General features: G+C 46.3%; 1 protein-coding gene across 1 annotated transcript; it reads right to left on the reverse strand.

The window, feature by feature from the left end:
* Nucleotides 1-495: 495 nt before the first annotated feature.
* DNAJA2 (DnaJ heat shock protein family (Hsp40) member A2) lies at nt 496-31,943 on the reverse strand. Its single transcript, XM_060254528.1, has 9 exons — nt 31,554-31,943; nt 25,007-25,066; nt 21,360-21,583; nt 15,619-15,699; nt 14,810-14,943; nt 8,685-8,881; nt 5,927-6,071; nt 5,646-5,773; nt 496-1,360 (listed from the first exon to the last, which is right to left on the reverse strand). The coding sequence occupies exons 1-9, from the start codon at nt 31,629-31,631 to the stop codon at nt 1,172-1,174; spliced, it is 1,236 nt and encodes a 411-aa protein (XP_060110511.1). The 5' UTR covers nt 31,632-31,943; the 3' UTR covers nt 496-1,171.
* Between the last annotated feature and the right edge of the window lie 33,507 nt (nt 31,944-65,450).

Genomic DNA, 65,450 nt, shown 5'->3' on the forward strand with positions numbered 1-65,450 from the left:
TGAAGAACTTTCTTTTATCCATTCTAACCATACTGCTCAGCAATTTCATTGAATGCCCACGAGTTCTCATATTGAGAAAGGGAGAGAAGTACTTTCTCCCATGCATAATCTTGTAAACCTCTATCATGTCACCCCTCCGACATTTCTCCAAGCTAAACAGCCCCAAGTACTTCAACCTTTCTTCGTAGGGAAAGTGTTCCAACCCTTTAATCATTCTAATTGACCTTTTCCGGACTTCTTCTAGTGCTATATCTTTTTTGAGGTGTGGTGACCAGAATTGTACACAGTACTCCAAATGAGAGTGGTCAGTGGCAGTGCCCCCCCCCCCCCAAAGACCTGAACCCCAGGAGCTGCTCCCCCCCGGTTCATTGATGCTGTCCCTGCCCATTAGTCACTGTATTGATCCCCGCCCCCCTTCTGAACCACCCAATTTGAAGTCCGAACACTAAATTTGAGGCACGATTTAAAAGAAAGCAGGAAGTGAGGAGGCGGAGCTATCATACACCAACGGCTTTTATTTCGTTTCAGAAACCTTTCACAAGATGGTAAAAAACTTTTACAACCGCTTCTAATTGACTTCCATGGTTATCCCCATCAGTTCTAACCCACAGTGTGCAAAGCCCATTTACTTACCATGCATCTAAAGTGATAGATACAGGCTATGAAGTTTTTCTTTAGTCTATTTGTAGCAGCTTACGTAGGTGCAGCCAAATACCAAGCTTTGGGACAAAGTTGTACACAAAAAACCTTTACAATGTAGAATTTGAATTTCTTTTTTTTTAAAATATGGAACTTAAAATCTACACAAAAACTGGTAAAAATCAAGCACAAGTACAAGGACTGAAACTTAACCCAGGTGAAAAGGAGCCTCGTCTTCCTTTCAAGTGCCTTTATTTCCTGCTACAGAACAGTCAAAAAAAATTATGAAGATGTAAGCTTTTCGTGGTTAGTTTAAATTATACACTCTGTAGATACTATGGACCAATTTAAAAGTTACATGTACAGCAAGAGATGTCCATTGGGGTTCATGTGGATTGCTTTTTATTTTTTTTTTTATACAATCCCACCGGATTGCTGAAAACAAGTCAGGCAAAATTTGAAGAGAAAAATCTGTGTGTAACTTTCCCCCCCCACCCCGCCTCAGACAAAACTTTTTTTTCTTTTCTTTTTTTTACTGATGGGCACACTGAACCCCAGGTCCATGATGGCCGCTTTCCTCATCCGAGCTGTCATTGTAAGCTTCGCGCCTCTGGCCGCCACTGGAACCACGAGTGGTATCGAATTCTTGGAGATCGACTTCTTCTGCATCGCTAATTATATTGGGGACTTCTGGTCTGGCAGGCAGAAGATCTTCAAGTTCCTTTAATAAAATAGACAAAAGAGTGACATAAGATTTTTTGGGGGGGGGGAGTTTTCATTTATACCCCAAGGGGAGCAGCTTTCGCTGTTCTCTTCTTCTCCATTTTAACTTGCCCCTGTGAGGTAGGTCGGGCTGAGAGGGTGTGACTAGCCCAAGGTCCATGTGCGTGCGGATGTGAACTTGGGTCCCCCAGATCTTAGTCTGACCTGCTAACCATTCAGGCTCTTGAGATGAGATCTGCATGCACCAATGTTGCTTCCCAATATTTGGTCAAGACAAACGCCCCCCTCCCCTGTGGGTCCTGGCCCTGCTTTGCACAATGCTCCTACTTTGAGTTTATGTCTTGGAGCTAATCCACCTTCCATCCTTCCGCGGTTGGTAAAATGAGTACCGGGCTTGCTTGGGGGTAAAGGGCAGATGACTGGGGAAGGCAATGGCAAACCACCCTGTAACAAAAAGTCTGCCAAGAACATGTTGTGACCAGTGTTTCCTCTAAGCTGAGTTAGTGTGAGCTAACTCACAGTTTCTTAGCCTCCAGCTCACACATTTTTGTCTTAGCTCAGGAAGGGTGGCCCCAGAGCAAACCAATTTATGCAGCAGCTCACAACGTAGAATTTTTGCTCACAAGACCCCACAGAGGGAGCATTGGTTGTGATGTGATGCTACCCCTTGAGTTGTTAACGACTGGGTGCTTGAGCTAGAGCACTATGTGAAGAAACAGCTCTCTTGTGGGGCAAAAATACTTTGCTCAATAGCATGCTTTTGGATCAAATCCAATATGTACATGATAAACATTTTCATATACTGAACAATTGCTGCATTTCAGGTTTTCTTTAAAAAATGGGAGACTTGCAGTGAAGCTGTTAATTCAGACCCTCTACAGCTCCAAAGGCAGGGCTTTTTTTGTAGCAGGAGCTCCTTTATATATTAGACCACGCACCCCTGATGTAGCCAGTCCTCCAAGAGCTTACAGGGCTCCTCTTACAGGGCCTACTGTAAAGTCTTGAAGGATTGGCTACATCAGGGGTGCGTGGCCTAATATGCAAAGGAGTTCCTGCTACAAAAAAAGCCCTGTCCAAAGGTGCTTTTTAGGTGCTTACATGTCAAAAGTAAGCACTGGAATGATTCAAATACATAGCCTCTTTCTAGCCATATGCAAACAACTGTATTCTCTCTAAGGGACTGTGGGTCCAGAATTCACTACAGTCCATTGATTGTATCAACTGTGTTAAAGAGATTGTGCCACAACATTTTCAGAGAATGGCCGGACTATCTGGTTACCATCTCAGACTACAAAGGCTGTGAGGAAGGCCGGGCTGAGAGTATTTGACAGCCCAAAGTCACCCAGCAAGTTTCCATGGCAGAGTGGGGATTCAAACCCAGATCTTCCAGATCCTAGGCCAACACTATGACCTCCTCAGGGCTCTCGGCATTCAAACGTTTTCATGGGTGACTCAGAGGAATGCCTCCTCAGCACATAGCCATTAACCCCTCTCCTGTAAATAAGATTTATTTTTATCTTCTGGACATGCAGGAAGGACACTTCAGAGATTTCACAAGGACGTCAACAACTTCCACCCCATCATCAAGCTGAGCATGGACTAATCCAGGGGTGAACAAACTGTGGCTCCAAAGTCACATGTGGCTCTTTCACACACATTGTGTGGCTCCTTAAGCCCCCACTGCCCTGCGGGATGCTTGAAGAATGCATTTAAAGTTGCTTTCTTTTCACCTCCCCCATCTATTTGCCTTCCTTCAGCTCTCAAAAACATCTGATGTTCATATCTTGCGGCTCTCAGACATCTGACATTTACTCTACGTGGCTCTTCCATTAAGCAAGTTTGGCCAACCTTGGACTAAGACGACGACTGCAGATTTATACCCCACCCTTCTCTCTGAATCAGAGACTCAGAGCGGCTTACAATCTCCTATATCTTCTCCCCTCACAACAGACATCCTGTGAGGTGGATGGGGCTGAGAGGGCTCTCACGGCAGCTGCCCATTCAAGGACAACTGCCAGAGCTATGGCTGACCCAAGGTCAATCCAGCAGCTGCAAGTGGAGGAGTGGGGAATCAAACCCGGTTCTCCCAGATAAGAGCCCGCACACTTAACCACTACACCAAACTTGCTCTCTATGCAACACGTACATTTTTTTTGAATGCCACTGTGCAGCGATGTAGTGGATGCATAAGCATCGTCTTATACTGAAAGTCCACTTAGTGCTATACGTATCTGCATGCTTCCAGCTACCACCCAAAGCACACCAAGCAATTACCTAATGTCAAGCTCTAAGGTACAATCCACCTTTGCTCTAGTCCCTCTGACAAGGCCTCCTGCCTCAAGAGTTTACGGCAGGCATTCTTGGAAGTATCATACCCGTCCCCATGGAGTAAAGGAACAGACTACGAAAGTCAGAACAGAACCCACAAAACATCCCCCCTCCAAGACAAACCCAAAAGCAGGTGAGACCACTGCTGCTTGTAGCTCAAACTAGTCCAACACATCACCGTTAATGAACACTAGGCTCTGCTGGATAACTACACCTTTCTCTCCCAGGCCTTTCCTTATTTGTGAACTGCCTAAGGTAGATGCAAACTCAGGAACCACACCTTGCAACATACCTCAACGCCTGCTTTGTCCTCATATACAATCAAGCCACACAACCACAGAACCTAATACACATGGAACGGCAATCCAGAGACCACCAGTTCTTCAAGGCCACCGCTACCTACTCCGACTAGCAGTGGCTCTCCAGGGTCCCAGGCGATGCCTCTAAACTGCAGAGTCTTGTGAGCAAAAATTCTACTTTGTGAGCTCCTGGCATTAAAGTTGTGAGCTGCTGCACAAATATTTTTTGCTCCAGGGTCACCTTTCTTGAGCTAAGGCAAAGATCTGTGAGCTGCAGGCTAAAAACTTGTCAGCTGGTTCACGTTAACTCAGCTTAGAGGGAACACTGATCCCAGGTAGAGGTCTTTTCAAATGACTGAACCTGCAAAGAAGAGACTCTTCCTGCTGAGCCACAGCCCCCTCTCCCCCATATCAATTACACCACCCTGGACTCCTCAATTCTGCTCCGCCTCCAAGGTGACGTATGCCATCCTGAGTCAGCAATGCCCTTCGACCCTCTGCCTTGCACAAACCGGTCAATCCCTAAGCACTAGCATCAGCGGACACAGACTGCCCCAGTCAGAAAGCAGTGGGTGAGCATTTTAACCTTTTAGGGCACCCTGCTGCCCATCTAAGAACTTCAAAAGGGAAATCCAACGTGACATCTTGAGTTCAACAAGTTTACCGTTCTCTCTCTCTCTTCCATTCTTTTTAAGGGCTCTACGTTCCCTGCTTGCAAAAAGTGCTAGTGTTTTGCAAAGCGCACACTTTAATTTGGCTGTGCCTCCAACACTCCCTGCTTATCGTGTTTCATCCTGCACCAGATTCTTATGTTAATCTCACTTTGCTCATCTATCCACAGCTGGGAGCAGCCCTTACCCATTCCAAATGGAGCCATTACCCTTTGGGTCGAGTCAGACCTTGAACTGGCCCTCTCTTTGTAACGGATCCTGACTGCTCCCCGCTCTGTCCTTGGCAGCCTTTAACATATGTAGAAAAACCTCAACAGGAACTTATTTGCATATCACTGCCCTGACATCACCCGTTACAGTGGGTTACTTTCCACACACTGACGCAGAACAGCACAATGCCATCAGCCACATTTTTCACACAGCCCAATGAGAGACCTTGTTCTGTTTTCCCCCTCCCCAACACGGCTGGAGAGAGAGCCACATGTGGTGGTGCTTGTGGTGGGCAGCTCCATGTCTCTTGCTCTCTTTGCAAGCCCTTTGGGGATGGGAGGTGGCAGAGAGGATGGAGTGCATGGTCTGGGAGCGCATGGCTGCTTAGTGCCTTCCCTCTGCCAAAGACCTTTTTTTTTTGAGCCAGAGCCCTGGCCAAGTCAGCTGGAACTGCGTTCCTGTGTGTTCCTGCTCAAAAAAAGGCCTGCGTTTATTTGCCTTACAGATGTACACACTGTGCATCTGAGGAAGTGAGCTCTGACTCACGAAAGGTTATTATGGAATAAGGTTTGCTCATCTTTGAGCTTTATTCAGGCATGATTCAGCCACTCCTCAATATTCACCATAAGCACAGCAGCAATCTTATGACTAATCCACTGAAGTAGTCAATACACTGACTCAAATTTATTCCGATGGTGTGGGAAAATCTTTGTGTACAATGCCACCGGGGTGCACAGCACCGAGCGTATGGTGTGAGCCGCCACGGGATACTTACTGTGAGTTTTTCCGGGCTAATCCAGTTGTTTTCAGGAAACTGCACATCAAACTTTATATAAAGGTCCCCCTTTTCAAAGGGGTTGCGGTACTGTGGCATTCCTTCCCCTCGGACGACACGGACACAGCCTGCAGTTGACAAAACGACAGAGACGTGGTTAACTATTAATGGTAGTTAAGAGGCTAGTGTTCCTTTCCCGCGTTAGGTAAAACCGAGGGCCAAAACAATCACAGGGGATGATCTTCACCATCCAAAGGCCTCTAGGTAAAGTCAGGTGTTACCTGGTTCAATTACTTTTCCCGGAGGATATTTCACCACAATCTGACGTCCGTCAAGGTGCTTAAATGTGAACTGGAAGCCACACAGTGCTTCAACAAGTCCTATCTTGTGTGTCATGTGCAAGTCGTTCCCATCTCTCTGGAACATCTTCAAAAAGAAAACAAAAGGATCTGTATGTCTGTGTAACAATAACTGTATGGGTGGTTGGCTTTCCAATAATGCAACCAAACCTCCTCCCCCAAAACCATGTGTAAGAACAGCCATACTGGATCAGGCTGATGGGCCATCCAGCCCAACACTCTGTGTCACACAGTGGCCAAAACCCAGGTGCCATCTGGAGGTCCACCAGCAGGGCCAGATCTCCAGAAGCCCTCCCACTGTGCCCCTCCCCCCCAAGCACCAAGAATATAGAGCATCACTGCCTCAGACATAAGAGAAGCCATACTGGATCAGACCAATGGCCCATCCAGCCCAACACTCTGTGTCACACAGTGGCCAAAACCCAGGTGCCATCTGGAGGTCCACCAGCAGGGTCAGATCTCCAGAAGCCCTCCCACTGTGCCCCTCCCCCCCAAGCACCAAGAATATAGAGCATCACTGCCTCAGACATAAGAGAAGCCATACTGGATCAGACCAATGGCCCATCCAGCCCAACACTTTGTGTCACACAGTGGCCAAAACCCAGGTGCCATCTGGAGGTCCACCAGCAGGGCCAGATCTCCAGAAGCCCTCCCACTGTGCCCCTCCCCCCCAAGCACCAAGAATATAGAGCATCACTGCCCCAGACATAAGAGAAGCCATACTGGATCAGACCAATGGCCCATCCAGCCCAACACTCTGTGTCACACAGTGGCCAAAACCCAGGTGCCATCTGGAGGTCCACCAGCAGGGCCAGATCTCCAGAAGCCCTCCCACTGTGCCCCACCCCCCAAGCACCAAGAATATAGAGCATCACTGCCTCAGACATAAGAGAAGCCATACTGGATCAGACCAATGGCCCATCCAGCCCAACACTCTGTGTCACACAGTGGCCAAAACCCAGGTGCCATCTGGAGGTCCACCAGCAGGGCCAGATCTCCAGAAGCCCTCCCACTGTGCCCCACCTCCCAAGCACCAAGAATACAGAGCATCACTGCCCCAGACATAACAGAAGCCATGCTGGATCAGGCCAATGGCCCATCCAGTCCAACACTGTTTCACACAGTGGCCAAAACTCAGGTATAATTTGATGGCTCAGGTCACAAGGAAACGGAGACTAACACAAAGCATCTTATTTATACCCTGCCTTGCTCCCCACTGGGGACCCAAAGCTGCTTCTGTTGTTCTCCATTTTATCCTTAAAACCCTTTGAGATAAGTTAGGCTACGAGACTGATTGGCTAAAGGTCACCTAGAAAGCTTCCAGGGCGGAGTTGGGATTTGAACTTGGGTCTCCTAGATACTAGTTTGACACTATAACCACCACACAAAGAACATAAGAGAAGCCATATTGGATCAGGCCAATGGCCCATCCAGTCCAACACCTGTGTCACACACTGGCCAAAAAAACCTAGGTGCCATCAGGGGGTCCCCACCAATGAGGCCAGGACATTAGAAGCCCTCCCACTGTTGCCCTCCTTCCCCAAGCACCAAGAATACAGAGCATCACTGCCGCAGACACAGAGTTCCAGCAATATGCTGAGGCTAATAGCCACTGATGGACCTCTGCTCCATATGTTTATCCAATCCCCTATTGAAGCTATCTATCCTTGCAGCTGCCACCAGCTCCTGCGGCAGTGAATTCTTCACCCTTTGGGTGAAGAAGTACTTCCTTTTTTCCATGCTAACTCGACTGCTCAGCAATTTCATTGAGTGCCCACAAGTTCTTGTACTGTGGGAAAGGGAGAAAAGTACTTCTTTCTCTACCTTCTCTATCCCTTGCATAATCTTATAAACCTCTATCACCAAGCTGGCTCCCGTTTTAGTTAGGACTGCAAAAGATTGGTGGCATCTCACAGGAGGAGGACTTCTGCTATGCAAGACATCCAATGCCAGCCTGTCTGGTTTCTAGAGTGTGAATCTGGAATATTACTATTTTACTTGGCTATTTTCAGCCTCCCTTTTTGCTCAGACTGAAGGCAGATAGCAGAGTAGCAGGCTTCTACAGATCTTTTCTAGCGGACACAAGCCACATGCACGTTAATTTGCAGAGAGGAAATCGCAGAAGGTTTTCCCAACATATCCACCAACTGTCCGTTCAGTTGCTCATCACTGACCCAACCGGCTCCTGTGGTCAAGACTAACCAACAGGGTCCTTCCTGACCTGGATAGCCCAGGAAAGCCTGACCCTGGCAAATATTTGGGTGGGAGACCTCCTTGGAATACCAGAAGTCAGGAGGCAGAGGCAAGCTTTATTCAGCCACTTCTCTGAATATCCTCCATGCTCCCAATAGGGGTAAGCAGGGGTGGAATTCTAGCAGGAGCTCCTTTGCATATTAGGCCACACACCCCCTGATGTAGCCAATCTTCCAAGAGCTTACAAGGCTCTTTTTTGTAAGCCCTTGGGGGATTGGTTACATCAGGGAGGTGTGGCCTAATATGCAAAGGAGCTCCTGCTAGAATTCCACCCCTAGGGGGTAAGTAACCAGAAGTCACCATGACTTCCGTGTGTGTGTGTGTGCGTGTGTGTGTGTTCACACCCCCCCCTACCCCCCCCCCCCCCAAAAAAAGACTGTCCAACAGGCACAGACAAAACAGCTTCATATTTCAAGCAAGACTATACCTCGTGCTCTTTTTCTTGGAGCAGGAGAACAATGTCACCTGGCTCTACTCCGGGGGCTTGATCCGCTTCTCCGGTGAAAGTGATCCTTTGGCCGTGCTTCATGCCTTTATCTACATGGACTTCAAGGATCTTCACTTCTTTTATCACTTTTTTCCCTTCGCATTTTTTACAGCGGTCTTTTTCATTAATTACTTCCCCTGCACACATTAAAAAAAAAGAAGCGTGTTAGGATTTCTGGGATTTGCTTTCCTTGCTAAGAAACAAGGTGCCGTAGCCTGAAAACACCGCTCTAAGATGTTACCCGCCCAAGACCATTTTAAGTAGCACTCTATGAGGTTGTGCGTATCCAGATCAGCGATTCCACAACGATCCCCAGCTTATAGCAATAAGGCAGGCTTTATGGCACAAACTTCCTTGGATTCTACCCTGACACTAAAAACCCATTACGCTCTGGGGTGTCAAACTCATTTGTTATGAGGGCTGGACCTGACATAAATGAGACCTTGTCAAGTCGGGTCATAAAACGTGATGCCAGGTAGCGGAGACATAAACTTAATTAAGGACACAGACAAAGATTAAAAAAACAAAACAAAACCTTAAAACATGCTTAAAAGGTTAGCACTCTTGCAATGTTTTATTTAACAGTCTCTGATAACTGAAGGAAGCAGACTTGCTTGCAGGCTTGATAAGAGCCTTCCGGGGGCCCAATTTGACCCCTGGGCTGCACGTTTGACACCCCTGCATTACAGGAATGGTTTGGCTCTTGTTCTCCCATGAACTTATCCCCACATGGACTTTTATCATCTGATTCTTTTAGACTGCTGCACTGCTTCTGTGTTTTATTCTATGACTTTTTGATGTTTTTATTATATGTTGTACATCACCCCGAGCCCTGCAGTAGCGGCGATTGGACAATTCATGCATTTAAATAACAGCAAACCCCAACCTATCAGCTATTACAAACAAAGCCCTCCATGGCCTTGGTCCCTCTGCCCCGTGCTCTGCCACAACAGCTTCGCACATCTGAGCAGGACTTAATCTGCAAGAGGGCAAAATCAACACCTGCCCGTACAAGTAGTTTCAGAAGGGAGCCATGTCGGTCTGCAGCAGAACAGTCAGTCTTTGAGGTTCTACTGGACTCCAATGTAGCAAGAGTTCACTCTCTTGAAAGCTGGTACTCTAGCTCTTGTTGGTCTCTGAACTGGACTCAAATCTACCTGCCCATACAAACTGTCACAGACATAGCCACCGTGAAGAAATGCATTTTTCCTTGGACATTTGAAATGAGAAAAACCTCCACTTTGCCTTGTAAAAGTTTTTTTTCACCCTCTCTGAGCAAAGAACAGGGGAGGGGAGAGGAGTCAGTGCTACTGCATTCCAGACATACCTCACCCCATCTTCATACAAATGCTAATAGATCTAGCAGGAAAGATACTGGGTTGGTCAAGTTCTTCCCTTTCTCCAAGCAGGGAACAGAAATTTGGAGGACTTCAGGCTACAACAGATCCAGGAGTAATCACCAGGAAGAGGCCCCAGGAAATGCTTCTCTGACCTGGCCTGACCTTCATCCCATCAGCGGTGGGGAAAATAAAGGTGAGGAAAACTCCTTGCAACAGGAAGGAGGGCTTTTTTCCGTGGGTTATGAGAGCACACAGACTTCTCCACTGGGAAGGCAGCCATCGACCATGTGTTCATCTAAAGGGCTGGAGCAAGCTTCAATGTAACGGCAATCCTGTAGAGCTCTGTAACTTCCTAAGCAACTTCCTAAGCAAACTTCCTTGTCCTATTTTAACATCTGATAGGGCGGATATACAGAGCGGGACAGAGGATTTGCATTCCATCCATTTCTTTTGGCTCCCTTGCTCAGTCTGGTGCTGTGCTGAAGCTATGCCTGTAAACATTTTTTTAAATACTTTATAACTTTTGATGCTGGTAGTGGTTCTCGGGACCACATAGACCCCCAACCATCTTGGACACGCTATTTTAAAAGGAGCACCGGGGGAAGGCAGACATTCGGGAAGCAGCTATTCCTCCAGGGGCGCACATGGCAATGAACTGCCCCCTGGTGACCAGATGCTGGGCAGCGAGAGACACAGAGGCCAGGCTTCAAAACTTGGAAGGAAAGCTGGGAGCCTGGACCCTCCCAGCGGTCAGGTGGTAGCAGTGGGCTACCCAAGAGTGGAAGATAAACCTCTCCAGGTGTTTAAGGATAGGACCTGCAGGCCAGAGCAGGCATATTCCACCAGAGCCAGAAATACAGGGGAATAGTTGCTGGACTAGACCAAAAAGATCGCAGAAAATATTGTGACACACATAAATAGAATAAACCTGGCTTCTCAAGGCAGGAAGCCTGCCAAGAAGAGAATTTAGAAACTCAGAAGAGAGTAGCCTTGAGAGTAGCCTTGAAGTAGTCAGTAAGAAGACAGATGGTAACAATTCTATGGCCTGGTGTAGATTAGAAGACGTCTCATTATCAAGAGATATGATTTCTTTAGGCCCAGGTGCAGAAGCAACTGTGAACTACGACAGTCTCCAATTTCACAGAAGTGAAGATATGACTCCAGGATGGGAGTATTGGTTGAGGGCCTGGAGATATTCATATGTATGAGAAACTTGTAATCATTATTTTTTAGAGAGACTCTAAGATAAAAAGTAATGAGAATGAACTAGCATTCTTTATATATTCTACAAGAAGCTTTCTGGGGTATACACCTGGTACAGTGTTTGAAGTTATAAGATGTGCCCAGAACATGTGCCCTATCAAGGGGGATAGCTAGCTATTGTTAGGAGATTATGGGAAGTTTTACTGATTGAGAGCTTCTTCTCAGAAGGGTCTCCTCGTCTGTGGCCTGCTTACTTTTGGATAAGAAACTATCATGGAGTCATTTAACTGCTCTCCTTCGATTATCTGTATAACAATGATGGATAGATATTATTATGCTTTGTTGATTTAGTCCATGTTTGGTGTAGCGGTTAAGTATGTGGTCTCTTATCTGGTGCGTTTGGTGTTAAATATGTTAAGCATGTGGTCTTGCCTCCACTTGCAGATGCTGGAATGGCCTTCAGTCAGCCATAGCTCTCGCAGAGTTGTCCTTGAAAGGGCAGCTTCTGTAAGAGCTCTCTCAGCCCCACCCACCTCACAGGGTGTCTGTCGTGTGTGTAAGGGGGGGGGGAGGTAAAGAAGATTGTGACCGCTCTGAGACTCTGAGATTCAGAGTATAAAGCAGGATATAAATCCAATATCTTCTTTATGTTAAGAATGCAATACTTATAGTTTTTTTAAAAAGCCCATAATGCAAGCAGAGACTCTCTAATAGTATTTATTTGTGTACTATACTCAAGATGAACCTATAGCATTACTGAGATTTATCTCTGGCTAGAAGTTAAATGATCTGGTATAGGAAACTACCTATACCTGACCAGAATCCCCCAGAGGACAACATACTTTCTTTGTTGTGACCCCCACCTTATGGAATGGCCTGCCCGAAGGGGTCACGAAGGTTCCTGCTCTCCTGGCTTTTCACAAACGATGCAACACTGAATGATTCAAGAAGGTTTTTCTGGACAGGTAATAAGGGTGCACTGTGCAATACCGTTCACACACTTACTTGGATAAATGGTTAGGGACTGGCCTACACTGCTGTGCATGGCTTACTATATGTACAATCCTATAATGTAATTTTTGCACTGCTTAATGTGTTCATTTTAATACTTATGCTTATGTTTCAGTTCTCTCTGGTTGGTTTAAGCCTTCTACAGTCTTAATGCAAACTGGATGCCCCGTTTTTCTGATCGCATTGACTCACTGTGTGTAATCCCCCTTGAGTCCCTGTGGGAAAGGTGGACTATAAACAATGTAAATAAATAAAATTAAATAATAAACAAACCTGAGACCCTGGAGAGCCACTGCTAGTCAGAGAAGCCATGTTGGATCAGGCCAGTGGCCCATCCAGTCCAACACTCTGTCACATAGTGGCAAAACAAAACAGGTACCATCAGGAAGTTCACCAATAGGGGCAGGACACTACAAGTCCTTCCACTGTTGCCCCTCCCCACAAGCACCAAGAATTCAGAGCATCACTGCCCCAGACAGAGAGTTCCATCCATACCCTGTGGCTAATAGCCATTGATGGACCTCTGCTCCATATGTTTATCTAATCCCCTCTTGAAGCTGTCTATGCTTGTAGCCAACACCACCTCCAGTGGCAGCGAATTCCATGTTAATCTGTTAAAACTCTACTGCTTAGAAATTTCATTGAGTGTCCGTGAGCTCTTGTCTTGTGAGAAAGGGAGAAAAGTACTTCTTTCTCTACCTTCTCTATTATTCCATGCATAATTTTGTAAACCTCTATCATGTCAGCCCTCAGTTGTTGTTTCTCCAAGCTAAAGAGCCCCAAGTGCTTTAACCTTTCTTCATAAAGAAAAGTGTTCCAACCCTTTATTCATTCTAGTTGTCCTTTATGGCACTTTTCCCATTCCTGTAATATATTTTTTAAGATGTGGTGACCAGAACTGTACACAGTATTCCAAATGAGGCTGCACCATCAATTTATACAGGAGTATTCTGATACTGGCCTCCCTTCCTAATAATCCTCAGCATAGCATTCACCTTTTTTATTGCAGTCGCACACTGTCCTAACATTTTTAGTGAGCTATCTACCACGACTCCAAGATCTCTCTCTTGGTCAGTCTCCGCCAGTTCGGACCCCATCAATGTGCATTTATAGTTAGGATTTTTGGCCCCAATGTGCGTTACTTTGCACTTGGCCACAGTCGGAGCAGATAGACCAATGGTCTGATTCAGTATAATAATAATAATAATAAATTTTATTTCTATCCCGCCCTCCCCACCTTAGCGGGCTCAGGGCGGCTAACAGCATATTACAAAACATACAGTGATATTATAAAAACATTTAAATCCAACAATATAAAACATCAACAATAAAACTACTAACATTAAAAACATATGACATGCAATGTCATATGTGTTACTGTACCTAAGAAGATACTACATCCAACCATGACTGAACTGCTAATCCCTCACTACTACCCCTCCTCTGCTGATCCAATCATGTCTGCTGTTGTCATTCGGCATCTGAAATCACTCTACTCTCCAAGTATAAGGACAGATGGACTCACATTCTAATTGTATCTGAAGAAGTAAGCAGTGACTCACGAAAGCTCACACCTGCCACAAATTGTGTTAGTCTTTAAGGTTCTACTGGATTCTTGCTTTCTTCTACTGCTACAGATAGACTAACATGGCTACTCATCTTGATCTATCACCAATGGACTGCTAAGTGCTTGGGGGGAACAGTAGGGCTTCCGGCAGACCACCTGATAGCACCTGGGTTTTGGTCACTGTGTGATATGGAGTGTTGGACCGGATGGGTCATTGGCCTGATCCAACATGGCTTCTCTTATGTTCTAGTAAGCAACTATTCAGTTAATCCCGAAGCCCAAAAGCTTGGAATTCCCTGATGCTGCTTTAACTTGCTTTAACAAGGAGGCCAAACTTAAAACAACTAGGGAGCTGGCCTTCTCTATAAAAGCGCCCCAATGGTGGAATCAGCTGCCGGAAGAGGTGCGGGCCCTGCGGGACCTCAACCAGTTCCGCAGGGCCTGCAAAACTGCCCTCTTCCAAGAAGCCTTCAAGATGTGACCAGACTGAATATTACGCTGCCTGGATAAATAGAGACTGTAGCACCACCGTATTGTTTTAGCTTTTTAACATTAATTTATATTTATATTTGTATTTATACTGCGAATTGATTTTACCTGTATTGTTATATCATGATACCACATCATATTTTTGTAAGCCGCCCTGAGCCTGCCCCTGCGGGGAGGGCGGGATATAAATAAAAACTTATTATTATTATTATTATTATTGTAAAGTACAGCAAAACTGAGAGATGCCACAAAGCACACCAAAGACCTATCCAAGCCATTCTACGGCTATCGCTTCCAATATTTATGAGTATCTTGCCTTGCAAAGCTGCAGAATAGTTTTGCATCATTACATACTGATGACCCCAATGGGTCCTTAACATACAGAATCTGGCCTGCCAAAATGCTTGGGATTCTACAATGCTTTGCAGGTTTATGGAAGGACAAGTCACGCCTACCTTCTCCATTGCAATCAGAGCACACCGACTGCATCTGCTGCACCATCCCAGGAGCCAGCTGTCTGATCATGATGCGCACGCCTCTGCCTCGGCAAGCCGAACACTTCTGAACTGCTCCAGATTTACCCCCTTGCCTGGACCAGAAGGTGTTGGTTAGGCATTGTCATAAAAGAAGCCAAGGTTTAGAGCCAGTTTGGTGTCGTGCTTAAGTGTGTGGACTCTTATCTGGGAGAACCGGGTTTGATTCCCCACTGCTCCATTTACAGCTGCTGGAATGGCCTTGGGTTAGACATAGCTCTGGCAGAGGTTGTCCTTGAAAGGGCAGCTGCTGTGAGAGCCCTCTCAGCCCCACCCACCTCACAGGGTGTCTGTTGTGGGGGGAAGAAGGTATTGGAGATCGTAAGCCGCTCTGAGTCTCTGATTCAGAGAGAAGGGTGGGGTATAAATCTGCAGTCTTCTTCCTATAGGCTCTGAAGCCAATGAGCAGCCTGGGGACACCCAATACTGCACTGACTGTTGACGTTTAAAAGTGGGTCTGATCAACCCTGGGTTTCAGAACCTGGAAAGGAGACTCACGCCAAAACCTTAGGGCTTAACAGCAAAGAAGATAATGAAACTGTTTGTTTGTAATTTTAACTGCTGAAGTCATCATGCAGGTTTTATTCTGAATTCTAGATGGCTGTTAGGTATTTTTGACAGCAGCATTCCACTAATAGTTTTTCATATTTAACACTTGGCTCAGTTTTTAACAAGTTCTTATCTTCAAGGCCAAGTGATTAAAAAGCGGATGAACAGGAAGCGCTACTCACCCATTACACGAACTACAAAGGACATTCTTGCTAAGTTGTAGCTTGGTAGTCTTCCCATTATATAGATCTTCTAATGAAACTCTAGAAAAGAGAACGGGGTTTGCGCTTTAGAGGAATGGAAACAAAAGGTATGGGTATGCATACAGAAAGGCTACGTCGAGGTTTTGTTTGACGCAGAACGCCTTTAACGTTAAAACCATTAGCTAAAAACGTATTAAGCATTATGTAATAATTCTAATCATGCCTTTTAAACCCAAACTCTCAACATGGAACAGAACCTTTAACATTATACCTTTTAAGTTAGGGTGTACCTTTATTGCCAACAAGTTGCATCCTACTTATGATGACCCCATGGAGTTTTCTGTATAGCAGCCCAAGATTTTCTTGGTGGTTTCCCATCCAAATATTAACCAGGGCTAACCCTGCTTAGCTCATGAGAATCTGGCTAGCTTGAGCCACATAGGTGAGGGCTAGGTTGTTCTACCTGACAGCGACCAACCTGGGATTAACAGCCAAGCAGCACTTTCCCAGCTTTGTGCCTTCCCTGGCAGCCAAGCGGGGGGAGGAGTCCTCTATACTCACGCATTCTCCCTGCCTGAAAAATTCACCTGCATGTGCATGAAAACCTCCAGTCCCACACTGCAAAAGCACCGTGCAGTCTAGCAGCTGAAAGAAGGGAAGCTGATGGGTGTGCTGAGAAAAGGAGAATGTTTTTGAGCAGTTAAGCGGTTCCTCCCAAGGCTTCCAAGGTGTTCCTCCCGAGGGGTTTGAACAGAGCCATTTGACAGCAATGCTGATTCTGTGAGTTAGGCAGATCAAGAGAAGGAGGGCAGGAAGGGTTCTATCAATGCTTAGTTTTTGTAGCTCTTTCTTGCATGCCCAGGGAAATGCTGATTGACACTTTGGGGTCAATTTTTCTCCAGAAGGGTTCTGCCATAGGCTGTTGTAGATTTTCCGGGCTGTGCGGCCATGGTCTTGGCACTGGGAGACCTGACGTTTCACCAGCAACTGTGACTGGCATCCTCAGAGGTGTAACCCAGAAATCTGGAGTTCTCTTTGGGTCAAATTTGACCCACACAATACGGCCACACAGCCTGAAAAATCTACAACAGCCAATGAACTCCGGCCGTGAAAGTCTTTGACAACATATTGGCTCTTCAACATACTGGTATCTTCAGGACCGCTTCTACCCATATGAGCCCCCTCGGGCGCTGCAGTCAGCTACACAGTATCTTCTTGTGATCCCTGGTCCTAAAGACACCCATCTGGCTTCGATGAGGGCTGGGGTCTTTTCGGTCCAGGCCCCCACCTGGTGGAATGAGCTCCTGCTGGAGATGCGGGACCTATCCAAGTTCCGCAGGGGCTGTAAGACGGAGTTCTTCCACCAGGCTTTTACTTGGTCCAGCGGGTGTCCTATGAAGCCATCGTTCCCCCAGCATCCAGCACCCTACCATCAAGGTGCTCAAGCTGTGTTGAAAGCTTCCAGCCTACACAGAGTGTGGTTTGTTGTACTGACTACTGCTCTCGAATCTGATCCACTTTTTTTGTGGTGATGATGTTTTGAAGTGATTCATTTAGTTGTTGTTTTAATGTTGTAAGCCACCCTGAGCCCGCTAGAGGGATAGGGCGGGGTATAAATTGAAAAATTAAATTAAATTCTGCCACATTTTGGGCATGAAGCAGTGGTCGCTGGGGATGCATGTGTGTGGACAAGGTATTTGTGAAGTTCCTGCATTATGCAGGGGGTTGGACCTAATGACCCTGGAGGTCTCTTCCAACTCTAGGATTCTAGGGGCTTTTTCCAGTTCCAGGACACACCTTTAATCAAAAATCTCAATATGGGAGAAAACAAAACTTTAAGGTATACTAAAGAAACAGGTAGGATGTCAGAATAACCAGGATGCTATTGAGCAGCCATTTGCTGGGAGTCCCTGAATGACCAAGATGTGAAGGGCAAACATTTCTATGAGACTAAAGGGTTTCTCAGAGAGGCAAAAATGAAACGAGAAATGATGGAGGCCGGTAATCCAAGCGCAAACCATAAGCACTGAACTTTAAAACACCCAGATGAGGTGCTCCTGCGTAAATGTGACTTTTTGAAAGACCTCATGTGCGCCGCTTCCTAATAAAGGAGTTCCAACCAACAGCATTTGGGCTGTAGAACTATTATGGATGAATACACTATCACACCAATTCTCACGAGTGTTAAGTTGTATAGTTTCGGTTGTGCAAAAGAACTCTTGTTCTGGCCATTCATTCATCTCTTGTCATGCTTTGGCTCTTTAATTACAAAACACTGGTAACCCTGGGTCGGAGCAGCAGGCAATGATTTGGGAGACCTGAATTCAAATCCTCACACACTGTCATGAAGTTCAATGGGTGTCTTCGGGCCCATCATGTCCTCAGCCTATCCAACCTCCCAAGGACGAAATGGAGGAAAGGAGAAACACGTATGCCATTTGGAACTTGGAGGAAGGGATAAAGGTCTACTAGACAGGCAAGAATGTTACTGCTTCTCTCTTCCTGTGACAGCTGGTTGCTTTGCTCTTTCTGCAGAAGCATCAGGGTGTTGTTCGCGGTTAACGCTGACACACAGCAGCCATTTTAGATCCACTTTCATGGTAGATACATGGCGCTCTCTTCCCTTCCCATTTATATCAGTATTACTCTGCCAACTGGCAGCAAAAAAGCTGGGACATACCCCTCTTCCAGTTGCAACCTATCAGCTGAAGCCCAAGAACACACTGTAGATGAAGATTTTACGCTGGATAGCAAAGAGTGGATGCTGATTTCATACTGGTCATTGAAAAAGTTTTCACGGCTTTCTAGCAAAAAGACTGCCATGTTTAATGCAGGAAAAGCACAACCCTGGAGTTGTCAGTGTCTAAGACAGTGACTGGTACTGAATGAAGTTTGTGTGAATGAAGTTTGTGCAAATTTCATTCTAAAAAGGTAAAGGTAGTCCCCTGTGCAAGCATCGAGAAGTTACCAACTCATGGGGTGATGTCACATCACGATGTTTTCTTGGCAGACTTTTTGTTACCAGGTGGTTTTTCTTCCAGTGTACAAAAGGTAGAATGAAATTTGCACGGTCATTCACACAAACTTCATTCAGGAAAGTAAAACAGTAGGGAGGGGGAAAAGCCCCAAGAAATCTCTACAAATGAAAACTGAAACGCTGCACCAAGGTCGCTCAAATTCATTTAAGGCCACCCAAATTCTGCAATTAAGAAAATTAATTCTGGCCCCAACCTGGATAGCCCTGGCAAGCCTGATCTTGCCAAATCTTAGAAGCTAAGCCGGGTCTATCCTGGCAAGTACTTTGGTGGGAGACCTCCAAGGAATACCAGGGCCGGGGCACAGAGGCAGGCAATATCAAGCCACCTCTCTGAAACGCCTTAGCCCCACTAAAGGTTGCCAGAAGTCACCATGACCGCCAGGCACACAAGAGCGTTCACATGCACACAAATACGAAAGAAAAGAAAAAAGGGGAGGGAGGGAAGGAAGGAAGGAAATTCTGCAATTAAATTACGCTAACTGGCATCTTAATTTTATGCCATTTTGTCATTTAGCTGCAGAAAGTGTCAAGGAACTATGCAAGACAGTATGCCTAACTCAAGCTACAGAAATGCTCTTCACCTCACCTGCTTTCTACAACACTGCACCTGTGTTTTTCTCTTTACAGCCACAAGGATGTTTTTTTTAAATTACAGCTGCCCAGTTTTGCATCAAATATATGAGTTTATGCTGCTTTAGCCCATTTGCAGTTAAGTTAGAACTTCCCATAACTTCAAACCGCCTTACCTCAGTGCCTTTTCGTCAAGTTAACCCAACAGAACTGTGGCTCAAAATTTGAATGTGATCTACTCAAATTCTGAGGCACAGTTTTACAACTCCAATGATGATTTTCCTCCTTGTGCACTTCTTAAATTACTTTAGGCATGGGTGAGACTCCAGCATTCTAATCAGGAGTCATTTAAGAGGCTTGGCCCTGTTTGTATACACAGGTATGTAGCCAGGCACAGATTTCTTGGGGCAATCTTCTCCCACGCCAGGTTTAAAGCTTTCAAAGTTTAGCCACCAGAACCAAGATGTAGGTAGACATCTGGCTTGCACAGGCATTTGGTGGTGGTGGTGGTGGGGGGAGTATAGATTCTTAATACTGCTATCAAAATGTCATGCCTCTATTGGAACGGCCCCTTAACTTCTTCCCAAATGGTCCTGTGTTATAGTCATTCTTTAATTTTCTTCATAGATCAGGCTGGCACTTGACCTTTGCAACACACTGAAGATTCAGGTAGGTGGAAAGACTCACAAAGGCAGATTTGTCTGGTAGTTCTCTGACCAGATCCACATTAAAAGAACCCTTCCCTTTCCTCTGTGGAGCCTTGCTGAAGTTCCATATAAACTTCTCATTTCCCCGTTTGACTATTAAAACTCCAATCTGGGGCCTGGCCTCAAATTTCTGTTGAGCCAGAGAAAAAGCTCAGCTCGAGCCCTAGATTGGAGAGGGATCACTTGACATGGACACAGAAGATGCTTCAACCCACTGTTCTGGGTTAATTGCTGGCATGGTGGAATTGCACCAAGGTTTTCTTTGGGTATTGCGTTGATCCCTCTGCCCTGGCAACGTTTTCTGTGGACTGGAAAGGACCATGAACCTCATTTGCCCTGAGTTAGGTACTGCATAGAATTTTACCTCTTAAGGAGTTACCTTGCAATTTCATTTTGCCCTTAATTAAATGAAGGCCCTTTATGTTTAGCTACAATAGGTACACTACTGAATACAGTACATATTATCTGTTTGCTGTTATATATGATCTTGCTCTCACTGCATTGTTTTCTACCTATATCATTCCATTTTTAGCACCATTAATGTGTCTAATATTTACACTTTCCTCAGATTTCTGTAATTCTAGGCCTACTACTTTGCTTGTAGACAATGAAAGGCTTGTACAAGTTTCTAAGAACATAAAAAAAAACAAGGCCAAGGGGGAATCTGCTAGACTTTCAGTGACTCAAAGACATGTTAATGCTGAAAGACTTAAAATCTGTTGGTGAAATGCACAGGGAATTTTTAGCAGAGTAATAAAATACAGTTTTCACTTTATTTGCACCATTGACTTGCCCCCCCACCCCACCCTTTAACCTACTACTTGGCTTATCTGATGACTTCTCCTATTGACCACACTGATCTATATTGTGTACATAAGAGAAGCCATGTTAGATCAGGTCAATGGCCCATCCAGTCCAACATTCTGTGTCACCCAGTGGCCAAAAAACCCAGGTGCCATCAGGAGGTCCAGTGGGGCGAGGACACTAGAAGTCCTCTCACTGTGCCCCCTCACCCAAGCACCAAGAATACAGAGCATAACTGCCACAGACACAGAGTTCCAACAATATGCTGTGGCTAACAGCCACTGATGGACCTCTGCTCCATACGTTTATCCAATCTCCTCTCAAAGCTGGCTATTCTTGTACCCACCACCACTTCCTCTGGCAGTGAATTCCATGTGTTAATCACCCTTTGGGTGAAGAAGTACTTCCTTTTATTCATTCTAACCTGACTGCTCAGCAATTTCATTGAGTGCCCACGAGTTCTTGTCTTGTGAGAAAGGGAGAAAAGTACTTCTTTCTCTACCGTCTCTAATCTGCCCTGGGATTCAATGAGAAAACTGGGCTGTAAAGAACAAGTAATTATTCAACCATAAGCCCTCCAAGCTCTTAAGCAAGGTACTTACTTGAGTGGATGCATCATGTCTTCGCCTCTTCTTCTGCCGTTGCGACTTCTACTCTGACTACCCATGAAACCAAACAGCCCCCCACCAAATATGTGGGAGAAAATATCGTCCATTCCTCCACCTCCGCCGCTCCCTTCCCGGAGGCCCTGCTCCCCATACCGGTCGTATAATTCACGTTTCTCTGGATTTGAGAGAACTTCGTAGGCAAAGCTTATTTCTTTGAACTAAATAAGAGACAAAAGCAGACGGGAAAGAAATCGATTAACTGGCTGTGCTGTGACATTTGCGCCAGCAGAAAAAAAGTTTTGTCAGGTAAGTATATGCTTCATCTGCGTATTATACTTATATGCTGCTTTTTCTGGTAATTGTTTCCAAAACGTAGCTCGCACCCTGCCTCTACGGTTTAGAAACTAAACAGCAATACTTTTACAGGAAGGAGAGTGGCAGGGGAAGAGTAGTGAAATCAGGGTGGCAATGTTAGTATTTATACCTATTCAGGGCTTTTTTTGAGCAAGAACATCCAGGAATGCAGTTCAGGCTGACCTCCCCCCCATTCCCTTCTCAGATGTTTGCTTACTGTTCCCCCGTATGAGCTTTTGCACCATCTTGAATTTTACAGAAGTTGTTTTATTAATTTTATTGTATTTATGGACTGATTGTGTGTTCTATTTTAGCAGGTTTAAATTGTATATTTATAAGCCGTCATTACCGCTCTGAGCTGGGCTCAGGGAAAGCAGGATACAAATTAAATAAAGAAATGTCCTTGGGCATTCCAGCCTCTTTAATGAGGCTGGAAAGTCCAGGTTCACCTGGCTCCACAGACTCAACCCGTAATTTCACCGCCTGTCTTGTTCCCAGGCTTCTCAGTAAATCACCCAACAATTAGGCCACTTCCGTCCTGCTACGCGTGTCATTTGCAAAATGTTCCCGCTGCCTCCACTGAAATTCCTCAGGGCCAGAGAGGGGAGCTAAAATGGCCCATGGACAAGCCACGCCCAGAGGGCCCCTGTAGGGCTGGGAGCCAGCACTGTGGAGGCCATGCTGTTTGGCAGCAACAGCGATCCATGATGGTTCCCCAGATACCTCAGTCTGCACTGATGCAAACCAGCAAAGCTGCAAGCAGCAACTGATGAGCCGACACTAAACACTATTTAAGGCTGAGAGACAAGCGATGCCTGCAGTGCTGGTGGAACCCCTTGGGGTCCTGGGCTGCCAGTAGCCTAGTAAGAATTTTCCTGGTTGAGTCAATGGCCAGGTCACTTCCAAAATCTCCCTCCAAGTCAGGATTGCCACTAAAATTTTATTTTTCAGTTCCCTGACTTTCCTTGACCAACATTTGTCAATTTCCCTGACCACCATTCAAATATAACCACAAGTTAAAAAACGAATAGGATGTGTTGCATTAATGCAAGGCTTAATGAAACGCTCCACTCTACAACTACACAAGTCTCAACTGCAAAAATATTTGTCAAAGAAAGCGATTTAATATCAGCTGCTTCCAACATTAATTGCAGCAACATCTGTTTTGCAATTGCACTAAAAATTACACCAAGATACAAACTTCAATTCAAGTAAACTCTGAGTGCTAACAAGTAGAAACTTTCCAAAGCTTGGAAAGTTTCACTTTCACTTTCTGCTTCCAGAAAGTGTAATGAGCAGATCAGCAGCAAGAAAGGATGTAGAGTTTCTGCAATCTAGAGAAGCAGACAACCCTCATTTGCAACCCTTATGCATAGAAGTCAGGAAAGAGGGTGAGAAAGCTGGTACTCTGTAAACTCCAGCAGGAACAAGCAATCACATTCGCAAAATTTATTTTGCAGAGTAGAAAGTGCTAGTTGTCTGTGAAATCCAACAGTGGCAAACCTCATTTGCCATTCTGCGCTGGGTTTAGCAGGAGACAAAACATGCATTCCATATACAAGCATGACCCAAAAACATGCTTATCTTTATATGTAAGTTAAATGCAGTACTAGCAGGTAGGAATGAAAACAGTTAGATGTTTAAAGTTTGTATACTGCTAAATGTTTAAACTAGCCTTGCTTTGCAAATGCTACAGGCAGACCTTGGAAATCATGCAGGGACAGAGCTCAACAAACACATTAGGCTGGTTGCTGGCATGGAGCTGAGAAAAAGGTGGAACTGGGAAAGGGCATCATTAAGTTTTACTTGTATTCTGCTACTTCTCTATTTCAGCTGCCACAAGAACAGACCATGCGCTTGCAGCAGGTCAAAAAATCCACTCCTTGAATATATTTTAATCATGATTTCCCTGATTTTAGACCAATTTCCTTGACTTTCTAGAAAGTGGCAACCCTGCAAGTGCTCCATGGTGCCAGAGCAAAGGGAACCTAAAAACGACAACCTAAAAGCAAAATCTCCCTGTTCCTTCATGGAGATTGCAGCAGCATACTTAGAAGTCAGCTTCATTTACTGTCGCAACAATTCAGAGGTAACTCTCACTGATCAGGCCTGGCCCAGCAGGTCTTGGAACTGAGGAGCAAGTCGAATGCTTCACTCACAAGACCACCCTGGCATTCACGGAGGGCTTCTATTAATCAGCGTGGTCTTTTCCAGGGGCAATTCTTTCTTCAGCTTTTCACAGATTTGGATTAATAGAGTCCTTTGGTGCACAAGCTATTCATGTATTCTATATCTATCAATCAATATATTTATAGGCTGCCTTCCTTCCACTGTAGAACAGAAGGAGGCCTGCAAAGGTTCCTGAGAATACTGCCATTGAGGCTTAGATTTATTTTATTTACAAAACTGTATCCTGCCTTTCTGCCCATACAAGGGGTTACCAAGGCGGCTAGATATGCTTAGCTTTTGTAAGGCTGCCACATCATCACTGGTCTTCCCATCATACTCTGGGACAGGGTCCCCAAACTTTCTGAGTCTGCAGGTACCTTTGGAAGACTGTCAAGGCACGTTGAGAGCAAGCACAAAATGGCTGCCAACCACAAAATGCCAGGGAGCAGGGTCACGCATAATAGGAACTCATCGACATTTCAGGCAGGGAGCCCTTTAAAATGAACATGTTGTTTAAAATGGGGGTTGGGGTTTTTTTGCATACAATCAGCTTTTCAGTCATGCAGTAAAGATTCAGAGAGCCAGTTTGGTGTAGTGGTTAAGTGCGTGGACTCTTATCTGAGAAAACCGGGTTTGATTCCCCGCTCCTCCACTTGCACCTGCTGGAATGGCCTTGGGTCAGCCATGGCTCTCGTAGGAGTTGTCCTTGAAAGGACAGTTTCTGGGAGAGCTTTTTCAGCCCCACCGACCTGTCTACTGGGGGATGTCCGGAGTGGGGGAAGAAGGTAAAGGAGATTATAAACCTCTCTGAGATCCAGAGTGAAGGATGGGATATAAATCCAATATCTTCTTCATCTTTGTGCTGTAGTGGCAGCTACTGCTGAAGCGAGTTTTAAGCTCTCTGCACAGCCAGCCAGATCTCCAATGGCGATTTGGAAGCCCCTCCCCCCTTCTAAAAAACATTAGAAGGGCACCAAGAAAGTTACTGGCAAGCACCATGGTGCCCATGGGCTCCACTTTGGAGATTTTAGCTCTAGGCCTTGTATTACCTTGATCACCTCTAAAGATGCTCTTAACCTGTGTTTTAGCAGAAACTTGAGGAAGGAAAGAAATCTTACTTTGTCGCCTGCATTTGGATTCTTATCCGGGTGGTACTCCTTGGCAAGCTTCCGGTAAGCCTAAACGGGGAGAGGGGAAAAGCAGAATAATACAGAAAATTAGAGGTCAACTCAATGCTACTTTTGAAGTTCAACATGATGCCCCAATCCATGACTTATTTCAGTGCAGCTGTTTAAGTGTCTACAAACTGCACTGACGGGAAGGTAGATTAAACAGCAACTGGGATTTGAGGCTTGCATCCAAATTAACAGAATTTGGCCGTAGAATGCATTTATATTACCTGAGTTGGCCCAGGTGCTGAATTTGCAACACTACACCTAGACTACACTGAAGACTGTTAAGAAACTACTGACCATTCTGTCCAAATCTCCTTCAAAAATCAAAATGTCGTATCAGTTTAAAACTTTATAAAAAGATAAACAGGCCCAGATCTGTTAGTTCAGGCAAGCCCGATCTCATCAGATCTTGGAAGCTAAGCAGGGCTGACTCTGGCAAGTATTTGGATGGAGACCTCCTTGAAATACCAGAAGTCAAGAGGCGGGGGCAGGCTTTATTCAGCCACCTCTCTGAATATCCTCCATATACCCAATAGGGGTCAGTCATCAGAGTGACTTCCAGGTGTGCACACACACACACACACACACAAAATACAAAAATGAGAGAGGTTGGGGGAAGGGGGAGAAAGAAACTGCACAACTGTTTCTGAAGACACAGCTTTGGATTATCACCATTCTTCCAAGTATGCAATATTTATTGGATTCTGTTCTTCTCGTTAACACTCAGAATAAGAGGCTCTTATTTTTCAAGAAAGCCAGAATTCTCTTTAACACAAAAGAACTTTCTCTACCACTCCCAAAATTCCTAAAATTAAGAAAGTCACAGAGATGCTAGAGCACCACTGTTTTCCTGACAAAGGTAAAAACACAAGAGATGCCTTGCTGGATCAGGCCAATGGCCCATCCAGTCCAACACTCTGTCACACAGCAGCCAAAACCAGGTGCCATCAGGAGGTCCACCAGTGGAGCCAGGCCAGGTAGGGTCACTAAATGAAAGTGAAGACAAAGCATCTTAAGATGCTGAAACACTTTAATATGTTACCATCATGCTGCTAGTTGAGCCCTTTGGAGACAGGCAGTGTGCAAATGTAACATAAACTGTCACAATGCCAAATATGCCTAGCTCTCAAATGCAACTCCCCACCCTCATATTTCATTCTTGCTGCCATAGTGTTTTCATAGAATCACAGAGTTGGAAGAGACCTCCAGGGTGATCTAGTGCAGGGGTGGCCAACAGTAGCTCTCCAGATGTTTTTTTGCCTACAACTTCCACCAGCCCCAGCCAGCATGGCCAATGGCTGGGGCTGATGAGAGTTGTAGGCAAAAAACATCTGGAGAGCTACCATTGGCCACCCCGATCTAGTCCAACCCCTTCACAATGCAGAAAATTCACAAATACCTCCCCCTAAATTCACAGGATTTCAAATTCAATACCAGGCTATGCTCTACACAGGCTAGGGCTTTTTTGGTGGTGGCACCAGAAATATAGAACGTCCTCCCAGGGGCCATAAGAGCTCTGCGGGATCTCTCACAATTCTGCAGGGCCTGTAAGACAGAATTGTTTCAACATCTGAATCCAGGAGAGAACCACCACCTCTCACTGCTGAGGAGCTACAAATATCATGGGATCATTAACAGAAAAAGAAAGATCCCACCATATCAAATATATAGCACCACAAAATGTTTTAAATGCATTTTATTGGTTTTAAATTGTTTTATATAATTGATTGTTAGGTGCTCTGAGTCTGCTTGCGGAGAGTGTGGGATATAAATTTAAAGTAATAAATAAACAAATAAACAAACAAACAGGATCTGTATTGCTCTTTTTAAAAACCTTCAAGGAAGGAGAGCCCACTGTAAGGAAGTTCTTTCTAAAGTTGAGCTGGAAACTCTGCTTATTTCATTTCAAACCAATAGTTCTAGTCCTACTTTCTGGGGCAACAGAAAACAATTCTGCACCATCCTCTATATGACAGCCCTTCAAAGTACTTGAAGATGGTGATCATATCACCTCTCAGCTATCTCCTCTCCAGGCTAAACATACCCAGCTCCTTCAACCTTTCTTCATAGGACTTTTCAATCTTATCTCTGATCTTGCAAGAATCCTATTCAGAAGGCCACTACTAAGTCCATTTTACAAAAGTGGAGAAGAAAATTACACCAGGCGCACCCAGTGGAGATGGCATCCTCATGTCCAGATTTCAACAGTATTTCCTCTTAACTCAGTGGTAAACCCCTAGGCGCATATAGGTGCCAACGGAGCCAAGTGTTTCCACATTCTTCATTTTTCAGTGCAATTCCATCAAAGTTGACCAGACATTACATCAAAGAAGGGCTAAATCATTTCCTTGGAACAGAAGCAATACCGGCACAGTTTCAGCAACAAGCATGTTCCAGCAAACCACTGGGAAGCGCCATGCCTATTTCCAAGTACTTGTTTGCGTAACATGTTCAAGGCCTTTCACAAAAGATACCACCATATGCCAGCCTACTGGAAGGGAGATGCTACAAGGATTACAAGCATTGCCATAAATGCTCTTCTGTTCACCTGAAAATCAGCTTCCACTGCAGATACTGACACTGAATGGGCTGGCTATCTTTTTTATACTGCGCTGTCCAGCAGTCTAAATCCCTGGGCACAACTCCACCTTCCCGCTTCATGGACACCATAACCACCACTCGGCTTGCAGAGCCTTATATTTTTTATTCAGCTGTGAAAATGGGGCCTCCCCCCATTCCCAGCAAGTGACACCAGGGGAGATGTTCAGTCCAAATACCATGCAATGGCACCGAAACAGATTCACAGGTTGCGTATTTTAGAATGTGAACTTTCAACCTTTTTAGACCTATCTTGAAATCCAAAGCTGCGACATGGGTCATACTTTTGTTTTATTTGAAATTTATCTCCCCTCTTTTGGGTAACCATGTACAGAGAAGAGAGTTTATTTTAAACATATCTATACCTCCTTTTTTCCCCAAATAGGGTCGCCCCCCTCCCAAGCAGCAAACATCAAAACATTAATTTTTTATTGTGGACAGAGCTATTAAATACAAAAGGCGTTATGCCCTTTGCATGTTACGCTTCCTTACTGCCCCTGACATTTTCCTTTTAATTGCAAGATGGCCCTGAACTATATATTATGCTATATTTTGAAAGACCCAAGAAGGTCAATGTTATCACAAGCCAAGGACCACAACCAAGGAAACTCCTTTCAACCCTGTTTATCTGGCTGACACACAAGTAGCAAGAACTGTGATTTCCTACACTACTGCTTTGAGATTTTGAATGCTCAAATGCACCTTGCTGCAAAAACCAGGAAGGCAGGAAGAAAGGCTGAACTGTTAACTGCAGTTTTCTGGCCTGTATATTTCCCAAAATAGCTGCAAATGGGAGTTCAATCCGTTTGTGGAGAAAAATAGCAAGTCCACAACAAAATATGCAAATGCTCAAGAATGTCAGCATCCCAGCCAAGAAACAGTAGTAAAAGATTAAACAGACAAAATTATATAACTAGTTTGCTATCCCCATATTTAATGATTTTAAAATATCATTGCTTATATAAGTAACTTTTTAAAAAATCACATTCCTTCTCCATTAAATTTAGAGGTTTTCCTTCAACAGACATTAGTTTGATTTAGAAGATGCATTTGCAACTGACAGTAGTGTGTTATTTTTGCTTCCCAATGGAAATTTTGATTTTCAGAGAAGGCATTTCTGGATCTCAGGTTTTTTTTTTTTAAAGAGCCAGTAACATTTGATTTCTTAATATTTGACAAAAAAGCAAGCTGTCTTATTTGTCAGTTGTCCAAAAAACCAAAAGTACTCGTAGCTTTACAAGCCTTACTGCTCAAGTAAGGCTTCAGAGAGAGAGAACATGCACAAGGACAAAACACCTATGAAACACAAATAGGATTTTTTTTCAATCCACAAAAGGGATCATGTTTTCCAGCTGACATCAGATTCTCTTTTTACAGCACAATACTTCCTAAAAGACACCTGCTGCCACAACACCCAGCCCAAACAAATTATGGAGCCATGACATGCACAGATGGAGGGGATGTACCCCCTAGCAGCTCCACCCTTCCGTCACAAACAGAGTGATTAACAAGCCAAAAGCTCTGATGTGGGAGGGAGCTCTTTGGGCGGCAGAGGGAAAAAATGGCTTATGGGTTACAAGCACAGCCAATAAAGTGCTGAGGACACCAGGGTTAAGGACAAGACTAGACTTCCATCACCAGATGACATCTACCCCATCTCTCTCTTTTAAACAACCTTGATTTTATTTTCTAAATAAAATCGCAAAAGGAAGATCACAAGAAGAAACAAGGGCCAGAAATGACACTGGCAACACTGGGAGCAGAAATGACATTGCCAATACTGGGAATAGAAATGTATCTTGCCGGGTACCTGGAATGCGATTCACTACAGATGACAATATCAGAGAAATAAACATCTGAAATACTCAACACAGATCACCTCTCTGCAAGCACCGTGAAGAGCATTTCTAGGTCACCTTTGTCATAAGACACACAGTTGTACGAGATAATCTTATAACCATACCAGCTAGCATTGAGTCATCATCAAGAATTTGAAGAGAGAAAAGTAAGTGGGGAAGAGAGAAGAAATGAGGAGCTAATATCTGGAACCACCTTAGGGCAACTTGGAGGAGAAGAAAAAGCTCTAGGCCACAACTGCCATCACAGAATAACTCCCAGATAGGCATAACTGGGCTAGGGGAGGAAACATACAGACATGGGAAATGCTATCTAAATTGTCCCAGTTACCATAATCTCTCAAGGAAGGAAGGATTGGGGTTAAGGAAAAGAAAATGGGGAGAGAGGAAGGAATGGGGAGTTTAACTCTGAAACAGTACTACTATACATGACAAGTCATGAAAGACATAAGATTGGAGGTGGGGGGGTGGAGAGAGAGACAAGAGAAAACAATGGAAGACAGGAACCACCCTTAGCTCATCGTGCCCCTGATTCAACTCCTGGCCCCTCCAATATTGAATATCAGGTGATAGAATAATCTTTCTCGTTCAAGTACAGGAAAGCCCTCCAACAGACAATACCAAATTGGATGGACTTGACTCGATGTACATCAGCTTCATATCTTTTTGTCAAATACCAAGGAACGGTGAAATGTCAGTAGAAAAGAGAACAGAAACATTTGGGGTGAGGGGAAACAGCAGGGAACTAGACAGCCTCCAGATAATTCCTCCCCTGGCCTGCAATCCAGATATTTCCGGTCAGGGAAGGTGTTAATTCTTAAAATACAAACAGGTGAAAATGAAACGAGAAAATGAAATTTAGGGAGAATAAGGAGCTTATACAGAGGCTACCCACAATCCCCTCCCAGGAGAAACAAAACTTAAAAGAGAAAACAGGAGGAGTCCATGGAGAGAGGAGACGAAGGGAGGGAAAGGGGGCCACGAGGTTACGGGGAGGCCGACACTGATTTATCTGAGTTTCCTAATTTGTGCAGACCTCGGATTCAGCAGGAGCTCCTGAACCTTTCTGAGGGTTCTCCCCTCCCCCCAACCTTGTCCGTTAAATAGTAGGTGCAGCTGCATAACAATCCCTGTATGAACTCCACCACCTATTTTTCTACAAAGTGACCCCTTACCTATGCCCTTTTCACCATACCAGCAAACCTGGCCTTGTGGGTCACTGAAGCCAAACGGGCCAAGAGAACCACCGACTTAGATCCACATTTAGGCCCTGCTTTTCCTTCTGCCACTGAAGCCCCAAAGCACCTGGCAACAACATTTTAGACTCCCATTCTGGACCCCCCCCCCACATCAGAAGTAGTATCAGGCGACCAGGAATATTCCTCGCTCCCCCCCTCCCCCTACCTTTAATAGGAACATAACCTTCCACAATCCCCCTCCTTCCTGAGCTGAAGAAGAAGACGGCAGATTTATACCCGGCCCTTCTATCTGAATCAGAGACTCAGAGCGGCTTACAATCTCCTTTATCTTCCCCCCTCACATCAGACACCCTGTGAGGTGGGTGGGGCTGAGAGGGCTCTCACAGCAGCTGCCCTTTCTACGACAGAGTCTCAGAACAGCCTACAATCTCCTTTATCTTCTCCCTCCCCCACAACAGACACCCTGTGAGGTAGGTGGGGCTGAGAGAGCTCTTACAGCAGCTGCCCTTTCAAGGACCACTCCTGCCAGAGCTATGGCTGACCCAAGGCCGTTCCAGCAGGTGCAAGTGGAGGAGTGGGGAATCAAACCCGGTTCTCCCAGATAAGAGTCCGCACACTTCACCACGGCGCCAAAGGGGAGGCAAAAAGCTCCTTCCTGCATTCACCCCCCACAAGGCCTAGACCTGCTCCTCCCCCCCCCCCCCCCAGGCTTTGGGTCCTGGCCTGGAGCCACTGGGGGCGCTCCTGCCCCTTCCCTGCCGCCTCCCAACCGCAATCCCTGAGGCCTCCCCCTCCTCAGGTTTTTAATCCTGCCCCCCCACCCCGCCCGCCCCGGACCTTCTTGAGCTCGTTGTCGGAGGCCCCCGGCGGCACCCCGAGGATGTCGTAGAGTTTGGTGTCGGCCACGTTCGCCATGCTGGGTCCGCGTCAGGGAAGGCCGCGCCGGCGGGGGGGAGGGGGAGAAGGCCGCGAAGATACCGGGCCCAGGACGGCCGAGTTGTGAGGAAGGAGGGAGAAAAGGGAAAGGAGGCAGCGGGGCGACGTCACCGCGCCGCGACACACGCACGTTGCTCGACGTCACGTGCGTACGTGCGCGCTCCCGCAGAAAGGGGAAAGGGCGAGGAGGCTTCTCTCAAAGGACGCGCTCCCCCCGCTTGGCGGTTGGGCCCCGCCTACTTTGGGAAGGAGGACACGCCCCCTTTCCCCTCAGACAGCGGCTTTAAATGCGGTGTGGGGGGGGGAGAGACAGGGCCTGGAAGAGGTGAAATACGATTAGCCTGAAACGGGGCTTCAGATGCATCCTGGGAATTGGAGTTTCGGGAAGGGGAGAAAGTAGAGCCGATTGAGAAAGCTAAGGGCTTAACTGAACTACAATTCCGAAGATTCTTTGCGCGAAAAGCCTTGGGGCGGCTCAAAACATCAATAGAGTGTCAGGAAATGATAAATTAGGGGTGTTGCATGCGGTGACAAAGCTTTGGGTCTGGCTGGCTGCTTCTTACCCTGCAGGGAGCTCAGAGTTATGCTCGCCTGTATTTCATCCTCTTTCAACAACCCTGCATAAAGCTTCCACTTCATGGACACAATTGTTTATGGTCAGGAATGGCCGACAGTGTGACTTGCTCTAGAAAATGGCTGCCTCCAAATCACCCACCGTGAGAACTGGAGATTTTGGGATCGAGTCTAGGAAGAACAGGGATCTCAGTGGGGTATGATGCCGCAGAGTTCACCCCCCAAAGCATCCGTTTTCTCCAGGGGGTCTGATTTCTGTAGTCTGGAGATGAGCTGTCATTCCAGGGAATTCCCAGGTCCCGCATGAAGGCTAGCATCCCTTCCCTAGTTTGACCCTGGCTCAAGTGTATACAAGTGGTTTGCTTTCAGAGAAGGCTCAGGAGACACAAGATGCTTACCCAATGGACACAGCTTTCAGATAAGAACCTTGGGAAAGCAGGGTGTTTGATCACAAAGGGTGCGATCGCACAAGGAATCTGACCCAGCAGTAGGGTTGCCAGTCTCCAGATGGAGGCAAGGGATTCCCCGTTTGGAGACCCTCCCCCCTCTTCAGGGTCATCAGAAAGCTGGGGGGAGGGGGGAATGTTTGCTGGGCACTCCATTATTCCCTGTGGAGAATGATTCCCATAGAGCAGGGGTCCTCAAACTGCGGCCCGCTGAGCACATTTATGCGGCCCGCCAAGTTATGGCAAAAGCAGACCGGAAGTGACGTTCGACCTAAACTCGCGTTAGCAACGCACACTTCCAGCACTGGGCTGAGGAGGCGGAGACAGAGTGTGAGGTGATACCGAGGTGAGGTGAGTTCCCAGGCCGGGGTGTGTGGTGTGGGGAAGGGAGAGAGATGCAGAAGACGGAGAACTGATGGCCCGCGGCCTTGTACAGTAACGGCAGTCCGGCCCTCCAACAGTCTGAGGGACAGTGAACTGGCCCCCTATTTAAAAAGTTTGAGGACCCCTGCCATAGAGTATAATGGAGAATTGCTCTGTGGGTATCTGGGGCTCTGGTGGGGGCACTAAACTTTCAGCATAGCCTCTCCTCAAAACACCCTTCAAGTTTCAAAAAGATTGGACCAGGGAGTCTAATTCTATGAGCCCCAAAATAAGGTGCCCCTATGCTTCATTATTTTCAATGGACTGAAGGCATTTAAAAGTTGCGTGGCCCCTTTAAAAGTGATGACCAGAACTTCCTTTGGAATTCAATTATGCTTGTCACTACCTTGCTCCTGGCGCCACCGCCAATGTCTCCTGGCTTTACCCCCAAAATCCCCAGATATTTCTTGAATTTAACCTGGCAACCCTACCCAGCAGTGCCCTGGCTTTGAAAAAGCTGGTATCCTTTGATGCATGCCTAGGCATTCACACGACCCCTGCCATCCTGCCAGGAGAGGCACACCCATACAAGGAGCATTCAGACTGCTCGTGTCAGCATGTGCCTGGCCATTCAGACAGCCAGGAAACATGCCCTACCTCCAATTTAGGGATTTGCTCCTGGGAAGTACCCGATAGATATTTATTCCTGTTCCAGCCTGTCCTAAGAAGAGGTAAGGACCTGCAGTACTCGGGATGCAGACGTGTGCATGTTTGTGCACATTAAATCCGGAGGGGAGACATGGCTAGGTTGCGATCACACCCAAAGAGATAGCTGTTCCCACAGTTGTATGTGCACAGGATCTATACAAATATTCAACTGAGTTTGCTTAAGATATGCTTTTCTTTGAATACATAACTGTGAACACAACAGTATATGAAAATTAAGTGTAATCAGCATATGGAGCAGAGGTCCATCAGTGGCTATTAGTCACAGCTTGTCATTGGAACTCTCTGTCTGGGGCAAGTGATGCTCTGTATTCTTGGTGCTTGGGGGCACAGTGGGAGGACTTCTAGTGTCCTGGCCCCACTGGTGGACCTCCTGAGGGCACTTGGGGTTTTTTTTGGCCACTGTGTGACACAGAGTGTTGGACTGGATGGGTCATTGGCCTGATCCAGCATGGCTTCTTTTATCTTCTTTTGTTCTTATAATATTGAACAACAATCATGTATACATATAATAAATACATCAGTAATGAAGAGCAAAGTCATCCCAATCCACTTTCAGCAGTAAAGTCTCAATGTCCTAATCGAGGTATATCAAAAGGCATTAAAATTCTCAACTGGATGAGGAGCTCCTTGAATGGACTTTCTTTCAAAGCAGACAGGTGGGTAAGGTTGCCAGATCCAGGTTGGAAATCCTGACCTTCCATGGAGACACATATCTCAGCAGGTCTCTCCTGTAGATGCAGTGCCCTCAGACTCCCACAGGCATGATGCCAGACAAGCTGGCTGTTTGTGATTGGAAAAAATACTCTTTAGATTAGGCTTCTCTCTCTTCTTCGACCACAACCTGACTGCGAACTGGACCTACTTGAATAAATGTAAGTTTACCTTTTTTTGCAATATATTTCTTGGGAGATTTATTTTCTGCACCCGGTTTTGCACTTCTATGACTGGACAAACTCTGCTGTATTTTCCAGATATCCCAACTGATTCATAGAATCACAGAGTTGGAAAGGGCCGTACAGGCCATCTAGTCCAGCCCCCTGGTCAATGCAGGATCAGCACTTCCAAGCCTCCAGTGAAGTCCCTGTTGCTACTGGTTCCTCTTCCTCCTTTATAATCTTATCTATAGCAGGGGTGGCCAAACTGTGGCTCTTTCACACGTATGGCGTGGCTCTTGAAGCCCCCATTGCCCTATCAGCTGACTTGAAGAAGGCGTTTCTCCCTTTAAATTTCTTCTCCAAACCAAGCCAGCCAGCAGTTTGAAGAATGCATTGAAAGTTAAAGTTGCTTTCTTTCTACATCTTCCTTCCTCCTCTCAAACATCTGGGGTTAATGTCTCGCAGCTATCAAACATCTGACATTTATTCTATGTGGCTCTTACATTAAGCAAGTTTGGCTACCCCAGTCTATAGCTTGCTTCAGAGCAGCCTCCCAGGATGATATCCTGTGGCCATCATGATGAATTAGGACTTGTAGAGCTTGCATCTGATGCTCCCTTCTTAGGCAGGGTGAAGTCCATGAGGAAGTGATCCTGCAGCCGGTTTTATGGAACAATATGTTCTAAGCCTCCTCAAGGGGGTTCTTCCATGATGGCACTATATCTGCATCAAAAGTGACTTTTTTTTCCCATCTGAGGTGGTTCAGATGTTCAGCGGAAGTTCTTGTTTTCTTTCCTGCTCTGGAATGGAATGCATCTATCTCTTGATCGCTTGAACTGCTGCCCTGATTTTGTAATAACGCCTTGTCTCCCTGTCATTCCTTCAGCCTTTCCTCTTAGGACTTGGTCTCTAGACTACTCGCCACCTCCTGTGAGCAAGTTCCAACTTGTCTGAATCCTTCTTTAATTGTGGTGGCCAAAACTGAATACAGTACTCTAGGGGAGGTCTAACCAGAGCGGAGTAAAGCAACACCATCACTTGGTGTGATCTGAACCAGGGCTTTTATTGTAGAAAAAGACCAGCAGGAACTCATTTGCATATTAGGACACACCCCCTGATGCCAAGCCAGCCGGAACTGTGTTCCTGCTCAAAAAAAGCCTTGATCTGAACACTATACTTCTATTGATGCAGCCCAAAATCCCATTTGTCTTTTTAGCTACCGCATCCCACTGCTGACTCATGTTCAGTATATGTTCCACTAAGACCCCTAGATCCTTTTCGCACAGGACAAGTCTCCCCCATCCTATAATTATGCATTTCATTTTTTCCCTACCTAAATGCAGAACTTTCGATTTATCCAATTTAAAATCCATTTCATTTGTTTTAGCCCTGTTTTCCAGCTTGTGTAGGTCATCCTGTATCCTGTTTCTGTCTTCTACGGTATTTGCTACCCCTCCCAATTTAGTATCATCTGCAAATTTAATAAGCATTCCCAGGGCTTTTTTTGTAGGAAAAGCTCAACAGGAATTCATTGGCCTATTAGGCCACACCCCTCGACATCACCATTGTTAAACACAATGTAGAAAAAGCACAGCAGGAACTCATTTGCGTATTAGGGCACTGTGTCAAGAGGCGCTGCCTGTTTATACAGGAGGACCCCAAGAGAGAGAGAGAATGGGGCTCTTAGTTCTGGAAGTGAAATGGAGTCTGATCAGAAACAGGCCAAGGAAATATTCCATTCAAAATAGAGTGGAACCCGGAGTGAGCTTGTTCTGGTTATCACCTAAGGCACCCTCTTGGCATGGCTTTGTCCCCCGCCCAAATGGAATACATAAGGACAATGGGGTCTGCTGGTAAGTATGACTCATGATCTAATCCTCAGCGATTGATCAATGGCTCACCCTTTGGGCCCATTACTTCTACTCAGTTTTTAAAATTTACTTCTATGCTAACGCCTATGACATTGCCAGAGGGAGCTTAGATGTCCTTTACGGGACATCATAAATAGATCCCTCTTAGAGGGGCGTTTTCCAACGCCTCTGAAAGAGGCCTTGGTCCGCCCCCTCTTGAAAAAATCAACAGCAGACCCGGCCGAATTGGCGAACTATCGACCAGTGTCTAATTTACCATTTTTAGGTAAAATCATCGAGAGGGCAGTGGCGTTGCAGCTACAGAGATTTCTAGATGACGCTTCTGTCCTAGACCCGTGCCAGTCTGGCTTCCGACCGGGCCACGGGACGGAGACGGTCTTGGTCGCCTTAGCAGATGACCTCCAACGGCAACTGGATCGAGGCGGTGTAGCAGTGCTGATGTTATTAGATCTGTCGGCTGCATTTGATACGGTCGACCATCGGCTACTGATCCACTGCCTCGCCGACATTGGGGTTAAGGGGTCTGCTTTACAATGGCTCTCCTCTTTCCTCACGGGTCGGGGACAAAGGGTGGCGATCGGGGGTGAACGATCCCAGAGGCGCACACTAGACTGTGGGGTGCCTCAGGGAGCAGTCCTCTCCCCGATGTTATTTAACATCTATATGCGCCCCCTTGCCCAGATTGCCAGGAGGTTTGGGCTGGGTTGTCACCAATATGCAGATGACACCCAGCTCTATCTGCTGATGGACGGACGGCCCGCCTCCCCCCCCCAGAAGGCCTGGATCGGGCGTTACAGGCTATCGCAACGTGGCTTAGACTGAGTGGGCTGAAGCTGAATCCGGCAAAGACAGAGGTTCTCTGTGTGGGTCGCGGCACTCCAGGGGGGGAAATATCTCTCCCGACCTTCGATGGTGTGCAGCTAAAGGCGGCGCAGCAGGTGAAGAGTCTGGGTGTCTTACTGGAGCCTTCATTATCAATGGAGGCCCAGATAACAGCCACTGCCAAGTCTGCATTCTTCCATCTGAGGCGGGCAAAGCAGTTGGCCCCTTTCCTGGAGCGTCGGGACCTAGCAACGGTGATCCATGCGACGGTCACCTCACGATTGGACTACTGTAACGCCCTCTACATGGGGCTGCCTCTGTGCCGGACCCGGAAGTTACAGCTAGTGCAGAACGCGGCGGCCAGGCTGTTGCTTGGTCTCCCAAGATGGGAACATGTACGGCCGGGGCTACGCGAACTGCACTGGTTACCGATTGTATACCGGGTCCAGTACAAAGTGCTGGTTATCACCTTTAAAGCCCTATATGGCCGAGGACCAGCCTACCTGAAGGACCGTCTCTCCCCGTATGAACCCCAGAGAGCACTGAGGTCAGTAGGAAAGAACAGACTGACTACCCCTGGGCCAAGACAAATCAAACTACAGAACACTCGCTCTCGGGCCTTTTCGGCCGCAGCCCCATATCTCTGGAACCAACTTCCAGAGGAGGTGCGGGCCCTGCGGAACCTTGATCAGTTCCGCAGGGCCTGCAAGACCACCCTTTTTAAATTAGCTTATGAATAACTGAATTATACTGATAAGAAGAAAATCCGCCATCAGCATCAACTAGAAGAGCGTCAAGGATAGCGTTATAATATGTTTTAGTTAATTGTTTTAATCAGGTTTTTAAGGTCAATTAATGTTTAATGTTTCTAATGTAACTGTTTTATTGTTGGTGCACCATTGGTCACCGTATTGTTAGCCGCCCTGAGCCTGCTTCGGCAGGGGAGGGCGGGGTACAAATAAAATTTATTATTATTATTATTATTATTATTGTTCAAGGTCTTTGTCCACTACACTGATTCCCTTCCTTGGTGTCGAAACCAAACCAGTTTAAACCCATCAAGTTGTATCCTGGCTAGGGTTGCCAATCCCCAGGTGGGGGCAGGGGATCCCCAGTTTGGAGGCCCTCCCCCCGCTTCAGGGTCATCAGAAAGCAGGGGAGGGAGGGTAAGGGAAATGTCTGCTGGGCACTCATTCCCTATGGAGACCGATTCCCATAGGGAATAATGGAGAATTGATCCATGGATATCTGGGGCTCGAGGGGGGGGGGCTGTTTGTTGAGGTAGAGGCACCAAATTTGCAGCATAGCATCTGGAGCCTCTCCTGAAAAGACTCTCCAAGTTTCAAAAAGATTGGACCGAGGGATCCAATTCTATGAGCCCCGAAAGAAGGTGCCCTTATCCTTCATTATTTCCAATGGAGGGAAGGCATTTTAAAGGTGTGCTGTCCCTTTAAATATGATGGCCAGAACTCCCTTTGGAGTTCAATTATGCTTGTCACAAACTTGCTCCTGACTCCACCCCCAATGTCTCCTGGCTCCACCTCCAAAGTCCCCAGACATTTCTTGAATTGGACTTGGCAACCCTAATCCTGGCCCATTCTTCCCTAGCAAATACCGTGTAATCGTGAGCTATTTTTTCAACTGGGAATCCGTTCAGGTGTCCCATCAAGACCCATCACCGGCCATTATGGTCCCTGTAGTTACAAAAGGGTCTCCACTGCTCAGAACCCTATATAAACTGGGTAAAAGTGCCACTATGATGTGCATTCTGTAGGGCTCCATTTGCAGTCTGTACCCCCCCCCCCAATTACGCTTCCTAATCGGGTTTAAAGGGCATGTCACACTGGTCGTGCATGCCCTTCTCTTCAGTTTTCCTGCTGACGGATGTCTTCTCTCCTGGACCACGGAGTATCACCCTCTTCAATGATCCCTTAAACTCTCTATCGACCACCCCTACCCTTCCTAGCCACTGGATTGCCTGTATTGTGTATTTGTGTGTGTGAGTGTTCCTTTTTACATATTTTAAACAATTTAACAATATATTTGCTTGGAGTCTTCTTTTCTGAAAACCCAACCTCAGTATATTAGGAGGAAAAGATCCTTGCTTACAATTGGCTCTACCTTAAGTCTCCATCTTGCTAATTTCCCAATTTAAAGAGGAGACATAAGCATTTCTGGTAACAGCCACGCCCCCGGGTGCCAAGCCAGCTGGAATGCTAAACAAAAAAAAAAGCTCTGAGCATTCCCACTATTCCTTCATCCAAATCATTTATAAAGATGTTAAACAAAAACAGGTCCCAGGGCAGATCCTTGTAGCACTCCACTTGCCACTCCTCTCCAAGAGGACGAGGAACCATTCACAAGCACTCCTTTTTTCTTTACGGAGAAAAATCTCTCTTACACTTTTGAATGCCTTCCTCTGCAGTTCCAGGGTAGCAGAGGCTTGGTCTCTGTGGAGATTATGTTCTTTTGACGCCACCTCGCAAGGAAAGGCAGTAAAATTCTTTTTTAAAAGGTCATGCTGCCTATCTGTCTCTTCCAACAAGAGCACCACTTGGTTTTCGGACCCATGATTCTTTATTCTAGAGCGGTGACCAGACTGAAGAGGAGCAAATGTCAGGGCTGGGGGAGAGGGGGGAAGAGTCGGAAGGCTCTTTCAGAAGGTTGTAAATAAAAGGTGACATTTCGCAGTTGATAGTGTCCGAAGCACAGGCCAGAGAATCTCTGTTCACACAAAGCAACGAGGCAGGCTGCAGGCCCTCATTCAAGGAAGCCGTTTGAGATGCAATTTGAGGGTAACTGATATTGTCCCTGCTCACAAAGCTTTCTGCTGAGGAGATGGAGAACTGGCCCTAGACCAGGGGTGTCAAACTCATTTGTTATGAGGGCTGGATCTGACATAAAAGAGACCTTGTTGGGCCGGGCCATGGGTGTACCTAGTTAACATTAGGTAGCAGAGACACAAACTTTATCAAGGACAAAGACAAACACAATTAAATATGTATATTTTAAAAAATGTAAAACATGCTTGACATGTTAGCACTCATTGGTCTTAAAGGTGCTTTCTTTGTATTTTTGTCATGGGATCCAGGGAACTGGGCAAAGGAAGCTCTGGCTCTTTCCTACCTTCCCCAGGGGGCCAGGAGGGGGAGAAGCCACAGCCAATAGAAGGAAGAGAGGCTTGGATCAGTAGCTCTGCTGTGTGATTGAGAGAGCCTGGAAAAACAAGCTCTGCCTCCCCCTCCTTCCTCCCCAAGGGAGGAGCCTCAGCCAATGGAGAAAATATAGGTTTTGCTCTGTAGCTCCTGTGTGATTGAGCAAGCCTTGCAAAGCAAGCTGTGATGCAGAAGGACACAAGAGAGAGGGAAAAGGAAGCAGATGACAGCCAGTTGCTCGGGGGCCTGATAGGAGCCCTCCGATTCGGCCCCTGGACTGCATGTTTGACATCACTGCCCTAGACTGTCTGGCACCCTAGGCAAGGCTAACGTCTGGCACCATTCCCCCCACACACACACACTGACAACATCACCGAGTCATGTGGGGGGCACCCAATTCGGCATCCGCAGAAGATGGGTGCCCTAGGCAATCACCTAGTTTTCCTAGTGGCAGGGCCTGCCCTGGGAGAGCAGTTGCCAAGCCTCGATTGATTTTTAAGATGCACTTTCTCATCTTCCCTGGAAGTTGACACCAGAGGGCGCTTTTGGACACCGAATAAACTTTATGCGCAATACCTCTGATTTGCAGAGACAGAAAGACTCAAGGAGGCAAAACATATTAAATAAATTCATTTATTTATATCCCACCTTCCTCGCCAATAGGACCCAAAGTGGCTCATATTTTCTCCTCTCCTCCATTTTGCCCTCACAGCAACCCTGTGAGGTAGGTTAGGCCAAGAGTGTGTGACTGGCCAAAGGTCACCCGGCAAGTTTCCATGGCACAAGTAAAAATTTGAACTTCTCCCAGATCCTAGTCCGACACGCTGAGCACTACACCTTGCTGGCAAAAAAAGAAAAAAAAAAGTTCAGCTGTGCAGAAATTTATTGCATATTACTATTTTTAATTTTTTTTTAAAATGGTGTAAAACTTGTAGGATTTTTTTTTAAAGCTACACCTAAGTGTTTCGGCTTTCTTGCTAAGAAACACTGCAATTATAAATAGACATCAGAAATTATTAAACTCTCACACCAAATGTGCACATGAATTTTATGCAAACAACAAATAAAGCATGTAAGACATTCAATACTGCCTTTGCCTTTGCCTTGAACGTAGCGATTGTTCCTTTAACAGGGTCTTGCAGGCCCTGCGGAACTGGTCAAGGCACCGCAGGGCTCGCACTTCTTCCAGGAGCTGGTGTGGAGCTGCGATGGAGAAGGCCTGTATACGGGTGTTTTGAAGTTTGGCCTCCTTTGGTCCAGGGATAGTCAGCTGGTTCTTCCCTGCTGACCTCAGTGCTCTCTGGGGTTCGTATGGGGAGAGACGGTCCCTCAAGTAGGCAGGTCCTCGGCCATATAGGGCTTTAAAGGTAATAACCAGCACTTCGTAACGAACCCGGTAGGTAACTGGCAACCAGTGCAGCTCGTGTAGCCCCGGCTGTATGTGCTCCCACTTCGGGAGCCCTAATATCAGCCTATCCGCCGCGTTCTGCACCAGCTGCAGCCTCCGGGTTCGGCACAGAGACAGCCCCATGTAGAGGGCATTACAGTAATCCAATCTTGAGGTGACCGTTGCATGGATCACTGTTGCTAGGTCCCGGCGCTCCAGGAAGGGAGCCAACTGCTTTGCCTGCTTCAGGTGGAAAAACGCCGACTTGGCAGTGGCTGCTATCTGGGCCTCCATTGATAGTGAAGGCTCCAATAGGACTCCCAAGCTCTTGACCCGGTGCGCCGCTTTCAGAGGCACACCATCAAAAACTGGGAGAGGTATTTCCCTCCCCAGGGCACCGCAACCCACGCAAAGGACCTCGGTCTTCATCGGGTTCAGCTTCAGCCCACTCAGCCTAAGCCAAGTTGCCACGGCCTGCAATGCCAGGTCCAAATTCCCTGGAACGCAGTCAGGCCGGCCATCCATTAGCAGATAGAGCTGGGTCAATGCAAATGATGCACAACTGAATCAATGCAAATGATGCACAACTTCTGTTTCCATGAAACCGTGGAACGTCCTAGGAGTTGACGTGGCTGTGGGGGCTGTGGGACCCACACAATATGTATGAAAGAGCCACATGTGGCTCCCAAGCTACAGTTTGGCCACCTCCGCTCCATGGGATCATACTGAGGTCCCTTCCCTCTTTTAACCCTGCCCTCTTCAAGCTTCATCTCCAACCTCCCAGGAGGAACCCTACATCTGCTCAAAGGCAAACACCCAGTCTGGTTGTTAACCAGTGGAGGGCCAACACATTACTTGGCTTGTGAGTCTCTCAGCTGATGCAATAAGAGCATGTGGAAATATGACTTTATTATTTAAAAAAAGACTCATTTCAAGCAAACAAGGGCACAGGCATGAAATTGGGGCTGTATCCAAAAGTGCCTTCTGTATACGCGTTACGATTTCAAACAGCAACAGTCCAATGTGCTAATTTGCACTAAGTTCAGCACTGTGTCTTCCTCTGGCTCCCTGAGGTTGGACTCAACAGTCTTGGGGGCTGCTAGACCAAAGGGTGCAAGCTGCATGCAAGCATCCCGGTGTGTTTCAGTAAACCTGCTATCAATCTTCTTGCATGGTGGTCAGCAGGAGCAAGCAAGACAAACATATGGTGGAACGCAGCTGCCATATGGAGGCTTCTGAGGCGAAACCCGCTTCTGCAGAAAACAGGTGCGACGGGGCAGGAAAACAGCGCGCTGCGCTTGCTTCAGCTGGAGAGGCTCAGAAACATCCATTCGGCAGGATAAATGTCCAACAGGCCGCAATCCGAGTGAGCACACCGAGTCGCTCATCAGCGTGTCCTTGAATTAGACCCGGTGAATGGCTTCTGGCTCGCTGGACAGGAAAGGCAGGAAGGAGCAGATGGGGGAAGACTGGCGCAGCTCTCTTCGTTGTTGTCCTGTAGTTTGCTAAGGGGATCCCAGAGCCGGTTCTGGCAGCGCTTTGGGCCAATTGAATCAAGTGAAATTTTTTAAACCTGGCATTCCCAAACTGTGTACCAGAGAGAACATTCAATGAAATTGCTGAGCAGTCGGATTAGACCCGATAAAGGGAAGTACTTCAACACTGAAGCAATTATGAAAACCTTGCGATGCTTTATTTATCATTATTGGTGTCCAAGGTTTGTCATGATACGAGACCGAGTGAGGCCTAGAGGGCAGGGAGAAGCCTGCCTAGGAGTAGATACAGCGGCCTACATCTCCCAGGATCCCTTCTGTCCCTCTGATTGGGTGAAGAGGCTTTGGAGGGAAAAATAGCTCAGGAGGAGTGGGACCTGGGAGGAAAGCATAAATAGGCCTGGCTGGAAACGAGGTTTGCAAAAGGCTGAAAAGAGAAAGGTTTTCTCTATGGAGAGAAGGCAGGTGGAGAGAGATCCCTCACTCAAGGAGGGTGAGTTTTGGCATAAGGTAAGGCAACGTTTAGCAAGTCGCGTTAGGACTTTTCTTTTTGTTTTGCACCAACCTTTGCTGTTTATAAATTTTACTGTTGCACTAAAAGTTTATATAGCTCACTTATTGTTTGAGCACTGTCAGTAAACTGTTGTTGTTTAACTGCCTGGGTCCACACGTCTCCTCGGTCATGTTTTAAAAGGTTTTATTAAAAGGAAGATACAGGGGTAGTTGGGTGCTGCGGGCCCTCCCTTACAAACTGTTACCAGAGCGGTGGCAGCCAGCAGAAGGCCCTTCCAGGTAATACTCTCTCTAAGCTGTGAAGACTTGTGAGCAAAAATTCTACTTTGTGAGCTACTGGCATTAAAGTTGGGAGCTACTGCATCAAGTAGTTTGCTCTGGGGCCACCCTTCCTGAGTGAAGACAAAAATGTGTGAGCCAGAGGCAAAACCCCCCCTGTGAGCTAGCTCACACTAACTCAGCTTAGAGGGAACACTGCTTCCTGGTTTCTTGCTGTGTGACTAGGGTTGCCAAGTCCAATTCAAGAAATATCTGGGGACTTCAGGGGTGGAGCCAAGAGACTTTGGGGGTGGAGCCAGGAGCAAGGTTGTGATAAGCACGATTGAACTCCAAAGGGAGTTCTGGCCATCACATTTAAAGTGACTTCACACCTTTTAAATGCCTTCCCTCCATTGGAAATAATGAAGGATAGGGGGCTCATAGAATTGGACTTCCTGGTCCAACAGCTCCAGATACCTGTGGATCAATTCTCCATTGATCAATTCTCCATTATACCCCATGGGAATCGATCTCTATAGGGAATAATGGAGTGCCCAGCAGACATTTCCTTCCCCTTCCCCCGCTTTCTGATGACCCTGAAGCGGGGGGAGGGCCTCCGAACCGGGGGATCCCCTGCCTCCACCTGGGAATTGGCAACCTTCTGTGTGACAAAGGTGTATTACATACAAGATGTAAAGTGCACAAAGAATAACCTTTCCCCAAGGAGCTCATTATCTTGCTTTGCTCAGATCCCCAGTTAGGCCGCTCTGAGCTCCTTGGAGAGAAAGTAGAATACGGTGCAGTAAATAAAATAACAGAAAGAGAAAGAAGCTGCTGAAGGAATCTCCTGCAAAAGACAAAAGATTAAAGTGAAGTCACTTTAAATGTGATGGCCAGAACTCCCTTTGGAGTTCAGTTGTGCTTATCACAACATTCTTTAGCCCTCCTAGTTTGTTTTAGGGCTATATAAGCTGGAGAAAATATGTAGTCCCCAGCATTTCTTGAATGCCACTGTGGCTGCCATTCTATATAGTCATTCTTCGTTCCAAGTGTGTGGATAGAAGAGACAGGAAGGGATGATGATGAATAATACATATGGAAGAAGAAGATGAAATTGGATTTATATCCCGCCCTCCACTCTGAATCTCAGAGTCTCAGAGCAGCTCACAATCTCCTTTATCTTCCTCCCCCACAACAGACACCCTGTGAGGTGGGGCTGAGAGGACTCTCACTGCAGCTGCCCTTTCAAGGACAACCTCTGCCTGATCTATGGCTGACCTAAGGCCATTCCAACAGGTGCAAGTGGAGGAATGGGGAATCAAACCCAGTTCTCCCAGGTAAGAGTCTGCACATTTAACCACTACACCAAACCGGCTCTTAATTTTACTTTTACTTTGGATCCCCAATGGGGAGCCAGAGCAGCTTACATATTTCTCTTTTCCTTCTTTTTATCCTCAGACCAGCCATGTGTGGCAGGTGAGACTATTATTGATTTATTTTATCCTGCCCTCTCCGCCTGCAAGCTGAGGGCGGGTTACAGGTCCAGGCTAAAAGTGTGTAACAGGGCAGGTTACCAGCTAAAAGTGTATAACTGGCTTGAGGTCATTCAGCAAGCTCCCATGGCAGAATGGAGATTTGAACCTGGGTCTCTCAGCTTCTGTCCAACATTCTAACCACTACGCCACACTGGCTCTCTCCTCTGCCCAACTTAAGGCCTTCAAGGTGATGAATAATAAAAATAAATAAATCAAAATTTAAACACGCACACACAAAAAAAGATTAAAACAGCAATAAAACATAAACAGGAAGGCGGATTTGTGATGGGATGCCAAACAAAACAGAAAAATCTTACCCACTGACACAAGACAGTGATAGAGTGGAGCAGATGAATCTCCCTGTGATGTGAATGACCTCATTTTGGTGCCTCAACCAAGAAGGCCCTTTCTCTGGTTGCCATTAATCAAAATGGCAAATAAGCGCTACTTTAATACACTAGTGTCAAAGGCAGCCCTGCTGCACGAGGTGGGTGGAAAGGTAAGGCACCCTCCCCCCACACACCTCTAGCTTCCCACTATGAATACAATCAGTGCATCGTCTATACTGGACCCCTCTCTCCAGTAACCACCCTCCTCACTTTGACAGCTGAGAGGGATGGAGCAAGATGATTGTATTGAATATTTGAATCTGTCTTGCATTGGATAAGACCAGTGAGAACCTGCAAAACTTGTGGGGGGATCCCATAATCCCTTCACTCATTGGGCTGCTCCCACAGTAGCTTGAGTTCTTCTCTTCCTCTCACCTCCTTTTGGTACTGTCATCTCAGTCATCAAGGGGGGCAACAGTTACCCCCACATCACCACCTCGGCAGGACCCTGGCATCCATGCTAAGGGTTTCTTAAGGATTGCCTTCTATTATATATTCTCCCACATGCTTTTGGATGTTAAAAAAAGACCCTGCATTTCAGTGGGGAGGCTCTCCAGTTTCTCTGCCTCAGAAGCTGAGAGGGCAGAAGTTTCTGTCCCTTCTCCGTCACTCTCCTCCTCATTGGCTCCTTGTGTCTGGAGAACAACTATATGCACTTGCGTGGACAACTGTTCTTGGTTTGGGTTTTCCTTCGGTAAACCTCCTTTTTTTACTTTTAGAATTTTTATGCAAATCCAGGTTTCTCCCCAACTTCATTAAAAATATAACTTTCATGTCTATATGGCCCCCATCCACAGACTGCTTTCCACAGATGGGGCCATGTGAACTATCATTTTGGTGTAGTGGTTAAGTGTGTGGACTCTTATCTGGAAAAACTGGGTTTGATTCCCCACTCCTCCACTTGCAGCTGCTGGAATGGCCTTGGGTCAACCATAGCTCTTGCAGAGGTTATCCTTGAAAGGGCAGCTTCTGGGAGAGCTCTCTCAGCCCCACCTACCTCACAGGGTGTCTGTTGTGGGGGAAGAAGATAAAGGAAATTCTGAGCCACTCTGAGACTCTTGATTCAGAGAGAAGGGTGGGGTATAAATATATAGTCTTCTTCTAGATGTGCCTTCCAGTAAGTACTCTGTCAGCACAAACAAGTTTGCAAGGCCTAGGCCTGTTAGCTGAAAGCACAGTGTACAAAGAACTTCTTCAGAAACACTACGTTCCCATTCTCCTAGACCTTGTTCACAAGGGTGCACTACCAACGGAGACGTCTGGCTGTCATCAAGATCAAAGATGGAGCTGTGTCGATGGGAATTAAAGAACACCGTATTTTTTTTCCGCCTTTGAAGCTCTGAACAATGGAATATTATCTTCATCATCATTCCGGAGAAGGTCAAGAAGAGGCAGCGGAATCTATACCTACATGCAGTGGAAGCAGCAGCAAGGATCTTTCTCCTTTTCCTTTGTTCTGGGCTTAGTGGGGATATTTTTGTCCCTTAATATTGTAATGTTTGTGTATTATTTGTGATTTTTTTTCCCTGCAAAAGCAAATTGCAACAGGACTCAAGGACAAACACTTTGCACATCATTCCAGGTGTCTCTAAAGATTTCTAAGAATTGCCTTCTATATATTCTCTTGCATGCTTTTGGATATTAAAAGAAGGCCCTGCGTTACTGTTTTATGTAATGGTTATTAATTTGTGAGCCACAGTCTTGGCCAGAAGGAGGAATAACAAAAAAAAGCAAAAGACATAGAATTAAATAATTGGCTTGAAACAAAGAATTTCGTTCTTCCCTTCCTGGCTGGTGGGAACCAATTACCAGCTTCCCTGAGGTTGAAGTGAACACATTCGGGTCTTTATCACCAGCTAGAGAAACGAAAGTCACAGGACAGTGTTACTTGCATACAGACAACAACACCAGGAAGGGAAGATCAGCATGGGTCAATGGAATATATAGTTGCAATTCTCAGATGGAGCTCTTTCCCTTCCCTTGAGGTCTTTGTAAGCCTGAGGGCAGCACACAGGCCGCTTTGGGAAATGAGTGCAAGAAAAGCATGACGTAAAGATGACTGAATAGCTACTGAATAGCTACACCGCTAACTTACTTGGAAGGCAGATCCCACTGATTCTAGCCAAGGTTCTGAGTAGTTAGGATCATGGCTTTCCGTCCAAGACAGTTATCCTAAATAGATCTTCTCATGACCACAGAGTGTGGCTGAGAGGGAAGGGTACGTACAAGCACTATGCTTCGTTTAGGGAGGGGCTGTGTCTCAATAGCGGAGCCTCTGCTTGTCATGCAGAAGGTCCCAAGTTCAGTCCCCGGCATCTCCAGTTTCAAGGATCAGGTAAAAAGGTGATGTGAAAGACCTGTGCCTGAGTTCCTGGAAAGCCATGGCATGGACATTGCTAGACGCAGTGATCTTACTCAAGTCGGGGTGCTGACCTCCAGGTGGTGGCTGGAGATCTCCTGGGATTACAACTGATTTTTCAAGGCAACAGAGATCAGTTCAGCTGGAGAAAATGGCCGCTTTAGAAAGTTGACTATTGCATTATGCTCCACTGAAGCTCCACTCCAAACCCTGCCCGCAGGCTCCATCCCCAAACTCTCCAGGTATTACCCAAGCTGGAGGTGGCAACCCTAGATTCAGACTGCAGCAGTTTCATAATGCGGGCAGCCCTTCACTGCTGTGTGATGTAGTAAAGTTGGGTATCCTGCATTTCTAAAAGGCTAAAGCAGCCATTCGGGAGGGAGGGTATCTTTTCATCGGTCTGGAAGAATATGTTTGATATCCTTGGAAGCTGCTTACTCAAGAAATATGCTTAATTCAATTGCTGCAAGTTCATAAATAACCCTGGGAGAAGGCCTTCTACGACTGACAGGCGACGTTCAATTAAGTTAATTTGTAAGGAGACTAATTAGGTAATTACACTGAGGGCTGCGGGATGGCGATTTGATTCCAAGAATTGACCGGAGGAGGAACAAACTTGTTTTCAGAACCACAGAACCAAATGCAGTGGCCTCCCCAAATGATCCCCGTAATATGTGATGGAGCACACAGCAGCCCCCTCTCAAGAAAGAAAGAAATTAAGTAATTAAATGCTCCTATTATCACCCCGAGTAGGTTGCCTGGTGTGTCTCTGTATGATGAGCTCTCACTCGGGGAGAAGGATTCTGCTATATCTCTGCATTAGATATGAGGGCATCAGTCATTCCTGAGGCTGAGATGTGACACAGTTCTTTACTATAGGAGGATGGTAGAGAGTGGGTACGTATACATTAAGGAAAAAATTCTAGGTTTTTTTTTAATTACCCTTTCCTCCTTTGACCCTTTTCCCATTTCCTATCAAGACCATAGATGATGACTTATGCATTTTATCCTTGGGGTGGAGGAAGCAGATGGAGTGAGTTTCTTCTCCTATGAAGCTAGCACTCAGGAGCAAGTTGATGCATGGCTGATTTAGGGCTGGCAAAGAAACAAAGACCTTATTGGACTCATTCTTCATCTGTGATTATTGCTACTGTCTGAGATAGCTATGAAAAGGGGCTGGGGAGATTCATGGAGGATGGTTCCATCACAGGCTGCTAGGCATGATGGCCCCTTAATGCTAGTTGTGGAGGACAAAAACAGGGCCAAGCTTTGCCCTCTGAATCACTGCTTGTGGCTTTTCTAGTGGCATCTGGTTGGCCAATGTGGAACAATAGAAGAGCCCTGCAGGATCAGACCAAAAATCCATCTACCATACTTCAGCATCCTGTCTCACAGAGTGGCCAACCAGTTCTTCTGGTTGGACCCAGGATGCTGTACTAAATCTTGGATCTCCAACCTTTTTGAGCTTGCAGACACATTTGGAATTCTGATACAGCAGTAGTGGGCACAGCCACAAAATGGTTGTATCCTGGGGTACAGAAAGACAGAGGCACTAATCCCAAGTGTCATAACCAAGACTCCAATCCAGAGATCAGTTACCAGAATTATGGAAGGCTGAGTCCAGAGGGTCATCCAAGAGGCAACGTCTAGCAGTCCAACAAGGTCTTGTTCACAAACAAGGTCAAGGCAGGTCCAAGAGTCAAGAGTTGGTCCAAAGGTCACAGGAGCAAGACAGAGCCCAGCACAGTGGTCACAAAATCAGAAGTATACAGACTTGTTGCTTCCACATCAAGCAGTCTTCCTTGACTGGTGTTTATAAGCATCTGTTGGAAGGTTCTACTTGCAGCCAACTGTTTGGGAGTAACCTTGTAGCTGCTCATCATCATCAAGTAGCTGGCATCAGGCCAGGAGATGTGCACGTTGTCTTCTCTCCAGGAGCTCCATTTTGAGCCTTTGTTTCCAGTGCTCAAAGAGTGTGGGTGAAACTGGAGGGCTGGTAATGACCACCTGGCTTGAACAGGGCTGGAAGGTGCTGGTGGTTCTGCACCAGCTGTCTGCTGTGAACTCTGACAAGCCTGCAGCTCACCTTCCTGTTTACTGACTTCTGCTGATTCTGAGCTGGCTATGTAGGACTCGTCTTATCTTCTCCAGAGAAGTCCTCTTCTCCTGACTGACCCACAACAGGTTGCCACAGGATGCAGAGCCAGCCACAGCATACCTTCACACAATGAAAATCTTTGTAATACAGCCGCTGACAAAGCAATATTAAAATAAATCTGCACAGCCAATCGAATTGCCAGTGGCCAATCAGAAGCCTTGCTGAGCAAAAGCCCCACCTGGCCCCGCCCATCATCTAAAAACGATTGGTGGGCACCAGAAAAGGTGCCCACAGGCACCACATTGGGGACCCTGGACTAGATGGACCGCTGGTCTGATGCAGGTGGACTTGTCTTAAATTCTTTGAGTGATATTGAGTACATTGGCTTTCCAAAACATTTGCAATGGCGAAAGGGGATCTGTATTAATAGCAAGTGAAGGATAACTCAGTGGGAGGAAAAAAAAAACCCTTTAAAAATCATAACCATATGTGTAAAACTGGCTTGGAACAATACCAATCCTTGGCAGCTTGTGTGTGTTCTCTGGACTGTCATGACCAATTTTGTTGTGACAGTAGAGTTTGATCCAAAGTGGGCTTTTTGTCAAAACGGGTAAATGATGGACATCTTCTCTGTCCTAATGCCTCATAAAAAAGGATTTGTGGTGTCTTGAAGAGAGAGAGCAAGGCTTGGCGGATAAAAAAATGCTACGATCTTGGTTGGCCACTGTGTGAGACAGGATGCTGGACTAGATGGATGTGGTCTGATCCAGCAGGGCTCTTCTGATGTCCAGATCCTAATTAATCATGCGACAGTGTGATGTTCCCTCTAACTGTACCAATGCCTCGCTTCTCACCGTCTGCTGGTTGCAGTGGTTTATCTGATGATGGATCCCATCCTACACACAGATGTGTTGAGTTAGTAGAAATGCCTTTTCTCAGCCCAGCACTAATTACATTACTAAATCCTGTGACAGGCTCAGCCGCCGATCCCTGTGGCTCAGTCCATCCGTGCGTGTCTTAAGGACAGTGGGTATCTCCCAAATTGGCCTTAATGGTTAAGAAATTTACAGTTCTAGCAGCCTGTGGCTAAAGGGAGTGGGGTAGACTGTGCAAAAAGGAAGTGCTGTTCTAGTGTTGGAAGAGTCAGAAAGGGGGCAGAGAGACTTTGCGAAGGTGTTATATGAAGCATCTAGGGAATGTAGGATCTGACGTGGGGTAGTGGATCTGGTGCCTTATAGGAGTGATCCTGTGTACTCTTAGTATATTTGTAGAGAAAACAAATACTCTAAAAATAGCATAATTCTCCAGCGCTCCACTATGTACTGATCCAGTAACCGCACAGGTTTTTCAAGGCATGAAATGTTCAGAGGTGGTTTGCCATTGCCTGCCTCTGCATAGCTTTGGTGGTCTCCCATTCAAGGACCAACTAGGGCCAACCGTGCTTATCTTCCAAGATCTGATGAGATCAAGCTAGCCAGCACCTTTTAGGACAGAGCTATCTTGGTGGTAGAAAGTGCTGTCACGTCGCAGCAGACTTATGGCAAACCTGTAGGATTTTCAAAGCAAGAGACATTCAAAGGCAGTTTGGTGGTCTCCCATCCAAATACTAACCTGGACTGACCCGGAGTAGCTTCCAAGATAAGGCCAGCCCAACCATCTTGGTCAGGGTATTGATTAACTAGGTTGAATTTTGTTCCTGTGAGAAGCCCATCCTTAGCCCTAGTTCCCGAGACAACTTTACGAGTGGCAATTCCTCAGCTGCATCACTGGAATGCTGGTGATTGATCTGTGTGTTTGTGAGTTTTGGGCACACATCTAATAAATGCTTTGCAACTGAATGTGCTATACAAATGACTGATACGACTGCCCGAGATCCCCGGCGTTCATTACAAAAGAAGGATTGCATCTCCCCACTGGGATGGCCCGCCCTCGTGCAGTCAAACCGCAGCTGAAGCAGCCCTCGAATTTCCCTTTTAATTTAGCATCCCGCTCAGCTTGCTGAGGACTTCTCTGTAAGAAAGTTGGTTTCAATTACTCAAGAGCTATTTCCCTTTTCACTGCGAGTTTAATTTCCTTAATGTCCCCGTAATCATATTATGGCTTACCGAGGTAATGGCATTAGATAGACGGGCTTTGTGTGTAAATGTAACGATATAATTAAGATTGTCTGTCCTCAATAATTGAATCCTTTGGGGGAATGGCAACCTTTCCAAACATCTCCAGCAGCCCAGAAACACACCCACTTTTCATCGTTTTATCAGCATGGTGATGCTGCCCTTCGGTGGGAACAAACTCGTTGGCGAGTTTCTCACTTTTAACTTGCTTGCCTATTGGTGGTGGTCAATGACATGGATACCCCAGAGAGTTTTCAAGGCATAGGGTTTTCAGGGGTGATTTGCCATTGCCTGCCTTTGTGTTATGATCCTGGTATTCCTTGGTAGTTTCTCATCTAAGTACTAACCAGGGCCAACCCTGTTTAGCTTCCAGATCTCACAAGATTGCTGGGCTTCTCAGTGCTGTGTCAAACAGCTCTGGGTAGCGCTAGATGCATCATGAGAGGGGTGGCTACCACAGAAACCAGCAGCTCTCACTGATTCCTCACTAGCAGTTGTCTGCCCTTGGGCTTCCTGATTCCTGGATCCTGATTCCCCACCAGTTGCTGTTCAAGCATATTTTGACCTGCGGCTCTCTCCAGTTTTCCCTGAGGCTCCTTGCTCTTGTTTTTTGGAGATCAGGAAGCCTTGGGGAAACTGGAGGGAGTCACGAGTCAAAATGCACCTAAGCAGCAACTGGTGGGGAACTGAATGCTTGAGTTGCAGAAATCTGGGGTTGCTACTGCTAGTGAAGAATCAGTATCTTTGTTAATTCCAATAATGGCTAGAAAGAAGGGGTGGGACAGATCTGCTATGAAACTAATGATGCTTAAGCTTCAGGGCCCTTAATCTTGCAGGGGCCCTGAAGCAGGTTTTTTTTTCCAGTGAGTGAATTTTTCAACAAAATTGATGGAGTTTTAAAAAGTGTTTTTTATTATTAAAATAAGGCTATTTTAGTGGCACAGGGTGGTAAAGCTGCAGTACTGCAGTCTCAGCTCTCTGCTCACAACCTGAGTTCAGTCCCGTTGGAAGCTAGGTTCAGGTATCCGGTTCAAGGTTGACTCCGCCTTCCATTCTGAGGTCGGTAAAATGAGTACCCAGCTTGCTGGGGGGAAAGCATAGATGACTGGGGAAGGCAATGGCAAACCACCCCATAAAAAATCTGCCGTGAAAATGTCGTGATGCGACGTCACCCCAGCGTTGGAAACGACTGGTGCTTGCACAGGGGACTACCTTTACCTTTTTATTTAAGTGACAGAACCATAAGGCAATGGCTTGGAGTACTTAATATTGACCTTAGAATACGCTCGAATACCTGTTTCATATGGCCTCAAAATGCCCAGTAATTGGTCAAATTTCAAAATTTTCTCAGGAGCTTGCAGCACCTGACTCCCCACCTGTATGGGCTCGCTAAGCTTGCCAGCATCTATTCATGGCCTACATTTTGGCAGCTGGATCCTCAAATCCTTCATCGGTACACGGCTTAATAATTATGCAGCTCATTTTCAGTTGCTCCACTCCACCACCCTGTTCTCCACCATTTGGGCTCCAAGGTCCTTGCAAGGGCAGCAAGGCCCTTTGGACCTTGTTGGATGTTGCCCTATTGTTGTTGGTTGAGAAGGGCCCCCATAACAGTTGAAGCTTTAGGATTCCAATAATGTAGGTCTGCCACTGGAAGAAGGGGGGAGAGTGAGAATATGAAGCAAAACTGCTGGGTTTTTTGTTTTGTCTCCGTAAGTGGCAATCACCAAAGTAGAATAAGGGCGGGAGAATCCTGAGAAAGAGACGCAGGATTTGGTGATTTCAACAGTAGCCATGCGTCTCTCGCAACACTAGTGGCACACGGAAAAAAGCATATGCTTCTGTCCTGAGTGACATAATCTGCCTCGATTCCTGTAATGTGGATCAAATCTACCAAAGAGGTACAAATCAGTTCCCACCCTGATCCACTTAGATTTAGCGTTGGGCAGTACAGATACGTAGGAGCTCCATGGCACAGAGTGGGAAACTGTAGTACTGCAGTCCAAGCTCTGCTTGCGACCTGAGTTCAATCCCGATGGAAGCTGGGTTCAGGTAGACTGCTCAAGGTTGACTCAGCCTTGCATCCTTCTGAGGTCAGTAAAATGAGTACCCAGCTTGCTGGGGATAAAGTGTAGATGACTAGGGAAGGCCATGGCAAACCACCCCATAGAAAGTCTGCCAAGAAAACATCCTGATGTGATGTCACTCCATGGGTCGGTAACAACTCGGTGCTTGCACAGGGGACTACCTTTACCTTTACTACAGATATGCAGAATGGCCCCTCTTGATACTTGAGGAACACTAATAAGTTCTTAGATTGCTTTTGGCCTAAAAAGTCACATCACCCAGTATGGGAAATGTAACATAGCTTCCTAGGGCTGTTTCAACTCCAGACGTATAATCTTCTCCCTGCATGTTGTAGTCCCAATCTGAATAGGGCCCTCATGTCCCTGAGAAATACAGCACTCTTGTCTTGACTCAACTTGGGACACCTCTGGGGGAAAATGTAATGTGCATTTGTAAGTCCTTGAATCAAAGCATTTGAAATTTGCTTGCAGAGTTGCTGTAAGAATTTGGGTTCTGAAGATTTCTGAAGACCAATGTTGCTGTGATTGGGACACTACCTTTGTGTTTTCTCCTGGACCCTCTTTTATATTTGCCCAGTGTGTGTTTATAATACACAGTGTATTTTTAATATATGGGCTTGTGCAAGGACACCATGGTTTAGATCCAGACTAACAGTTCTGAAGACTCAAGGAGCTCCACTTGCTGAGCATGGTTTTCCCATCTCACTCCCATGGCAGCCCAAAATACCTGCAGAATCCTGTTCTGTGTCTTTGGGTGGAAATCCCTGTGCCCACGGAAACATTGGATCCAAGCCTCTAAGTTTTCAAGGGAAGCCAGTTTGGTGTAGTGAACATAAGAACTTAAGAGAAGCCATGTTGGATCAGGCCAATGGCCCATCCAGTCCAATACTCTGTGTCACACAGTGGCCACAAAAAACAACAACAACCAAGTGCCACCAGGAGGTCCACAAGTAGGGCTGGAAGTTCTTCCACTGTGCCCCCCCGCAAGCACCAAGAATACAGAGTATCACTGCCCCAGACAGAGTTCCAACAATACTCTGTGGCTAATAGCCACTGATGGACCTCTGGTCCATATGTTTATCTACCCCCCCCCCCTTGAAGCTGGCTGTGCTTGTAGCCGCCACCACCTCCTGTGGCAGTGAATTCCATGTATTAATCACCCTTTGGGTGAAGAAGTACTTCCCTTTATCCTTTCATTGCAAGTCCACGGGTTCTTGTCTTGTGAGAAAGGGAGAAAAGTACTTCTTTCTCCACCTTCTCTATCCCATGCATAATCTTGTAAACCTCCATCATGTCACCCCGCAGTCGACCCAAGCTAAAGAGCCTCAAGCGTTTTAGCGTTTCTTCATAAAGAAAGTGTTCCAACCCTTTAACCTTTTAGTGGTTAAGTGTGCAGACTCTTATCTGGGAGAAAGGGGTTTGATTCCCCACTCCTCCACTTGCAGCTGCTGGAATGGCCTTGGGTTAGCCATAGCTATTGCAGGAGTTGCCTGAAAGGGCAGCTGCTGTGAGAGCCCTCTCATAAGAACATAAGAGAAGCCATGTTAGATCAGGCCAATGACCCATCCAGTCCAACATTCTGTGTCACACAGCGGCCAAATATATATATATATACACACACACACACACACACACACATTCTGTGGCTAATAGCCACTGATGGACCTCTGCTCCATATTTTTATCTAACCCCCTCTTGAAGGTGGCCATGCTTGTGGCTGCCACCACCTCCTGTGGCAGTGAATTCCACATGTTAATCACCCTTTGGGTGAAGAAGTACTTCCTTTTATCCGTTTTAACCTGTCTGCTCAGCAATTTCATCGAATGCCCACGAGTTCGTGTAGTGTGAGAAAGGGAGAAAAGTACTTCTTTCTCTACTTTCTCCATCCCATGCATTATCTTGTAAACCTCTATCATGTCACCCCTCAGTCGACGTTTCTCCAAGCTAAAGAGCCCTAAGCGTTTCAACCTTTCTTCATAGGGTTCCAGCCCTTTAATCATTTTAGTTGCCCTTTTCTGAACTTTCTCCAATGCTATAATATCCTTTTTGAGGTGCGGCGACCAGAACTGCACACAGTACTCTCAGTCCCACCCGCCTCACAGGGTGTCTATTATGGGGAGAGAAGATATGGGAGATTGTAAGCTGCTCTGGGCCTTTGATTCAGAGAGAAGGGCGGGGTATAAATCTGCAGTCATCTTCTTCAAGGTGGAATCTTGCGGAAGGAAAAATGAGTGACATAATCTTCTGCCTCGATTCCTGTTGTTGTTTTTCAGTCACACAGTCGAGTCCAACTCTTTGCGACCCCATGGACAAAGTCACGCCAGGCCCTCCTGTCTTCCACCATCCTCTGAAGTCTGCTCAAATTCATGTTTGTTACATCAGTAATGCTGTCCAGCCATCTCATCGTTTGCCGTCCCCTTCTTCTTTTACCTTCTGTCTTTCCTAGCATCAGGGTCTTCTCCAGTGAGTGCTCCCTTCTCATTTGGTGGCCAAAGTATTTGAGCTTCAGCATCTGACCTTCCAGTGAACAGTCTGGGTTGATTTCCCTTAGGACTGACTGATTTGATCTTCTTGCAGTATCAAATCTACCAAAGAGGTACAAACAGTTCCTGTGTGAAGTATCACCATTCCCACCCTGATCCACTTAGATTTAGTGTCGGGCAGTACAGATACGTAGGAGCCCCGTGGCACAGGGTGGGAATCTGCAGTGTTGGGAGTCCAAGCTCTGCTCACAACCTGAGTTCGATCCCGGTGGAATCTACTAAGGAAAGGATGCCTGGAATATGGCTCAGAGGAGAGGAAGCCCCACTCAGAGAGGAAGCACCAAGATAAATCTCGGGGGCGTAGGGGGCAGAGGAAGAGGCAGGAGAATGAAGCACAGACAACTGTCTGCTTTCTTCAACACTGAATGACATTCCCTGCAATTTGAGGATACTGCTAGGAAGCAAGGGGCGTTCAGCATCGGCGGTCCCTGTAAGGCTTTTCCAAGGGTGGCAGCTGTAGCTTTTCTAACAGAAGGAAAGGATTGCTGTTGACTAATCTTTAACTGAAAGGTGACAACAAGAGCTGGTTGTTATTGACTTGCTGTCTCTGAAGAGGGCTGGGGGGGGGCTTCCTCCAGCCCATTCATTGTAATGCAGTTCTCTTTACTGCTAAACCTTGTGATTGTGTTCACATTTATCTTTGAATGCTGTCTTGTTCTGTGTTGTAAAACTGTGATCCTGCTCTCTCTGGGACTGTTTCACACACCACGATTGGAAAAAACGAGACACTTGCATCTTTTTGCTTCGGCATCATCCTTGAGTTTTGCCTGAAGCGAAACTCCTAAGCAAGATTTCAAGAGAGCCAGTTTGGTGTAGTGGTTAAGTGTGTGGACTCTTATCTGGGAGAACCGGGTTTGATTCCCCATTCCTCCACTTGCAGCTGCTGGAATGGCCTTGGCTCAGCCATAGCTCTCACAGAGCTGTCCTTGAAAGGGCAGCTTCTGGGAGAGCTCTCTCAGCCCCACCTGCCCCACAGGGTGTCTGTTGTGGGGGAGGAAGGTAAAGGAGATTGTGAGCCGCTCTGAAACTCTGAGATTCAGAGTGGAGGGCGGAATATAAATCCAATGTCGTCGTCTTCTTCCAATGTCATGGGGAGAACTTTTTGACTGAGAAGACTTGGATTCAAAACCCCACTCCGCCATGAAGTTTACTGGGTGGCCACGAGTTCGTCATCGTTTCTCAGTCTACCTCAAGATTGTTGGAAACGTAAAACAGGAGAAGGACAACATCCATATGATGCCTTAGGCAGATGGTGGAATTAAAGCTCTAACAAGGAAATAATTTGAAGATTCCTACTGTGGAGAATTTCATGGGTCCAAGGAATTTCATGGAAGCAAAATCTTGGATGTGTGTTTTTTGCACAGAGTTCATGGGAAATCATGAAGTGCAGGCTTTTGCTTTCCTTCACAGAATGCTGAGGGAAGTAGCAAGTTTCAGAAAATTAGAGCTGTGGTGGAAAAGTGCCGAGTCACAGCTAATTCATGGTGATTTTCCAGGCAAGAGACTAACGGGTGGTTTGTTGTTGCCAGGCCTCATTTTGGGCAGGAGCTCACAGAAGTGGAGCTCCAGAACCTCTACATTTTATTTCTTGCCCCCTATCCCCACCCCAATACTTGCTTCTGGGCTCCATTGTTCAAACCTCCTATGGAAATTTTGCTGAACTCTAAGGTCTGACAAACTTTCTATTATTTTTTCCTCACAAAAAAAGGGGAAATAACCAAAACATATAAAGCAAACAGATGGAAATCTTCATCCTGCCACTGTGCTCACATAGGAGAAAGTAATTTAAAAAGTATGATGGGAGTAAGGTTTGATTATGACAGTTATAATTCAAGAAGCCTTTTAAGGTAGATGCTGAGCTGATCTAATTGAGTCCACCTTCCGGTGATGTCAGGGGTGCATGGCATATGCAAATGAGTTTTGCTAATGAGTTCTGGCATCGCTTTCCCAACGAAATGATCCCTGGCTATTGCCTACCTCTGCCTAGCAACCCTGGACTTGCTTGCTGGTTTTCCATCCAACTCTGCTTAGTCTCCGAAACGGGACAAGAGGTGGTTAACCTGGGCCATCCACATCCCTCATGCTTGCCATCCCAGACTCAAAAGCACAGGGGCAGGTATTCTTGGGGGAGGAACTGAGAGGCGGGGTAGTTACTTCTGAACAAAATTTCTGTGCTGGCTGATAAATGCCTTAATACGCTGCGTAAAGCTGCGTGCCTGTTCTTCAAAGTAAAATACATCCATTTCTCTCTGAAGGCCCTGGGGGCTTAGCTCTGCGAAAGCATCTTGAAAATTACATCCAAGCCTGTTTGTTCTGGAAAGCATCCGGGAGGGCCCTTTCGCCATCTCCAGGCCTTCCGGCCTCTGCTCCCTGCTCTTCCCCTTTGCAGGAGAAAGATTTTTTTTTTCTCCCCAGCCTTTGCTCTCCTCCTTCTGTTACATCTCAGAGATGATCAGCAATGCTGTCTGCATTTTAGTCTGTTTCTCCTGTGTACAAAGAGAGTTTCATCCTTCTAAACCCACAGGCTTAAATGGATTTGGAAGAATGCAACCCTGCTTAGCAATGTGCTACAATTCTGCCCCAGCAGCAAGCGAGACAACAACATTTGCTTCCATTTCAGCGCCCGCCCCCCCCCCCCCCCCGGCTCAGAGTCCATCAAAGCAGGTTTTCCTTTTGAAGTTTTCAAATAGCCAGTTATGTCAGTTTTCTGGGTTTTTTTAAAATATCACATTGCGATGAGATTTGCCGTTGTGTTTGTGTGCACTTGTTCTGAGAGGCTCTCTGCCCATTTGTCTTGATTAAGTAATTTCCTTCTTACAAAAGACCTTTCTTGCCATGTTGGCCTTTTAAAAATATTTGTTTGTTAGGATTCCATAGGATAGGTCCTCATGGCTCTTATTTAAGGAACAAACGCTTGAGCGCCTGCAATTCTCGCGGAACCTATCCTTCATCAGATATCATAGACATAGACATCAATCTGCCATTCTGACTTATATTGCCTTCATTGCCATCTCAGCCCAGTCAATACAAACGAACAATCACCAGACCCCAACTTGTGATTCTTTTAATCTGCTAAAAACATTTCCATGACTTTGCATGCTAACTCACTGCCCACTTTCTCTATATTTAGGACTGCTTGCCATTCCATACTATTGTCTGATGAAGTGTGCTTCTAGCACACGAAAGCTTACATTCTGAATAAAACTTTGTTGGTCTTAAAGGTGAAACTTGACTCCTGCTTTGTTCTATCTCTCATCTGTTGAGGCTACTCTTTGAATGTAAGTGGATCAGTTCCACTGATGAGCGTTTTCCTGTGGGGCCCTTCTGCCAGCATCACAGGTTTCAACCCTGTGCTTCTAAAGAGTAACTCTACTCTCTGTCTACTTCTTTCTCCTGCCCAGGGCTTTTTTTTGGTAGAAAAAGCCCAACAGCAACTAATTTGCATATTAGGCCACGCCCCCTTGCATCACCATTGTTTCACACAGGGCTTTTTCTACAAAATCCCCAGCAGGAACGTATTTGCATGTTAGGCCACACCCCTGTGCAGTCCTGCTTTAAAAAAAAAGGGCCCTGCGAGGCCTGCCTCTTTGAACAAGAAAGTTGATGTCTCATCACTGCATAACTTATGTGTGTTTTAACATTATGATTTTTTTGCCCTGCCTCCTCTGCAAACACCTTTGGGCTCTTGTTTCAGTGCAAAAAGGTAAAACTCAAAGGTATAGCAAATTCTACAAGTGCACATAACAGCCAAGCCAAATCATTAAATGATCTGGTATAACCTCCATCCCTTTCTCATCTGCTAGTGCAAAAGCTTACTTGTTGTGGATGGCTCCCCTCCTCCCCCAGTTTTCTAAAGGTTTCAAAGCAGCTGCCCAAGCAGGCTTTTCTAGGGAAGGAAGGAATTCCTGCAGTGCAGAGGGAAGGGGACACAGCAAAAAAGATCCTGCTGCTCTTAAGTCTTCCTTTGAATAGCAAAAGTACCCAGAACCAATACTCCCTCTAAGCTGTGGAGTCTTCTGAGCAAAAATTCTGCTTTGTGAGCTACTGGCTTTAAAGTTGTGAGCTACTGCATAAATTAGCTTGCTCTGGGGCAACTTATACTGAGCAATGACAAAAACGTGTGAGCCAGAGGCTAAAAACCTGTGAGCTAGCTCACACTAACTTAGCATAGGGGACACTGTCCAGAACATGCAGAGGGAGACATATTCTTTCGGGTACACTGGACCCAGATCAATTATACCTGAAAAGGTCAAAATTAAGATTCAGTTGAGGTCAATCCTTGCTCATCCAGCTGCAGATTTTAAGACCTAGGTCTACATTTTTAATCTCACCCTTCCACCAAGGAGTTCATAGCAGCATACGGGACACCCTCTTCTCCATTCTATCTGTGAAATACATTAGCTTGACAGCAACTGACTCAAGGTCATCCAAATGAGTGTCATGGCCGAATGGGAGATGTGAAGCTAGGGTTCTCCCCAGTTCTAGTCCACTACTTTAACCGTTAAATTACACTTGCTTTCTGGTACGTTGTAAAAAGCATGTAAAAAGAAAGAATTCTCTTTGCACAGCACATACTTTATGAAATTCACTGCCACAAGAATATAGCAGTGGCCACTGGCTTTGATGGTCTGAACCGGGTGTTAGAAGATGACGACTGCAGATTTATACCCCACCCTTCTCTCTGAATCAGAGACTCAGAACAACTTACAATCTCCTATATCTTCTCCCCCCACACAACAGACACCCTGTGAGGTTAGTGGGGCTGAGAGAACTCTTGCAGCAGCTGCCCTTTCAAGGACCACTCCTGCGAGAGCTATGGCTAACCCAAAGCCATTCCAGCAGCTGCAAGTGGAGGAGTGGGGAAATCAAACCCGGTTCTCCCAGATAAGAGTCCGCGCACTTAACCACTACACCAAACCAGAGAAATGGATAAGAGACGTGTCAGTGGCTACTAGCCAGGATGGCTAAAGGGATCTTCAGAGCACCTCTGAATACCAGAGACGGGAGGGGCCAAATGAACAATCTCAACAACTACTCTGGACATATTGGATTTGGCTCACGACAGGAAACAAGCAGCCAAGTGGCAAATAAGAAAGCCCTGCGGGGAAATGAAGTCTATTGAAACTATGGGTCTCATCTCATTGTCTGAGACCTGGCCCTTACTTTGTTTTGTTTTAAATTGTTCTTCTTTTCCTTTGTAGGTCCTACGTGCTTTGACGAAATTCTCAGCTAATATAAAGCCTAAGTTGTTTTCAAATGTTGGTATTTAAAAAATCGCCTTCGTTCCTTTATTCTTGTATCTCAGCGATTCCTGCTGTTTTACTGACATTTTCATCAAAGCCCCGCTGTTGTTTTGCTCGGCCTCTTTGCTTTGGTTCGTCCAGTAGCGGTTAAGTGGTTAGTTACTCTCCACCCACCCCACTTCCTTCCCATAAGAAAGCAGAATACGTGCATTTATCTTACATGGGAATCCTGCTGTTTTGTTCCTGAAGTCTCTTCTATAGAATTAATTACTTTATTCTTACACAATATCCCTTCAGTTTATTTACACAGTGCTGGCTTGGTAATGGCTTTCAGAGAAAGAAATACCCTCCGGCGAAGGAGCTCACCCCTTGTATTTCTCTGATTGAGTGTGGTTCCTGCTCAGGAGTGGCCAAACCTAAAGCAGTGACTCTCACAGGGACTCAACACCCTCCCCTCTGGGAGCAAAGAATTCTGCTGCATCTTTGCATCAGGCTCAGTTGGTTCGCTGGATCACTCCCAAATAGGGTTGCCAAGTCCAATTCAAGAAATATCTGGGGACTTTGGGGGTGGAGCCAGGAGACATTGGGGGTGGAGCCAGGAGCAAGGTTGTGACAAGCATAAGTGAACTCCAGAGGGAGTTCTGGCCATCACATTTAAAGGGGCAGCACACCTTTTAAATGCCTTCCCTTCATTGGAAATATTGAAGGATAGGGGCACATAGAATTGGGCCCCCTGGTCCAATCTTTTTGAAACTTGGGAGGGTATTTTGAGGAGAGGCACTGGATGCTATGAAGAAAATTTGGTGCCTCTACCTCAAAAAACAGCCTCCCTAGAGCCCCAGATACCTGTGGATCAATTCTCCATTATACCCTATGGGAATCGGTCTCCATAGGGAATAATGGAATGCCCGGTAGACATTTCCCTCTCCCTCTCCTGCTTTCTGATGACCCTGAAGTGGGGGGAGGGCCTCCAAACCAGGATATCCCTGCCCCCGCCTGGGGATTGGCCACCCTATTCCCAAAAACAGACAAAGTAGAATTACACCCGGTGGAGGATGAATGGAAGATGAGGCCCCTTTCCTGAGCAAGGTTCATAAAGGCTCATCAGCAGTCTCTCCTTTGGGTAAAGGCTTGGGGGGCGGGCAGGTGTGTTCTCAGGAGCACTCAACAATTCAATCCCAGCACATCAGCTGCAGGATGTGGAATGGTATAGCCACGGCTTCCCCCCCCCCCCCCCCGAGGAAACACGATGGAACAGAGTTCTGAAACCTCTTCGTGGAAACAAAATTCTCAAACAAATGTTTAAAAGTTCACGAGGGGCACCTGTGTGTTTCTTCTTCATTTCCCTCTTGGGAGTCCCAGCGCCTCTTTCTTCCCAGAAAAAAAGCCCTGGGTTTAGCCCAATATCATCAGATGCCAGAAGTTAAGCAGGGTCAGCACTTGGATGGGGGACCACCAAGGAAGAGGAAGGCAATGGTTAACCTCCATGATCTTGTCTTAAAAAGATGCCTGTAGGGGTTACCATAAGTCAGTTGTGACTTGACGGCATTTATTAGCTGCTCTTCCAACCACTCCTTTTCAGAGTTCTGCTGGGTGTCTAGAAAAAGCCCCAGGCCCCTTTACTAGTGAACTGCCCGCACTAGCTTACAGAATTACCGGCTATTGAATTTATTTGTACCTCTGCCATATGGCTGCCCTCTCTCTTTTTTCAAAAGCAACAAGAAGAAATTGAATTTATACCTTGTCCTTCCCTTGGAGTCTCCGAGAGACTTGCAAACTCCTTCTCTTCCCCTCCCCACAACAGACATCTTGTGAAGTAGGTGGGGCTGACAGAGCTCTGAGAGAACGGCTCTGAGAGAACATGTGACTGACCCAAGGTCTCCCAGCTGGCTGCATGCAGAGGAGTGGGGAATCAAACCCGGTTCTCCCAGATTAGAGTCCGCGACCCTAACAACTACACCAAACTGGCTGTTAAGAGAAGTCTTCACCCTCTGAAATAGGAAACATACAGGAACACATTCTCCAAAGCACATGATCGATCAGGGGACAGCCTCCAAATTAGCACATTGCAAAATCTGCCTCTTCACGGCCCTCAGTGACTAATACAAGAGCACTGCTCTAGTGTGCGGTCTGCAAGGACTGCCGCACGCAGATCGCTGTGACATTTGACAACCGCTGCTGTTAGGAAGGGACTCAAGGCCACCCAGAGGTCTTCCTGGATGGAAATCAATGAATGCATCCGATCTTGGCAAGATCTGCTCTGTAATCAATGTGCTCACTAACCCTGCAAGACAGCATGCAATTTGGGCCTGATTGGTTTGACCGTCTTAGAAAGCGGACCATCGGGAACAGAAAGCATTCTATTATCTTCTTGCAGAGTTATTATTGAACCTTTGCTACGGGGCATCATCTAATGCCTGTTGAGCTCAAGAAGGGGCAATTTCAGTTCTTAAATATTTGATGATTGATAGACAGATCTCGGTGTCTGAGAAACGGATGGGAGTAGCTGAGAAAGGGATGGGAGGAGGCTAGCTACAGAGGCTGCAGCAACGGTGATAATGCTACACCACCACCTTTATCGTCAGCCCTATAGCAGTAGCTTTCAAGGGTCCATGGAATATACTCTTGGCATCGAGCCTTGGGGTGGTACCTTACTCCGTCCCTGAGGCAGATTCCTGCTTCCTCCAATGTCTGTTGGAATTGCAACACATTTCCAAGACATGGTGATCTGTCCAGGGTCCTGGACAGCTACCCTTCCTCCATATCATACTAGGGAACTGGAGCCTTCAGTCATGATGGGATGATACCTCCTCCTGTTTGATCCAGGTATGTGTTGATCAGTCTTGTCAGCTCCTCCATAGGACCAAGCCTGTCTTGACCAGCCCTGTTGGCTTGATCATGCTGGACCATGACTGCACTGGGGGAATCCTTGCATGGCACATAGA

This window comes from Heteronotia binoei, chromosome 14 (assembly GCF_032191835.1).
Source record: "Heteronotia binoei isolate CCM8104 ecotype False Entrance Well chromosome 14, APGP_CSIRO_Hbin_v1, whole genome shotgun sequence".
NCBI lineage: Eukaryota > Metazoa > Chordata > Lepidosauria > Squamata > Gekkonidae > Heteronotia > Heteronotia binoei.

Excerpts from the sequence above, each read along its gene's own strand:
- DNAJA2 (XM_060254528.1), bottom strand. The coding sequence starts at position 31,631 with ATGGCGAACGTGGCCGACACCAAACTCTACGACATCCTCGGGGTGCCG. Across the intron at positions 25,067-31,553 it reads CCGACAACGAGCTCAAGAAG|GCTTACCGGAAGCTTGCCAA; the intron begins GTCCGGGGCGGG and ends CTCCCCGTTTAG. Across the intron at positions 14,944-15,618 it reads CTTTGTAGTTCGTGTAATGG|GCAAGGGGGTAAATCTGGAG; the intron begins GTGAGTAGCGCT and ends CTTCTGGTCCAG.